We start from the raw sequence: 72,089 nt of genomic DNA on the forward strand, positions 1-72,089 counted from the left end.
AAACATAAATGTACACTGATTCACGTGCACATGCATGTGCATGCACATATAGATGAGGTGACAACCCAGAAAAGTATATTTCTGGCATGCTGCCCATGCCAGAAAGGTCTTGACGAATGGCTCTCCTTTTTCAGTGCATCATAAACAAAAAGGTTCTTGGGATCTGGTACTGAGTCTCTTTCCTAATCTTTTGCTGTACTGGCTCTGTACCCTGAGTGCTTACTAAGTGTCGTGACACAGACTGATACTCAGCGGGCAAGTGTGCAGCTTAAAAGTCAGAATCAGAATTGTTGGGAGATAATTGTTATTGTTATGGGTTGAAATGTGTCACCACCCCCTCCCCAAAGTCTATCTTGATATCCCAACTCCCAGTAACTCAAAGAAAAAGAATCACTGTCGATAGAATGAATTATAAGATGAAGTCATACTGGACTATCTGGTACCCTTGTAAGAAGAGGTGATAGATATACAGGGAGGTGCCATGTGAAGACAGGCAGAGATCAAAGCCATGAAGCTGCAAACCTAGGAACACTGAAGGTTGCCAGCAAACCACCAGGAGCTGGGGAGAGTCAAGGAAGGACTTCCGATGTATTCTAGAAGCATCGTGGCTCTGCTTGCATCTAGATTTTGGATTTCCAAAATTTTAAGACAATACATTTCTGTTCTGTTAAGCCATCTAAGTTTGTGGTATTAAGGCAGCCCTGGAAAATGTGTTCATATGTATATTTTGAAAAGAAAAAGATGTATACTGACATTCAATATCTTACTCTAATTTAGTTTGACTTCATAAATATATATATATATATATGTATTTATTGAGGTAATGTTGGTTTACAACACTGTGTATGTTTTAGGGGTTCAGCCTCACGCCTCTGTGATCACACCACACCCACCACTAAAGCACCCATTTGCACCATAGTCCGCTGAGTCTCCTCCTTCCTTTGTGCTCACTCTCCCCTCTGGTAGCTTCGGCTCTGCAGTCAGATCACAAGTGTTTGTTTTGGCTTGGTTTCGTCTGTTCCTGTGCTGCATTCCTTTATATTCTACATATGAGTGATACCACTCAGATTTTTTTTTTTTCTGACTTATGTTGCTTAGCTTAATCCCCCCCTGGCTTCTTCCATTTTGTAGAAAGAAGACTACAGATGTCCAACAGTCACATGGGAAGATGCTCATCATCACTTACCATCAGGGAAATGCAAATCAAAACCAAAATCAGATAACACCTCATATCTGTGAGAATGGCCCACATCCAAAAGACCAGAAACAAGTGCTGGTGAGGATGTGGAGAAAGGAGCCTTGTACACTGAGGATAGGTATGTGGACTGATCCACCCTTATTGGAAAACAGTATGGAGATTTCTGAGAATATTAGAAATCAATCTATCATATGATACAGCAATTTCACTCCTAGGTATCTATCTGAAGAATAAAAAAATTCTAACTTGAGGGGCTATATGCACTCCTGTGTGCATTTCAGAACTATTTATAACAGTCAAGCTATGTAAGCAACTTTAGTGTTGGAGGACAGATGAGATGACTACATAAAGAGGCAATATATCAACAGTTATTCTGCAACCATCCAGGCCAGGTAGGTTTGTCATGGGTTCGGGCAGTTTAAAAGAGAATCTTGGGTTACTTGGCATCATCCACACAGCTTAGGGGAAAAACAAGCCAGTGGGGAGACAACAACTTGGGCCCTGTGGATCTCCATAGGCTCTTTCCTCTCATAGCTATAGCCATTCTCTGAAGCTTTCTGAAGCTCTCCACTGCACTCCACTGCATGGTCTTCTGCCATGCCTATATGCTCAGTCTCCCAGCACAGGTGTGTGTGCTCTGCCCACACCATACTCCAGGTGTCCACCTTCAGGCATGCATATCCCCAACCCACACTCCCAAGTGCCTCCTGCATTCAAGGCTACAGGTGATGGCCACAGAGGCCAACAGTGCAAAAGCCTGAACAATCTTCATATACCCTACAACAGCGGAATACAACTCAGTTTTAAAAAAGGGTGAAACCTTGCCATTTGCGACAACATGAATTTGAAATTTTAAAGCTCAAAGCAAACCATCTTATTTTGAAAGAACAAGCATCAAAATAAAGTTTGGAGGACAATGAGCCCCAACCTTGCTTAGAGCCTCTGGTGTTTCTCCATTTGGCTGGTATAAAAGCTGAAGTCCTCTCAGACCTGCATGACCTTGTCACGTTGCTTCTGCCCAGGTCCCCCACTTCTCTCCTCCACGCTTGTTGCTCGCCAGCCACACTGCCACTTCCCCTCCCTGCACAGGTCCTGCTCCTGGCTGCAGCTTTCTGCCTCAGATGGCCGTCTGGCTCAGTCCTTGCAATTTTTGCTGAAATGTCACCTTCTTAGTGGGGCCCACACCCCCTAAAAATAACCCTCCTCCACTTCTCTTTGTGCTACTTTTTTTCTTAGCACTTACCACCTTCTAACATACTGTGTAATTTATCTGCTTTCTATGTCTATTGTCTAACTCCCCAAGAGAAGTTTAGCTCCAAAAGGGCAGGGATTTTGGTTTGTTTTTCTCCCTTTCCAGTTCCTAGAAAAGTATCTACCATGTGCTGCCTGTAACTTTCTAAATGAATAGAAACTTATTCTCCTGTGTATCCTATTTTCAAGGTTGTTCCTCTCTGGGAAGTGTCAGAATCCCTGGAGAGTTAATGCATTCAGGTTTATTGAGAGGAGACACAGGTCTGGAAACTAGGAGGGACAAAACTAGGCAAACTGTGGTGTTGAATGAGAGGCAGGGTAGAGAATGGAGTCTGAGCTAGGCCTGGCGGCGTGTCTATAAGGACAACAATCCCACCTGCTGTCTCCTCCTGCTTCGTGGGGGATGTTGGAAGAATGAAGATGATGCATTTAAAAGTGCTCCGAGGTCCTTAAACAAAAGGCATGCTATGAAAGTGGAGAGCTACTACATCAACTAGACTCAGAAGTGTATCAGGAAATAGCTGAACTGAATCACAAGCAGTCTCAGAGCAATGTTTTTTTTCCCTGAGAAATTTAATAGAACGGCCTACAAAACTATGATGCAATTTTCTTTCTTATCAAGTGTTCCCTACCTTCTAAATTTCAGCACAGGTGCTATCTTTTTTCCTAGATGGTAAATAGATCCACAATAGAATTTCTGGATTGGGCTAGGGGGAGGGAGTGGGGATGGCTGTGTAAATCATTGGGCCATGAAAATGCCTTTAGGATTTCTCTTCTTTTAAAGCTGTTCTTACTACAGGGAATGAAATGTATTACTCAGAACAAATGGCTACATATTTAATTATGTCAAACCCTAAAGCATTTTCTGTTTCATATTTCAAGTGTTTTTTGTTGTGTGGGGGATGTTGAGAGTTAAAGTGTGTGATATTACTTCTTCTTAAGGGCAGTAAATGTAACTTGAACAGTAGTTGCTAATGTCAGAACTACTGAGTGCAGACCCTAAATACTATTTCCTTCTTCCTTTAGTGAGTCCTCATGCTACCGAGTGCCCTCTGCTGTCAGGAGGAAGCGTAGTAAAGCTTTGTTTAACTCCCTAGTTAGTTATATTACATAAAAGAAAGGTTTTTTTCCTTTAATGGATTTTAGTGCAAATATTACCAGGCTACCATTATGATTATAAATCCTATGAAGTTGCTATTAAATGGCTCTCATTGGCCACGCCACTTGTTTAAAGAAAGCTGTTAACAAGTGAGGGTTAATTGCAAAAGTTGATCCCCTGTTTTCTGTCCCTACCCCCAATCTGATTGGCCCTGGGGATGGATAGGGTGAAAGAGCAGAGAAAGATATGGGTAGATATGTCACAATTTCTAAAGAAATAACACAAATATAGTCAATACTTGAAAACTCATCAAGGACAGAGCTGGGAATTTCCTTTTTTTCATCTTGATAGAGTTAGAGATATATACCCAATCTTAGATGTTTGTATTTCAGGGTTTTTCCCAAATTAACTAAATTTTTCAAAAATTTATATTCTTTGATGATTACCATTTAAATTTTTTTTTTTTTTATCTTGGGAGGGAGCATGGTATAGGAGTAGCTGAGACTTTGGAAATCAAAGTAGGGCTAAAACTCTAAGTCGTCCCCTTTGTCAGCTTTAGTTTTCCTATTTGTTAATGGGAAAACTAATACCCACCCCAAAGGATTATTCTGAAGATTAAATGAGAAAATTTTTTCATATGCACCAAATCAATATTTATCTAGTTCTCCTTTGTGTTTGTAATTCCAAGTTCAAATTATGTCTTTATTTCTAGGTCCAAGTAAAGGATTTCTTAGGCACCCTTATAATTATTTTTTTCTTTAATGTGAGATTCTAGTGGCTCGATGGTATGATCAGGAGGAAGGGGAAAGAGCACGTGTGTCAAGATTATAGGAACAGTTGAAATTACTATTTTATTGTTACTCCTGAAAATGTGAAATAAGAGAACATTTAGTAGATCACCCCAAAATGTTGTGTCCTTCTCTAATAAATATGTAAGTTGGACTCATGTAAGAAAGACACATCTACCTAAAAGCAGATGAGAAAAACTCATTCATCTGGAGGGGATGTGTATAGGGAGGGGCCAAGATTTATCAAGCTATTCTAACATTTCAGCACAGAAACAAATATCGCTCACGTTCCGCTAAAGGGTTAAAACATCCAGTATCTGTGCCTTTATTTCCAATTACTGTGAAAGTTCACAGGGTACTGCTAAGAAAACTAGTCTAAGTTAGAAACCAACATGAAAGTCCATCTATTGGAAATCAGAAGAATTGGTGTCAAGCACAAAAAGCGTTATGTCTCTTACTGCTGGCTCCTAAAGGTACCTCCTGGACTATAAAACATATCCTTTCTGGAAATTTCTTGACTATTATTATTTATAATTCATTTTAGGCATCTGATAAAACACTGAAAAGTTCTCCCAAAAGTTGTGGCGCTTTTAGTCTACGAAGTCTTAGGAGTTTCCTAAGCCTGGGTGATTAGAGATGTTTGCTGCTGCCCAGAGATAAGGTTCCAGACTGTATTATTTCTCTATTGCCCTGCCAACACTAGAGTTCTTTGATCTTTCAGCATCACAGTGATGCAGATAAAGTAAGAAAGGGAAGGCAGAAGGAAGTCTTAGAATCTTTAGTCTGTGGGTTCACATTCTTACTTACCTAATAAACCCACTGGGGTGAGGCAGGCAGTTGGGCCTTGTAGGGGAATTCTCCATTATGTTGGTGCTAACTACTGGCATACTGAGGAAAATAGGCTTTGAAAAGATTTGTGTGTTGGAAGAACTTTTTATTTGTGAGATTAGATTATTGTAATTAAGCCAAAGAAAATATCAATAAAGTATTAATGGTAGAAAACTCCTGAGACTCTTGTTGTTATGCATATAAAATTTCTATTGAGATCAACCTATCGATAGACATTTTATCTCCATTTTTATCTGCTGGGATATATTATAACAAAGAAATCATAGGTTTGGAATGATTTGGGTTTGAATATTGCGATTTACAGTGTAACTGTGCACATTATTTATTCTCAATATTCCAATATTTACTAACTATATGCATTGTGCTGTGTCCAGTGGTAGGGGTGGGTGTGTGTGTGTGCATGCGTGTGCACTGTGTGTAGTAGTAGTACAGAAAGAAAATGTCTTGCTAGCCAGCTGCTCTATAGGAATAATAGAAGAAGCAGAAATGTGCACAAGAAGCTGAAGGGGTTAAAGATCTCCAAACTTGGATTGGATGGGGGATGGTCAGGGAAGATTTCCTAGAGGGTGATGTTTGAACTGCACCTTTGAAGGGCCAGTAGAAGTTAGCAAGATTTGTGGGATGGAGAGGATGCAGGAATCAGACAATGAAGGTCATGTGAATGGTAGAGATGGCATAGGCATCACTGCAGGAGATCTGTGTAGAGGTGGCACATTGGGTAGAGGTGGAACAATGAGGAGAGATGGTGCTGGGAGGTAAGCAAAGGCTAGTTTATGATGAACCTCAGAGAGATGTTCTGAGGATATTGATTTCCCCTCTTAAGTTGATGAGGACACTTGAAGCATCTTGAGAAGTGGACTGATGTCCTGAGATGCTCAGCACAGAAGGACCACTATAGAGGTAGTTTGAGAAACTGACTATAATAGAGACCACACATCTGCAGCCTTGTGTTTGCAGGACAGATTCTGTGAAAGGTGAGAAGACTGTATTTTCAGCATATTAGGAGTTCCATTATCCCAGGTGATAATGGAATGAGAAAAATAGAATCTGAGGGCAGGCATGAGGTTCATCAATGCTTAAGTCAGAGTGGAGGAATATGGGCAGGTAGAAAAGACATAAAGGCACAGTCAAGGAATGAGGAGGAGAACCTGGGAGGGCTGGTGCTTAGAAGGCAAGAGAGAAGGTTGAAAGAGGGCAGGGTTAATGGTGTCAAATTCTTCTGGGAGGCTCACTGGGTTAATTAATAGGACACAATTTGGTAAGTATGAGGTCATTGATAATCACATGGTGAAGAATGAAGTACTGAAGTTGATTGACTAGGTAGCTATCTAATGAACAGTGTCAAGATATCCATTTCCCACTCTGCTTTCCACTTACATTCCATGGATTTGCATTTACAAGCAAGAGAGCTTAGGGAATTGTTGCTTTTCTTCTGTTGTTGCAGAAGTTCAACCTTCTCTTCTTGAAGGCAGCCACATGTGTTAAAAGCTCACATTGCTGGGCCTCCCCTGGTTGGCGCTGCGGTTGAGCACTGGGCTGTGAGGCTGCCAGCAGCCTCTGCAGCACCAGTTCGATTCCCGGCCATTGGCGAGGGTCCCACAAAAAAAAAAAAAAAAAAAAAAAGCTCACATTGCTACTATAGCCATCGAGAGAACATCATCACCAAGAGAAAAACATCAATTTAGTTTGCATTCTGAAACCAAAAATGGCAAGGGGGTTACATTTATTTACTCAGTTAAAAAAAATAAAGAAAAAGACAGACACACTGTGATCACAATTTCTCTAAGCAACGCCATAAGTGCTATTATCCTCTGTGATTATTTTGACTTGATTTGAAATGTTTATTCAAATAGCTACATGAATGACTAATCAAAAGGATTGTTAAAACTGCCTTACATATGTGAAACACCTTCACAATAATAACAAGGTTTGCAGGGAAGTTATATTATGCTTTTAATTGCTTTTGTCAGTCAAAAATATCAACTGAGCATCCACTTGGCGCTGAAGGTCGCCTTTGAGCTGGGAGGTGGTAGCACAAAGAGAACTCAGGAAACCCTCAATTAACGTGAACGCTTGGGACATGCGTGCTCTGCTTAATTAGGTTTTCAGGTGAGCTCCCGGTGAACCCATTTTATGAACTGTAATGATTTTTGCTTCAGCTCCTTTTAAAATCTTGCTCAAACTTTCGGGAAAGATGGTGTGCGCCTCACAGGTGTCTAGCTCACCCTCTCTCTGAGCCTAATTGAAATGACCAACATAATCTAAAAATAGAAAAACCCCTGGCTCAGTGCAGGAAATAGAGGAGGGAAGTCATTCACATGGGAAACACTTGAAGTAATTTCATTTAGATACAGCCCAGAAGGGCAGAGTGGAAACACAAAAACACTAACTTTGGGAGTAGATGACTGGATTCCATTTCTAGTTGAGCCACCAAACCCCATGAATCATCCCTTGTGACTCAGTATTCTCATAAATATAATGAAGCTGCTGGATCTAAGTATTCCAGTGTCCCCTTTAATTCTGGCTTTCTATGATACCACATGGTTAAGGCACAGGGAGAATGCAGGTTTAACAGCATTAGTTCTACAGTAGGTCACATGGGTTCAAATCTCAGATACTCCACATACTGTGAGTCATGTTGGACAAGTTCTTTGAATTCTCTGAGCCTTAGTTTATGCATCCACAAAGGGGGTATGATAATTCTTTTCCTCCTCATATTATCGCGAGGACTAAATTAGATAGTGTAAGTGAAGTCTGCAGCATGGTGTCTGGCACATGTTAAACATTGACTAAAAGCTATTATTATTATTATTACTATTATATTCATCACCAGTATTTATGATGCCAGAGGAACATGTCACAATTTTGTAACTATATTTGCACAAATAATCACAAATGCAATCACATCAAAACCTGTTTGAAATGAGAAAAAAAGATACATACATATGCATGTATATGTGTATGACACACACATGTATACCCATGTGTATATACATAATGTGTAAATGTTCATATGAGTGCATCATATGTGAAAACACATTACATATGTGATAGGGAGATGCTGGAATTTGTAAATACCAAAGCTAGATAAGATGAACTTGAGATAGTTTTCCACAGCCTGTGAATTTTAGGATAAAATCCAGGATTGGGTAGGCAGAAATTTGATCAATTGGCATGAAAAGACCAAAAAGTAATATTGAATAATTGGTCTGGCTAATTAGTTAATTGATACAATTAGTAAAGTTAGCCAGGAGCCAAAGAAGGGCCTTAGCAGCTACGTGGGTCAGTCAAAGTCTGCACTGGATTTCCATACAGGCCCCAGGAACATCTGGGCCAGGGATTCACTGTTCTTCTAGTAAACTTTGTTTGGCTAGAATTCTAAACTCCCAAGACAGAATCTAATTGGGTCTATTAGTTACCTTCTAGCATGGAACACCCTTATTGGGCAGAAATTTTTGAATCAAGACACCTCTTAGGCTGTGGAGTTTCCTGCCTTGAATTTGGCAGGAGTATTATTGTGGGTTGAATTGGCTTCTGCCAAAAAAGACATGTTAATGTTCTAATCCCAAATACTTCACAATGTAACCTTATTTGGAAATAGGTCTTTATAGAAGCAATCCAGTTAAAATGAGGTTGTTAGGGTGGGCCACAATCCAATATGACTAAATTTGGATATAGGCACACAGAAGACAGTGGGAAGAGACACAGGGAAGAGGCCATGTGAAGACAGAGACAGAGGTTGGAAATATGCTTATGCAGCCAAGGAACATCTGAAGCTACCAGAAGCTAGATGAGGAAAGCAAAACTCCCTTCCTACAGTTTTCAGAGGGAGTGTCACCCATTGACACCTTGATTTTGGATGTCTAGCTTCCATGAGACAGTAAATTTCCCCATTTTAAGCCATATAGTTTGTAGTACCTTGCAATGGCAGCCTGCCAAAATGAACACAGGTGTCCTTGAAGGTCACAGTTCATAGTTCATACAATCCAAGTAATGACAACTCCTTGGGACAGCCAGTCTCCTGGCAGCTTCCCTGGGTGTTGCAGGAGTTTAGTGTTTCATGGCTTAACCAAGACAGGCCTGATTTGGTTGAGATGAGGCTCCAACAAGTGTCTAATGAAGTTGTATGTCTTGGTATTTCATAGCATGATTAATTTATGTTCAGAAGTCCACTCAATTATACACTAGAGAGCATCCAATCTAGAGGATGTGATTTCCTAGTGGCGGGGTGGGGAGAGGGCTGTGTCTTGCTGCTGGCACGCAGTTTAGGACAGTGTTGTGCTAGAGCAGGGATGCTGGAGCTACACCGCCTGACCATGATTCCTCCCTCTACTTGCTAGCTGTGACCTTGGGCAAGTTACTGACCTTCTCTATGCCTCAATTTCCTCATGAATATAATTGTAATAGTCCCAACCTCTTAACTAAAGGATTAAGTTATTTTATGTAAGGCACTCATACTAGTGCTGGGGACACTGTTTTACTCCACCAATATTAGCTCTTACATGAGTTTCCATATTTCCCAGCAGCTAGCATGGGCCTTGGAGTGGATTATGAGCTCAATGGATATTGCCTGAACTAAACAACAAAAAAATAGCACTGCTTTGAGTGAAATTATTATGCTTTGCCCAAATGATGGAGGACATGCCAGAGAAGACCTGGGGGTTTTAATGGGTATAATCTTAGTCTGTAGCCGCCACAGCAGGGAATCTGAGATGTAGACCCTTCCGGTCATGGGAGACTTGGGTTTTCTTTAAAGGGAAAAGTAAGAGCAGAGAATCAGGACTGAGGACCTCTGAGTTCTCATATATCTGTGGTTTCTTTCACTGGGGTTATAAGAGGCACAGGAGGGAAGGCCATTTAGAAGAAGACTGTTACACACCTGCTGGGTTGATAAAAGAGCAGTTTAGTCACCAGGGCTGATGATTCATTGCCTCCAAATTGATTTGGGAAAGAGGTTTTCAATCCAATTCAGTATGAGACAGAGGGGGAAACAATTAGCATTAGCACACTGAGAAAAGAAGAAGAAAAATGGCCCATTGCTTTTCAACTGAATGGAGGATGTTTTTTTCTTGCAAAAAAACCAAAAAAAAATCTAGAGGCATGACTATTTTCTAACCAGCGAAAGCACAAGTACTTTTCCCTCCCCACTGATGTTTCCAAACCATTCCACTGAAGAGTATTTATTGCTTCAAAACCCAGGCAACGTCTGTTTAAATTTCTGGAGCCATGTTCATATTGTCAGACCACAGTAACTCTACCTAATGTCACAGAAAAAAAAAATGCATATGGACCAAAAGTCAAAAGGGATAATAGGCCCATTGTAAATCTAGAAATTCTCATCTGTTGAAATACATGGGGATTCTCCCTCCTCGTGAGTCTCCCACTCACTGAACTGTGTAGACATGAGTTTTTATAGCAAGTCTGAGGTTCAGCGGTATAAGTGCACAGCACTGACTGACAGCTCTTCATCTTAAAGGAGTGGTGGAAGAGAGAAGGTATTGCTTTGCAAAGGCACTCTTGAGACTATGAGTGTTTTTATTTTTGAGCTCAACAGAATACAGATGGACTGTGAAGCCGGAGTTCAGGCCTGTTTAGTGATCATCAGATGCTTAACTTGCCAGGACTATGGTGCCATGTCAGCAGGGCCAGGAATACCCCCCGACGGCTGCAACCCATCTCCATTTGGCTAAAGTAGTGAACGTTCTCTGTCATTTAAAATGACAGACCAATGTACCTGGGATCTTGGCTACAGATGCCCTGAGAGTGTTGCCCCTGGGGAACTGGGCAAGACCCATGTTCAGCCAACCTGCTAATGTGCCAGTCTCCTGAGCAAAAGTTCCTGTTCCCTGGCCCTCATTTTTTCCCTCTGAGAAACTTGCCATCCTAAGTCATGTGTGCCTCGAACACTTTCGAAAGATTATCACTTACCTCTTAGTCTCCTTTAAAATTTTATTACTGCCTTCAACTCCACCTCAGTTTTCAGCACTTGATCCCATTCTTTTCATTTTGAAAATAGCCTGGGGCCAAGATGGAAAAAGAAACAACCTGCAAACCAATTTTTAAGCAGTTTTTAACTTACCAAAAATGTCAAGTTATTGCACCTTTTAAATCTCAATAGATGTATTTGTAGAAATTATACCAAAATCAGCAATTTCCCCTTTCTCATCTTCCCACCATCACTGCCGATGAATCTGTTGCAGAATCCTGCACCCAGGTGGCTGTGGGAGGCCCTATAATTGGTTGTAATCAGATCCCTGAGGAGCTCTTCCAATGAGGCTGAGATTCTTTTGACAGAAACTTTTGAAAAGTGGAGTCGATATAATGAAGTCCAGAATTTTCCAGACTCCTCTTAATATATCCATCATGTCCAGCCCCATCATTGACATGTCGACTCTCTTGTTTCTGATTTAAGCTGTCACACTCAGTAAAATGGCCCCGACAGCTTTAGCATATGTGGCAGAACACTGACAAGATGTTACTTACACCTAATTAAGGCTGAGAGCATAATAAACAGACCCAGCAACCTAGCAACCTAATTTCCTCTGGTTTTGAGTTTTCTGGATCTTGACCTCAGTGCTTTGAAATTCAGGAGAATTTGATCCGTGACTTCTTCGGGAGATTGCCTTGGGCACAGTGGGAGGTTAGCATCAAAATGGAAGTCTGAGTGGAGCAAAGAAAATTTGAGCAAAGAGGTAGAATGGACGTTTGACCTGGTAGGGATTGTGGCTGGACAGATGATCTTCAGTCCTCTGCCATTTGCTTCTGTGGACAGATAGAAATCCAGTCGGATAGACTGGAGATGAGCAGGAGAAGATTGCTTGCAGGAAAGGTAAAGAGGAAGAAATGAGTGCTATGATAAGTGCAATGACTGAATATAGAAAGTGCTAAACCCAATAACCAGCAATTGTTCCAAACAGCCATTATTTAAAATGCCATGGAATAAACCCCACCAGGAAGAAAAACATCCCCACTGCTCAAGGGCTTAAAACAACTTTCCATGGGATCCTTTGGGGTGGTGTGGGATGGAGTCCTTCCATCTGGGCCGCGAGGGACTGGGGGTTGTCACACTCCGGCTCTTCTTCATTTTCACTCCTGCTGACACACAGCCTCTTCAGAGCACCGGCTGCTCCCTCACAAGACAGTGAGGTCACCCGTGTCCCAGGATGGGGGCAGTTTGACCTTCTCTACTCGCCCCCTCTCACCACCCCCAGTAAGAATTCACAAATCCAGTTAAGGGTGAAATTTTGCCATTTCCTCTGTGGAACACAGAGGTTTTATGTGATGACAAGTGAATGGATTTCTTCTCTGCTGAAGTCTCCAATTCTCTTGCAGTTGCCAGAGGCAGAAAAGAAAAAAAAAATCAGCACTTTGGCAGCAATAAACAGCCCTTTGCCTTCAAAAATGCTTCCAGGCTTTTTTTTTCCCTTCTCTTTTTCAAAAATGTTCCTTTTGTGTGAGTGTATGTAGGAGGGAGAGTGATTTTTAGTTTTCTTTTGCTGGGTAGGCTATGAGGAAACACTTGAGGCAAAATCACAGGTTGCCAGGCTCCTGTTCTGCAGGTCAGAGAGGCTGGGCCCCAAGCCTCCCTTGCCAGGTCTGGGGTCTCGTGAATTCCTTGGCAGGGCCCTGGCCTTCTGTTGCTGAGGGTGAGCTGCAAAGCACATTCATCCTCCTGTATCTAAATGACCCAGTCAGGAGTGGAGAAGAACTCAATTTCCTGACTGGTCGCTTTTGGATTCTGATCACACCAGGTGTTGGGTCGCTCAGGAAATAAGAGGCAGAACATGTGTGTGTGTGTTTAAAAAGAGCACAGAGGGCTTGCTGGTGGGTGACCCAGAGGCTTAGGCAGGCTGCTGGTCAGCCATGGAATGAGGCTGGGGGGAGGGGGTAGCCAGGATGGGGCAAGGTTAATAATTATTGACAAAACAAAATGGAAAGCTCCGGGAATTCATGTGACTTGAAAGCAGAGGCTCTCTTTGAGCCTTGTACAAAGCCAGGTGACATCCCCTGTGGGTGCATTTATGGTTATGTCAGCCCTGGGAACGAGGAGGGAGAGTTTTTAATGAGAAACTTAGATGTTCTGTTGACCTCATCATGGGAAGCAATACATTTTTAAAAAATAAGTTTGTTTTAATAAATGGGAGGCTTTTAAAGTAAGTTTACCATTGCCAGCTTTACCCTGGCAAGGGCTGCACTCAAAACAGTGCCTCTGGAGGTCACTGACATGTTCATGTGCTAGAGAATCCTGTGTCCTCTGGTCTTCCTCCCCTCACCTAAGGCTGGGACAGACAGTACCAAGTTGGTGCTCCTGCTGGAGCTGTCTGGACAGAGCCCACCCTCAGCTGCTCGGCTTTGCACTGCCTCCAGCCTCACTGTGGAGGCTGAGCAGAGTCAGGGACTGGAAACTTTGAACCAGAAGGACCTGAGGGTTTAGCATCATGCTTCTCACCACCACCATTTTCGAGAGAGAAATTGAGGTCCAGAGGGGTTACATGAGTTGCCCAAGGTTGACCACCAAGCACATAATTAAATTTTGCAACCAGAAAATAATACTCTTCATTCTTTAATTCTTCATTCCCCTTCACTGGCACTTCTCAAAGTATGCTGCTCTTTGAGAGTGGAATATAACAAGTATCACTTGTTAATAAATGTTCTGCACAAGAAGAGGAGGGAAGGAGGGATAAAAAGAAAGAAATGTTTTAATAAAGAAGTTTAGGAAATGTTAAATGTTGGGTCAAATGGAGACAGGGTTTTAGCAGTGAGAATCCAGATAGTGGATTTCTCTCTGATAACATGCTGACTTTTTGGTGCACTATCATAAAAGTTACTACTTTTATAGGACGTTTTGGGAAAGAGTTCCCTGCAGTCAGTGCACTCCTTTTAGGTGAGTTAAATTAGCAAGTTGCTTGCCTTTACTCATCTTGGCCGACAGCTTTTCAATTGTCAACAACCAGAACAAATGTTTTATTTTGGAAAGAACACTAGTTTAGGGACTTAAGTTCTGCCACATCTATTTGTACCTGTTTAGACCAGCCGAAAATCCTTCTAGACCTTAGTTATTTCCTTTGTAATATGTGGAATGATGGTGTGGACATAGCAATACATACGGGGACTTTGGTTCCTTTACTCTGAGTTTGAATCATGGTTGTTTCTGCTTGTGACTGGGAACCCTGGAGGTAGAGATTTTCCCAGTCTCTCAACCTGGAGGTAGGTCTCAGGCTCTCAAATCCTCAAGTTCCAGAGAGAAAACTAAGCCCAAACAAACCTTTGAAATCTGACTGTAGAACTGAGGGTCCCAGAGGAAGGGGGGAGGGACCTGGACTATGTAGAGGATTATAGGTACCTTGGTGGTAGGTGTGGTGTGGGACTATACATCTGAAGAGATGTGAACCTATACCTCTAAATCATGTACATATATTTTTTATCCCAGTAAAAATAATTTAATTTGAAAAAGTGGGGCCTCCCTGGTGGTGCAAGGGGTTAAGGCACAGCACAATGAAGCAATCAGAGCAAGTTCGATCCCCAGCCAGGGAGTTGACCCACATGGTGCAGCAGAACTCTCCTGTCTTGCCCGCTGCTCCCCTCAGCAGTGTATTTCAGTCAGTCTGCCTGTTCTGCTCCCCGCTCCTTCTCTGGAAATCCTCTCACCTCCTGCACCTCTGACCTGTACCCTAGTTCTTATATGTATAAATAAATAAATCTTAAAAAAATAAAAGAATAAAAATCCCAATTAAAATAAACTAACTAAATAACATTATTCTGAGCAGAAAGTATCTTAGAACAAGTATCCCAATAAAAGTTGAGATTGTTTCATCATTGATAACTCAGAATCAGAGTTTCAGGAGAAAAAAATGGGGAAAAAAAAAAAAGTAATCCCCAACGTATTTATACTTGAGGGAAAACCAAGGCACTTGGAATCTGGGCCCAAGTCCATGTCTGAGCTTCATTTTGTTGCTATAGTTTTCTCCATTTTAATCCTTGAGCTGCATACCTAGTCTGCCTTTGGCACTTAGGCTGGAATAATTGAGGGTGGCTGACAGATAAAAAATCTCAATCCATTTCAGCAGAACATATGATTGATATCTGCAAATAGGGCTCAAAGTGGTATTACGGAAATATCCCTGGCTACAAAAATCTCCTAATTCAAATTTTCAGGCATCTCTCAGCTGCTAAGTTTCTTCAGGAACCGACTGAGGCCTTAGGACTTCTAAGCCTTCACGGACGTGATTTTGCCTCAACAAGTGCCAATGCCACAGGTGCTGTCATAACAGCCACGGAGAATTTAGAGCACTTTCCCAATCTGCATATTTGATATGGGTGTTCTTTGGGAAAAGGGGATCCTCTTGTGATGCTACCACTTTGTCTAGCAGTGTGTGGAAAGTTCTGGATGAAAACTTAGGAGCTGGGGTAGAGGGTGGAAAGGGTCTGGGGCTGGAGCTGGGAGTAGAAATAAAGGTAAAGGAAAGGGACTTGGGAGTAGGTGAATTACAGAGACAAGGCAATCATTTGAGTTGTCATGTTTGGGGTATTTATAAACCATTCGTACCGACTTCAGACTAAGTTTCATTGCCTTCCGTAAAGAAACTTAGCAATGTGTTCAGTTAAAGAGGTTTCTTAAAGAAGCTGCTCCTTCAGTCTGGGGTTACCTGTGTCTCCCTCTTCCTCAATCTTAGATTCCATTGGCTGCTGTCTTTGAATCCCAGGTTTGTGGTGGGGTGGGGGTACAGTCTTAGAGCTGTTACTCATCAGCGCTTCCACTAGCTGCTCTATTTCCAGGAACAATGTGAATTGAGAAACAATGTGAATTGAGCCCAGCATTGAGAAAACCTGTGATCAACAAAGTAGAGATTTACTACCAGGCCCCAAACTTCCAGCCCATTAATCATCAGGTCTGATGGAGAAGCTGGGTCCCTCTATCCTGATGTTCCCATCTTTGGGGAACACTTTTAACATCCCGCAACTGGCAACAATTTTCTAAAATTAGAGTTTCTCTGTTTTTTTCCTTCCACAGCCCCCAGATTTGCCTTCCCTCCCACCAGCCCTGGTTAATGGGTCTTTTGTTCTGCCTGCTGCTAGCTGCCTTGCTAATCAGGCTAGATCATATGGGAGCTATCAAGAGAGCAAGGGTCTGCTTTAAGAAGGAGACAGCAGGCAATCGGAGTCAGCTTTCATGGTTCTGTGACAGAATGGCATCCAAGAGAGGGTGGACAGGGTCTGACGATGAAGGATACTAAGAATGGAAACCTGTTAGCTTTCACTCAAGGGTTTATGATGGCTCTATTAACCACACTCCCCACACCCTTCTAATATGGAAATGCTTGTGGGTTTTTGCAGCATCCCAGATCCCTTCCTGCTTTGATGTGGGCTGTCTTTTTTCTGGATGGTTGTTGCCTGGGAAACTGTGGCCCAGCTTTGGCCTCAGAAGGCATCTCAATGGGCTTTAAAAGGCTTTCCAATTGCTGTTTCTCCAGTAGGGGCCATCGCTAGAGAAGCCAGCTCCCACTAAACTGCCAATTTCAGCAGGAAAAGCAAATGAAGCAGGAAACTGTGTTTAAGGTTTGGGGTAGGGTAGTGTCAAATAGTTTCTTCTAAAAATACCTTTACAATCAGTGTTACAGTGTCATCTCCGAAAGAAAAAGAAGAGGTATCCTTCACACATTCATTCAGGATATACTTGTGAACATTGTTCTAGGTGCTGCAAATATACAAATAAAAGGAGTAGGCCCTCAAATCCACCTTCATGAGCCTCCACGAGTAGAGTCAGATAATAACACATGGATAAATGAATGAGATGATGGGTGAAAGTTAGGAGCATTGTCTGAGCTTACAAAACATAGTCTCTGAGTTTTCTTTTCCCCCAATTAATCATAAAATGAAATTTTGGGGGGTAGTAGACTTTACAACTAGCAAAGCCTTTTCACATGCCACAATGTCCTCACAGCAACCTCATTATGATCACTTTACAGATGAAGCCATGAAAGCTCAGCGAGTTCGGGACTTGTACAGTCACATGGCCAATAAACGCTAGAACTAGAGAACTGGAGAAACATAGAACTTCATGCCTAATCTTCTTACTTCAAATCTGGTGCCATTTCCTCCATCCCTTGCCTCTTCTCACCATTCCCAAGATTGTGGGACTGTGTGATCTGCTTTGACAATAGTGAGGGACTGAGGGTCAAGGATAAAGAGGAACATATGTTAGTGAGGGGAGGGCTGTGTAGTAGTTTAGCAAAGAATGAGTTTTTCATGAGAGCAGGAAAGTTCCCTGAGTGGCCTTTGGCTTACCAGAGGCTCTGCTTCATCTCTTCTTGATGTTGTCCCTGGGAAGAGGGGAGCTTGGGTGGATGCAATGGGAAATGTGGGGAAGGTTGTCATTTCAGTGTTGTCTGTTATCCATCCACATGGCCCCTGGGGCCTTATTTTCAGACTTGTCTGCTTGCCCAGAAAGGGGCAGGCCCGAATTTCACAAAAATTAGAAGCACATACACTTGGCCTAACCAACAGAAATGATGAAGAGATGCATGCTGGCTTAAAGCAGTGCGTTCAACAATCAGGAGCAGGGGGAAACTTTGTTCTGGCTGCGTAAAAGTGAAGACCTCTAATTAGAATCAGAGCTTCAGAGAATATTAGAATTGCAATGAATTTTAGAGATGACAGTCCAACTACTTCATTTTACAGACAAAGGGCTGAGAAGAAAAATGACTTGGCTAGATTCATACAGTGATTTAGTTACCACCAGAGCTGGGGCAGGGGCACAGCCCTCCTCACTCTGACCAGTGCTCTTTCCTACCCATCAGGCTGCATTCCACTTCAGTTTCACAAATTAGGGCTTGGTGACAGCTCAGGGAGAAGAGTGATTGCTGGGCTAGAGGCTGATTTTCCCCTTGCCTTTGGCTCATAAGTTCAGCCTGGTGCTCATCCCCTTGAAACCTCAGCCAGCCTGGCCCTGTGGCGGCTGCAAAGAGAAGGTGGTAAATCAAGGTTTGTGCAGGGAACAGCATCATCAGTTCTGGCATGTGCATCTAAGCAAGAAGTGCCTCTTAAGAAGGACCTCACTCCCTGTTGCAACTATATCATACCTTTTACAAAAAGTCACTTTGAGGTCACTGTTTTTTGTCCAGTATTTCAATACATTAAATGCAATTACTTCATTGTTGATTTACCTGTCATTACAGGCATGTGTTTGAACATGATTTATTGAGTGAGTTTTGTGCCAGTTGACTTGCAATAGATTGCACAATATTCAAAGGGGCTCATTTGCTTGGCATTACATTAGAGGCATGATGATTGCAACACAAAGCAATGTAAATGAATTCTGAGAGGCTCCATCATTCATGTTGTCATGTACTGAATCCTATTATTATTTATTACCATAATTGTACTGTGTTTCCTGGGGCGATAAATTAGGACTGATGGGCCCTGCTGACAGTCAAGGGCTGGACTCGCTCTATATAATTTAATAGGGATACTGTAGGGTCTGTGTGTTTGGAGGAGATTTTGGTAATGGTAAAAAAAAAAATGAAATGAAAGAGAATTTTTTTTTTTTTTTTACAAAAGTACAAAAACCTTCCAAGGTTTTTTTTCCCCCTTCTCTTTAATGCCTTGGCTGCATTTGAAGGCCTTGATAAAAGCTGAACTATAAGGAAGAAAAGTTCTGTCTTTCAACACAAGATGGTTAAAACTCGTTGCCTCATGCCACAGTCTTTTCAACACTGAATGCTGACAGGTGGTGTTAACTTTCACACAGAAGGACATTATCATGCACAGGGAATCTAGAATCGGCTGAAAAGCCAGTGGTCAGCACGATGGCAGCCATATTAACTCAACTCTTTAACATTCAAGGCTGACAGGCCCAGGTATCTTTTCTTAGAGGGCAGCAAGAGTTCTAAAGAAATGGAAGAGTAGGTTTTCCTAGAACAACACAGATTTCCTTTATAAATATTATTAATAATGAATTCTGAATAAAACAATACTTACATTTGAAAAAAACAAAAAAAAATCACTTAATAAGATGTTGATGTGCTGTACAAATTCCAGCAAAAAAAATATTATTAAAAATTACACAGGAGAGTGCTGAAGATCTTACATATGACTCAATTCAACCATCTCACTTTACAGATGAGAAAACTGAGATGTGCCCAGTGAAAAACAAAACAGTCATTAGAAATCAGAAATAACTTGCCAAATGCAAGTCACATAAGGAAGCTAATCAATGCACCTTTCCGTGTGAGTGATTGCTGAGGAAGGCTGAGGACTCTGAGTATAGACTGCACATTGCCACTGGGGTTGGTCAAGGGAACAGCCCCTGATAACTGTATACTTCTCCTTGGAGCTTTCTTTCGTCTTGCTAAAAAGGAGTGTGACTGTAAGTAAGGTTAAGAAGTAGTTGTTAGTCAAAGAGTGCCTGTCAAGAATCTCCTAGAATCCTCATTTGACATAAAAGCTGTTGGATCAATTTTATTTTAGAAAAAAATCAATTTGTCTGTGACCCCCAGATCAGAGATCAGGTATTTCAGGATTTTACAATCACATGAAACTTTTGATAGTTTATGCACATGCCTTTGGTCCTTTCTACTTATCTATTGCAACTGCAAATACTTGCTTGGAATCTCAATGTATGTAGAAATGTGGCTCCTGCTGAATGGAACTAGGAAAGACATGGGATTCTGTTTAGAGAGTTAGGATCAAATTGAAACCAGTTCAATGTAGGTTTATATACGTAATGTCTTCGGTAAAGATTCCGGCTAAGTAGTTTTGTTTTCTATTACTCAAGAGTTCAAAGGAAAGATTTCATCCCACTTGTCTGAACTCAGCTGTGTTTCAATATGGCACCAAATAGTTTTATTCAGATTGATTCAGGCAGTGCCATAAAATCGATATATTGCCATCTAGTTGATCTGACTGGGTTGTTAAAACAAGTGAACTAATCAGACCACTTCTTAAAAATCAGATCAGACCATCTGTGTGTGGTTCACCTGCCCCCTGAGCAACAGTGTTATAGCCAGGAATCAACTCCAAATAAGCTAAGCCAAAAGCCTGATGTAGGTCTGGCCCAGGGTTAGCCCCTGCTCAACCTAGAGGGCACCAAGAAACTGTTATACATATGATCCAAACAGCACCCTTGCACCCCCTTGGTTGGAAATGAAGTGGGTTCCAGGGTATTTTCATGTCTCACAGCAGGTGGCAGTCTCCCTTGTTACAGGATTCAGGAGCAGTCTGCAGCAGCAGCAACCAAGGAGGTGGGAAGCTGATGGGAGAGAAAGTAGCTGGTAGTTGTCTATTACATCACCTCTGAAATGGGGTGCTGGATTTATGGGTGCATCCTGATGCGGAGTGGTTCCCATCATTTCTCTCTGGGTGACCTCAGGGCTTCTGAACTATCTCAATCAAAAGAAAAGCTGTATCTAGCCTCATCACATGCCCATCCTCATGACTGAAATATTTCATCAACAAGGAGGGGCGGGCATATCATTAACAAAAGGAGTCTCAGACTTGGAGTTTAGGTTCTGATCCATGCTTTTAAAAAAGACCCTGGCTTGGGGCCTAAGTGAATACAGTGTCTCTCCATCAAAAATTTCCTCTTGCTGGTGTCCTGTCTTTGCAGGACTGAGGAAATTAACAAAGTGCATTTATCTATTTATATCATGGTTGTGGCCAAGTCAGTGCATTAGGGTGAAATCACCACTACCAAACTTGGACTGGATGACAGCATTATTAGGATAAAGAGCCCCAAATAACAAAATAGTAATATGGATTATAATTTTGACATCAAAATAGAAAAATACATGCATGATTCATGAGATTCTGTATGTAAGGGTAGATCTTTGTGTGTCCAAAGACACAAGCCCTGACGCCCTGGTCCAGTACTGTGATGTGTGGGATCTGCTCCCTCTGACTTCTGGGCACTGGCAGGTTTACTGACCCAGGAGTCATAGTTAGAACAACTCACCAAACTGGGAGGGGTGACAAATAAAGGGGAGTAGTGATGCTAGTGAATATTAGTTCATCGAAGTTGGTAAATACAACAACAAGGAAGATATTAGACAAAATCTACATCTATTACTCAGTAGTTTGAGCCCATCATGAGGTGAGTTATTCATGTTCTAGGCTAGGATCGATTTATATCAAATTGACCTCTTAAAGGTGTTGTACTTTTTTGATGGTTGGCAAGGGCATAATAGAAAATAATTAAAATGCAAACATTCAGTTTATTTGGAAATATTCTTGGTTCCTATTTCCTTCTTCCTCCATGCTTTTCCCTCACTCCACCCCACCGCGGCCCCCCCACCCCCGCCACACACACAGAAGGGGTGGGGGAAGCCCACTCATACTTGCACACATCTTTAAGTCTAAGTGAAGCCAATGGCAGTAAATGGAACTCAACTGTGCTTATTCCCAGGTAGAGGCTACACAGCAAGCCAGCGTGCTTCTGATACAGTACATGTGGGAACACAACCCAGCGGCTTTTCTTCTGAAAGCTCCCACCTCAAAGGTCAGTGCTCGCCTCCCTGCACAAGTAGCTTCCTTCCTTTGTGTTCTCACAAGGGATATTTCACTGATGTTTCCTATGTTTTTCATCAAAAGGGCCAGAAGAGGAGTCACTGTGGTCAAGAGAACATTTTAGGGCCTTTCCTATCGAGGAGGAAGCTCTGACAAAGCTGGATGTCCAAGGTGGAAGAGTTGGACTGAGTAAGAGAACTTGAGCTGTAGTAAAAAATAGCTTAGTTTATGGGGGCTCCCTGGTGGTGCAACCAGTTAAGATGCAACCTATGAAGCTGTCCGCTGCCTCTGCAGCATGAGTTCGATCCCCAGCTGCCCAGGGAGAAACCCACTTGGCGCGGCAGACCTCTCCTGTCTCTCCCACTGCTCCCCTCAGCAGTGTACTTCGGTCAATCTGCCTGTTCTGTTCCCCACTCTATCTCTGCTGAATCCTCTCACCCCCCACGCCTCTGGCCTGTACCCCAGCTCTTGTATACATAAATAATCTTAAAAAAAAAAAACTTAGTTTAAAAATCCTGACTGCTGTTCGCTAGCTGTGTGACTTAAGCAGGTTAGGGCATCTCCATACCTGCTTCCAGTGTGGTGACAATGCAGAGCTCCTACCTTGTGGAGTAGTGTTGTTATCACTACCAGATGAAGGAGGTCTCTTGACAGAGGAGTCCAAAGGGCTGAACTTTGCTGTAAGGTTTGTAGCTCAGGGACGGGTGAGACACTAGGACTCTGACAAAGAAATCTCCATGGGTTAGTAGAAGAACTGAAGTATTTTGATCTATAATTACTTTTGTTTGCAGGTGACATAATTAAAATAACATTGGTTTAGGGCCTTCCTGGTGACACAAGGGGTTAAAACACAACCTATGAAGCTGTCCACAGCTTCTGCAGCACGAGTTCGCTCCCTGCCCAGGGAGCAACCCACATGGTACAGCAGACCTCTCCTGACTTGCCCACTGCTCTCCTCAGCAGTGTGTTTCAGTCTGCCTGTTCTGTTTCCTACTCTATCTCTGGTGAATTTTCTCGCATCCCCACACCTCTGGCCTGTACCCCAGTTCTTGTATTCATAAATAAATAAATCCTAAAAAAATAACATTGGCTTGGGCCTCCCCGGTGGCGCAGCGGTTGAGCGCTGGGTTGCGAAGCTGCCCGCGGCCTCTGCGGCGCCGGTTCGATCCCTGGCTGCTCCCCGGCCGCTGGAGGAGGGTCCCACATGGCGCGCAGACCTCTCCTGCCGCCCGCTGCTCCCCTTAGCAGTGTACTTCAGTCCTTCTGCCTGCTCTGCTCCCCGCTCTGGCTCTGGTTAATTCTCTCACCCTCCTGCGCTTCTGACTGTACCCAGTGCTTGTATAAACAAATAAACAAACAAACAAACAAACAAATAAATAAATAAAAATGCCTCTATAAAAAAAATAATAACATTGGCTTACTATGGTGTGCCAGGTGTACAGACTTATAATATCAACATCTATATACTCATTATGCTGGTTGCTTGTCACAGAAATCTATAATCTCTCAATTACACGTTCCATCTCTGTATAATTGAGACCCTTTACCCAACTTGCTCACTTACCCACACCCTGAATTGCCCTAATTTTTTTCTTCTAGTATTAGAATTTATTTTGTGTTGTTAATTCAATTATTTTGTTTCTTTATCTACCATATACAATTAAAATCAGACATTTTGAGGCTCTAGGTCAGCTCTATCCAACAGAACTCTCTGTAGTGATGGATGTGTCTTTACCTGCAGGCTCCAACATGGAAGCCGCTAGCCACTAGCACTTGAATGTGGCTAGTGCAATCTGGAAACTTATTTTTAACTTGATTTTATTTTCAAGAATTGAACTTTAGTAGTCACATTAGCTCTGTGGCAGCAGCTACTGTATGGGGCAGCAAAGCTCTAAATAGGGTTCTCAATTCAGGGTGCACATTTGAATCCTCTGGGGAACTATAGATGATCTGACCCCATACTGTGTCATTTAATTTGGGGTTCCTGGGGTGGAGTTGTGATATCAGATGTTGTAGGAGTGCCCTTGGTGATTCTAATTTTGGTCAGAGTTGAGAACTGCTGCTCATGGATAGGAGGGCATTGGCAACCTACATCCAGGATGACTGTGTCATTGAAGGCAGCACAGATGAAGACTGGTTGCTTAGGGATAGTTCCTTGGACTTTCTCTGTTGAGAACTCTGGTAAGTTTGTTCTTGGAGCACATTTTAGATGCCTGCAATCTGAGTAGACTAATAGTCCATACTAAGCATCGTCCTGGACATGTATTTCCTTGACTGATTGGTTTGGGAAGGGTTCCTGACTGGGGTAGGGGTGTGGTTTGGATGAGGGTAAGAGGAAGGAATGTGGACCAAGAGTCCTAGAAGGATAATGAGGCTTCCTCTCCAAGTTCTGAACAATCTTCCTCTTATATTTTCCTTATATCTCCCCAAAAGGAAGTTTCATCTCCTACTGGTACTTATAAGGCTTTTAGTAGAAGGACACAGGGGTATTCTAGATCCTTATGGAGAAGTGTCTCTGTGATAACTTGAAACTCAATTAGACCAGGAGGGAAATGCTTTTTCGGGACTAGAGGGGCCAGAATAGGATTTTAATGAAAAACACATCTTATTTCTAAAGTAACTCGTCTTATGTTTATTCCATAGAAAATCCTCCGGGTGCAGAGTAGAGAAATATAATAAACGATAATGAGGGGGCCCAGAACCCTCACAAAAGCACTGTTACTATAAGCAGTTACCTCAAGGAAGTTTCTTGTTGCTTCCCCAGTCCTTATTGGCAGTGCCTGATAGACCTTACTCTTATTATAAATCAATTCATACTGAGTCAGCCCCATCAAGAATTGAGAAAAAAATAAAATCGTGCTAAGAGACTTGTTTTAGAAATAGAAACAAAGAGCAGAACTTTCTCCTCATCACTTTGGTATAATCAGACTGCTCTCACAGTCTGTGGCTCTCCAGGTGTTCATGCCGGCAGGGGTCCTGGAGCTGAGATGGTCCACACCTGAGCCACAGGCCCTCTCAGCCAAGTTCCAAGCAGGCTGATGAGCTTTCTTGAGCCTTCCCACAAACCCTCACCCCAAACCTTTGCATCTCACCACTAAACTGCTTAGAAGAGGCAAGGAAGGATGAAGCATATGTCAAAGGAAGAAGGTTTCATTTGAAAATCTAGAATGTCTCAAAATTCCCATCCTGGACTTCTGATCAATGGGTTCTTGTTAAACTAGAGGCAGCTTCCCTCTGTTTTCACATGAGCAGTACTTACAGGACCAAAATCGTCTCTGAAGAGCATGTCTTAAAGGGAAGAGACTGTGACTAGATCCCCCTGTTTTGCTGAACACCACAGCCTTTATACCAGTAGTATTCATGTCTTGTTCCTGATGACCAGAGGAATTCTCTCCACTCAGGACACATCTTCAGGGCTCACCAAAATTGTGGTACGTGTACTATCTAATTTAATTTTCACCACTATTCTATGACAACTATAATCTCCATTTTCTTCTCTACATTTAGCAAGGATTTGGGGCTTCTCCATACCTTATGTCTAATGTGTAGATTCAGAATTTGAACCTGTGCTCCTAACCTCTGCACTATGTGGTGAGGAATGGGCTGGAGCTCCCCCTAGTGGTGGTTTCATGTGAAACCAACAGTTCCCTGCATAAAAAGATTTCTCTCTCATTGCCGTGCCTCTCCCATTATTGTTCACAAGTCCCTGCCCAACTTCTTCTTCCCCAAAGGTGGCCATTAATGTTATAGTCCTAAATCCCAAATTTCATAGCCCTTACTTTCTTACCTATCCAGAGAGTCCTAAGTTCTGGTCTTATCTTTGTCTAACTTTTACCTTTTAAAGGTCTCATTTCATTAAAGCAACTTTTAATTCTCATCCTGTTCTCACCATCATTCATTTCTCCTTGGCTTCCTAAAACTTTCTGAGTAGTATTTTTGACAACCCACACCCTTCCAGCCCTCCAGGCCCTCCTCAGCCTCTTTCATGCTCAGTGGGTTGACTTTTCTTTCACTCCCTTGAAAAGACAAAGATCTCCTTCAAAGTCTTGCCTCTCCACTGAGCACCTCTGCTTTTTCTTTGTTGTTTTATCTATCATCTTTCTTTGTTCTTCTCGCAGAGAGAAAGACCTGCACTTTTTCTTAATTCAAGTGATTCTTTCTGTCTATGCTCTTAACTCCATCCTTTTCTACTTCCTTTGAAACTGTGGTTCCACAGTATTCCCACTCCTCATGTCTTTGTAAGCTGTGGCGTGGTGACAATGTCTTCTAATAGCTTCAGGGATCTGCATGATTCTGGCCTCTCTCTTAATCGGTCGCTATTCTCTATTCACCTTTAAAAGTTTCATTTGATGTTTTCTTTCTTTTCCACTCCATAATTGTAAACTATTCTCTGGATTCTGCCTATCAACTTTTTATTTTCCATTCTATTCTCTCTGTCATCTAATTTACTCCCATATTTGTGTTTTTTTGTGTCCATCTCTGACCCCACCGTTATATCCTGGAGCTTCAGGCACATGTCCCAGCTACTTGCTGGGCACAGACTCCACATGTGCAGTCATCGTTGGGGTTGAATTATCAGCTGTGTTACCATTCATCCTGACCGACCTGTCCTTCCATCACCCCCCTCCAATCCTTTCTAACTTTTTAATTCCTATTCCTCCTCTCCCTTTACCATAGTCTTAACATTTTGGAGTCCGTGTTAAATTTTCTCTTTACTGAAAATCCTGCATCTATCAGCTGCCATTTTCCTTAGAGTCTATCTTGATGATGTCTTTCATCTCCAGCCCTTCTTTATACCTCTGCTGCCTTCAAGTTGATCTAGATTCTCATTGTCTTGAGCTATTGTAATACCAGTCTACATAATCTCTGCAGTTACAGATACTCTTCTCCTTCCAGTATCATCTTCCTTTAGACTATATGTTGCTTTTTAAAGACAACTGTATAAAAGGCAGCATTTATTGAATAATTTATTCAGTTATTCATGCTTTTCTGAACTATATGGAGTTCTTAATTTGCACTAGTTCCTTCAGATGGTTAGTTAGATAGGACACAATATTGTTGACAGAGTTATTAGCTAACTATTATAATGCACAACTCTAAAATTGTAGGGGTCCACCATGTGAGTCAACTCCTCACAGATTTGAGGCAGTCAGGAGAGTGTGCTATGTTTCTGAGAGACTTTGATGCCCACTCCATCCCTCTGGTTGTTTTGTCATCTAGAGTTCTGGAAACCTCCTGGGATCCTTTGCATTAGGTTGACAGAAAAAAGAACACACAAGGAGATGCAGGAGAAACTTAGAGGCCAGGTCTGGCAATGATATGCATCATTTCTACTCACACTTCACTGACAGAACTGAGTGGGGCTGGGAAATGAAGTCTAGTGTTATACGCTGAAAGAAAGGAGAAGCAGGGTTGAGGGTGAGTCTAAGTAGCCCTTGACACCTAGAGTATGCAGGGTTTTGGAAGGGCAGTCATGTAGAAAGACAGCTAAAATATAATGTACCCATTATCCACTAATTTAAGACCAGGTTTTGACCTTGACTTTCAAAACAATTCCCAAATTTAATGGCAAAAGACCTTGCCCAGTTTAACTCCTCTACAGTTTCTGATCAAATGGAACTGCTTGTTCCTGATGCATACTTTGGGCTTTGTAGTATTTCCCCAAGAGTTTTCTTCTTTGCTATCACTATTTCCCCTGACAAAGTCCCACCATTCCTTCAAAGCCCATCTCAAAGTACCTATGGCCCTCCCTGTCTGTTTGCTCTTTTTCAAGCATTCACTCCTCTCTGTGTGCGCCTTTATATTCTGCCTTGTTTTATCTCTTTTCCAGACCAAGTACTGAGGAAGCACTAACTAAAGCTGCTCTTTGTATCCCCTGAAACATGTAGCATAATGTCTTGAATGAAACCGGAACACAAGACCCATTTGTTAAACTGAATCCTTGTTTTTTCTTTGCCATTTTTTTCTCTCTCCAACTATCCCTTAAACTCAGGAAGTCTCAGGCATTCCTAATAAAGTGTCTTGTACTCGAGCTTAATATGTGTTTGATGCTTAATTACTTGGTTAATTAGCTAATTGGTAAAGACAGAGAATGGGTGGGGTAGTGAGAGAGACTCTGGTTCTTTTTCTGAATCTCCTAAGCACTAGTTGTGGGATCTCAGAAAGTCATGGTACATATTTAAGCTTCAGTTTGATCATCTATAAAATAATGGTTGAACTGAATGACTTTCTCATTATTATGTAGCTCTAAGAACTAGTTTTATGCTTTGCTGACCCTTCTAGAAATGTTCATATGGTTCTGGGTTGGAAGCAAAATATTTCAAAGAGAGCCCAGTTTGCCAGACTAGAGTCAAGAGGTTAGGTAAAGAGACAAAGAGAACTTTAAGTTGAAGCACTGCATTATAGGAGACATGGAGAGGATGAGCAAAGGAGAGAGTGCTCCTGTAAGATCTGAGGAGAGAAGCTGCCCTCTGACAGAGAGGTGAGCACCTGGGTATGAGGAATTTCTAAGTAGTGTTTTTTTTTTTTTTTTTTTGTGGGACCCTCGCTGGTGGCTGGGGAATGAACCGGCGCTGCAGAGGCTGCGGGCAGCTTCGCAGCCCAGCTCTCAATCACTGCACCACCAGGGGAGGCCCATAAGCAGTGGGTCTTAATTGGGTGGGGAAAGGGAGGGGCTGCCAACTCTGGGGGAGTTAGGGATTCATCAGGATGTTTTTTCTTAACTTTTGAGATATTGGGCCTCCCTGGTGGCACAAGGAGTTAAACACAACACTGTGAAGCAATCCGCAGCCTTTACAGCACAAGTTTGATCCCTGGCCAGCCAGCGAGCAACCCACATGGCTCAGCAGAACTCTCCTGTCTGGCCCGCTGCTCCCCTCAGCAGTGTATTTCATCAGTCTGCCTGTTCTGTTCCCCACTCTGTCTCTGGTGAATCCTCTTACCCCCTGCCCTGCACCTCTGGCCTGTACGCCAGCTCTTGTTTGCATAAATAAATACATCTGAAAAATTTTTTGAGATGTCATTGATTTAAAACATTAAATATTTTTGAGGGACAGCATTATTAAGTCAATACCTATATACACTACATTATGATCACCACCAAAAGACTAATTTCCATCCTCCACCAACTGTTGAATCCCTTTGTCTAATTTACTCATGTTCTTCTCCTTTCCTTTTTGTTAACTGCCATTTTGTTGTTATAGTCTAAGAGATTGTTTTTATTTTGTTTATTTGTATGTTTCTTTACCTTCCACATGTAAGTGTAATCATGATATGTCTTTCTTCTGATTTTTTCACTTAACATAAATCCCCTCAAGCTTCACCCATGCTGTAAAAAAAAAAAATCACAAAATCCATCTTTTTTTTAAAAAATCTGAGTAGTATTCCCTGATGTGCATATACTACATCTTTATCTGTTTATCTGTCAATGGACATTTAGGTTATTGCCAAATCTTAGCTATTGAAGATAATGCTGCAGTGAACATATGGGTACATATCTCTTTTTCATCAGGGTGGTTTTGATCATCAGAATAATTGGCATTTATTCCAATCAGAATAATTGGATGGGGCCTAGGGCAGCTGACATCCTACAATGCTCTAGAAAATCTACACATTAGAGTGTAGACATTATCCCTGTCATATCTTTTAAAATACCCGCAGAGTATATAGTTGGGTGAAAGACCTGTTTAGAATTATCTGAGCCTAAATCTATAGTACATATAAACACTAGAACATTTTTTGCATTGTTTCAAAATTTGCGAAATCTTTCAGTAAAGCATCAATTTTGTAAGTTAGCAGAAAACAATACTTTATTTAAAACTTCAGGTAGGGTAAGGAAAAAAATGTCAGGCTTTTCTGCCCATCAGGATAGATGATGGATCCTTGTGGTCCTGAATGCATGCCTGATGGCGGGCACCTGGAATAGGGTTTGGGCAGAGGTAGATGGAATCACCTGGGCTAAGACTGGGCTTTTAAGGGTGGCGTCATGAGGACGCCAATAGAAGCCGAAAGAGAAGTTGAGAAAGAAATAGCAGAAGCCGAGAGAGAAGCAGAGAATGCCGGAGAGCCCAGATAGCAGAGAATGCGGGAGGCCTCCCAGCCCCCCAGCACCCTTGCCTGCTGTGTACCTGGTAATCCCAATAAAAACCTGCAAAAACCACTGAGGACTCTGACTCCTCCTTTACCCAGTCTGCTGGATCAGAAAACCTGCTCCCTGTCCCATTCCTGTCCTTACACTTCATTAAAAATTCTTCATCAAATTAGAAAATATATCACTGACAACAGTGCCATGGCATTGTTTGAATGACAATGGAATAAACCACAATTACTATATCGTGGCCACTATATTCTGGTCATTTGGTTATTGCAGGTAGAATATCAGGCAGCTGAAAGCCACATGCCATCTTCCAGGGTAGTCTTGCTTCAGTGTTTACATACTGAAACCCTTTACTGGGACTTTATGTTATTATAAATAGAGGTTTAGGGCCTCCCAGGTGGCCTAGTGGGTAAGTCTCCGTGCTATCACCTGGTTGGCCTGAGTTTGGTTCCTGGCCAGGGAGCTGACTCAAGAATGGAACAGCAGACCTCTCCTGCCTCACCCGCTGCTCTCCTAAGCAGTGTATTTCAGTAAATCTACCTATTCTGCTCCTCACTCTGTCTCTGGTGAATCCTCTCACCTCTGGCCTACACCTATGTAGAAAGTTATATAATTTTTTTGAAGACTTATGTGCATAAGTAGGACACATTATTTATGAATTTTACTTGAGAATAAAATACTTAATACAGTTTAAAATACTTTATATCAATATAAAAGAGACTTTAGATGCAACTGGGCTGAGAACCACTGAAGAAAGATTACATGAAATCCATTGTGTTCTTATTTGGACAAAGTTAATCTTTGATTATGTTATATGTTCTTGTAAAAGTACAACTTTTGTGTAGTGCATACATTTCTAATGTCTTTACATCTGCTAGTGTCAAAATGATAAAACCCTTCACCTAGTAATTAATATTTGCTTAGTGTTTCATGTTTCACTAAACATTTGCATTTAAAATATTTCTTTTTTTCCTCCAAAATTATCCTTTGTGGTAAGTACTGATCATTGCCTTTATTCTTATTATTTGCTGAGGAATTTGGCACAAATAGAGATGAAGTGACTTGCTTTAGGTCTCCTCTCTGGTATGTGGTGACAATGGAGCTTCTCTATCACAGTTTCTTGCCATTTCCTGCACATTGGAAGGATGACGTTTTATTGGTGCAGATACACAGACGAACCAACATGGATATGAGCATTGACACTGAGCATCGATGGAATTAACATCACATAGAACTTCTAAGATAATAAGATGAGGTTGTATTTGTAAGGATGTTAAGAACAGGTGAGCCTCCCTGGTAATGCAAGGGATTAAGCACAGCACTATGAAGCAATCCACAGCCTCTGCAGCACAAGTTTGATCCCTGGCTGGCCAGGGAGCTACCCATACAGCGTAGTAGACCTCTCCTGACGTGCCTGCTGCTCCCCTCAGCAGTTTATTTCAGTCAGTCTGCCTGTTATGTTCCCCACTCTGTCTCTGGTGAATCCTCTCACACCTAAAACCTCTGGCCTGTATGCTAGCTCTTGCACACATAAATAAATAAATCTTTTTTTTTTTTTTAAAGGCACACATATGCTTAAAAAAAAAAAAAAAAGAACAGAGCCTGACATATGAAAGATAGTCCTGATGAGTTCTTTTCCAGTTTCATGACCACAAGAAAATACCCTGGTTCTTCTTGCGGAGGTCAAAAGGACTGGGTATATGAGATGAATGTGGAGAACTGGAAGCATCTGTGTACAAGTGGAAAATATATGTACAGGTTCCTGTAGAGAACTTTCTGCTCTGTCAGTGGTCAGGAGATAGCAAAGGAACATTCTTCTTATGTGAGGTTTTTAACTTTTAACTTCATGCCACCTTTGTTAAAGCCACCATGTATTCCTCATCTCAAAATGAATAAGCCTGAGAGCTTGATGAGAGCATGCTTGGGGACATGTTTGGATTTGCAACTACTTACTATTCAACAGCATTGGTGGAAAGCGTGGCAAACAGGAAGATGTCAGCCCAGCCCTGGAAGTCACACGAGATGCACTGAGGCCCACCACATGGCTCTCAGCTTCCTCCCACCCTCTTGTCCCATGTATAGACCAACCTGAATAAATAGAAGGGGAGGAAAACAGGAAGCAGTAAAATAGCCCCTGGAAAGTAAACACACAGCAAAGGTGCAATCATTCTCTTTGTCTGGTAGGCTCTGTGGGAAGCTGAGAAAATCAGAATCTATAACAAAAGGCCTATCTTGTGATTTGGGGTGACCTCCAGCTCCCACTGCCCCTGCACACCCTGCCGTGTGCACACAGACCTGTGAGCAGGACTCCACTTCCCCAGCCCTGCTCTTCCCATGTAGTGGATTGATTCTGTGGAGCTTCTGTTAGACTATAATGCATTTGTTTGAAATTAAACAATGGGAAGAATAATATTTATTAATGCTTTTATATACTGCTCATCTCCCTCTTTGTTACACTCTTCATCAATATTGAATGCAGAGCAGGTGATTGATCCCATCATGGCCCTGAAGGAATCACTGGTGCAGATGAAGAACTCTGGACCAGGAGTCTGGACACATGAATTGTTGTTCTAACTCTGTCTCTGCTGCCTGTAAGTCAGATCACTCTTCTGAGCTTCATTTTCCTTGTCTAAAAAATGAGAGAGCGAGGCTAGGTGAAATATAAGGAAAGAAAGCACACCAGTCTGTTTGATAGCCTAAGACCATGAATGCTCAGAAGCTCTTCAGTTACTTTTAGTCTGTGAACTTTTCCCTTTTGAAAGTAGACTTGATCACCACTTTGAGGAAACATTTCCCTGTCTAAAAGACACTGTTACTGAGACAGCCAGTCAAGTCTCTTAGATCTTTTGAAAGTCACATTTCCATATGAAATGTGCAGAATTCACTTTCAATTTTATTTTGAAAGTATAGTTATATATTTTTCTATCATTAATTTAAATCAGGCAAGACATAATTGTTCCTATACATAATAAAATACACATTCTGTAACATACATTTGCTCTTGTGTCTTCAAATACTTAATAGTTGGGGAAAGATACTTTTGAGAAGGAATGAACTAGATTACTTAATCTCCACTCCTACTTCCTACTCTAACATGGCAATTATCCCCAACTCCTTTGCACATGAGGTTTGTTGAATATGACCTATGGGCTAACATGATCCATAGTTGCAAGAAACATCTAGAAACCTCAAACCATCTAGGCTATGACCAGGAGCAAGGTGCTCGGTCTATCTGTCTGAATCCCTCCAGGAAGTTGACCAGATAGCCATCTTGGAGATGCCTGTCTTCAAGCAGAAAGTGATGTGCATGTCTTTCCATGACTTTGGATCAATGCATTTCTATTGCATCTCTCCTGGAGAGATGAAATTTGCCTTTCCATTAAAGAAGTTCTTTCCTTCTTAGACACTAATAACCCTTCTTGAAAATTACCAGTTTTTGGCCTGTGCTTGGCTGCATTATGGTTTGGGAAAAGAGAAGAAATATTTTCCAAACCTTTTGTTAAATTACATGGAGGTCCTCTCCAGACAATGAAGCCACTAAGCGGTAGGAGAGTGCTTGCCTGGGTAGATCCCGGCTAGTTTTATCTGCGAAGTACTCAATGCATGCCAGGCACACAAACATAGGGATGCCAGTTAGGCACTAGGGGAATCCAGGTTTCAGAGAGAGATTTAAGCACCTGAGTTATGCACTTGATCTGCAGGAACACGGCTGGCTTTCTATTTTCTCTCCTGTTTAGGATACATATTCTGTATCTTGATAGCATTTTCTGTGTAGTCTTTCCAAGACTGTCCAAAGTTGTTTTTTGAATTGCTATGCTCTCATGCCATCTTCACCAACTTAAAGAGGTTCCTGAAGTCAGGATGCCCACTAGCCCATGTCATCTCTGAACTCTGCTCAAGGACTGGTGAAACTGACACTGTCATAGTTGTGAGAATGTAACTATTGCCAACTCCCTTTACCACTTTGAAGTGAGTCCAGTGCCATCAATGCCATTAGAACAGTGTCCTGGAGGGGTGCATTACATTTAATGCAGTTCGAAGTATATGTTTGCAAATTACTAACACAAACACCTGAAAGAGTTCTGGAGTATGAGTAAGCCACCATCACTATTGTTGGTTTTAGAAACATACCATGTCTATTGCGATGCAGGGGTCAAGAGGCATGACTACTGTGACCCAAAGTCTCCTCTTTGACCCCTCCTCATTCATCCCCAGAAGAACAAAATGCTGAAAATCATATTATTAAAAATAAAATTTCTGAAAGTGAAATTCTACTCATATTTGTCTCTACTACATATGCAACTGCAACCAAAGGATTCCAGTTTTCCATTTTTAGAAAAATCAGTGTTCAGAAAGGGCCTGGCACATAGAATGTCTTTAACAAATATTTATCAGTGAATAAATGGTTTCTGAATGAGTGAATTCTGATTTTAGATAACAAACCAAAGAAATAAAAAACCTTAGTCAAATTACTTCATATCTATGAGCCCCTACTTCCATGTCACAAAAATAAAGGGCTTCTCCAAATGATTTCTGAGGTCCTTCAAGCTCCAACATTAGATATCTGGGGTTATGTTTTGCCCAAATTTGATTAATGTACAAGAAAAACACAGGAGCTGAAGTTACAGACTTTTCTCAAGAAATGTTTAGAATAAATTAGGTCAACGGCATTTCTAAGGCCCATTAAGAAGATAGCATCAGTTGGGCTCAAACTGCACTGTTAGTTTACACATGAATAATTTTATGCCTTTGGCCAAACTTGAAGGAAGGGGGATATAAATACGAGAGGGGCATATAAATATAGGCAGTGATCCCCACTTCCCCATATTAAAAGTAGGTAAAATGTGGTTAAAGTAGGTTTAAACGGCAAATCTGTAAAGGGGGACATTTAATCATTACTTTTTTTTTTTTTAAACATGACTTCTTAGGATCAAAAAGAGATTTTGAGCAAATTACACTAAAAAGAAGAGGTGTCTACCAAAATGCCAGAAAGAGGCAAAACATATGGAATACTCTAGATCTCTCAGGAGAAATCTCTATCTCACTACTATCATTACTTGAAAATGATTTTGAGTAAAAGAAGTAAAGTACTTTCCTAATATAAATCCCTTATCTTAAGGTAACTGAAACCTGCCTATGGATGGCTCTGGGAATTTGACACCCTCCTCTATTCTTCTTTTTATAGTATTTGGAAGTTTCTGGGATTAAAGGGGGAGTACTGGATAAGGCTGGTTTTTGTGCCATCACCTTTTTTTTTTTAAAGATTTATTTATTTATTTACACAAGAACTGGGTACAGTCAGAAGCGTGGGAGGGTGAGAGAATTCACCAGAGCCAGAGCGGGAGCAGAACAGGCAGACTGACGAAGTACACTGCTGAGGGGAGCAGTGGGCGGCAGGAGAGGTCTGCGCACCATGTGGGACCCTTGCTGGTGGCTGGAGATGGAACCAGTGCTGCAGAAGCTGCAGGCAGCTTTGCAACCCAGTGCTCAACGGCTGCGCCACCAGGGGAGACCCTGTGCCATCACCTTTTGTATGAAGTTCCTGCCCTGAAATCAATCACTGGCCTTGACTTTCTCCTTCACCTCCTGCAGCTTCTGTCTCTTCTGCGTAGTTACCTTTCCCAGGTGTGGACATAACCTGTGCTTTTTTTAACCCATGGAGCAACATTTGGCCAATGCTATTTGTGCAATAGACTCATTGATGTTGGGGTGAAATTGAGGACAGCAGACATAGCACAAAATAACATTTAACCTGAAACTATGTTTTTAACCTTCTAGGCACAGGGAAATTTTCAGAAATGCTTTGGTTCTTTACTGACCCCCAATATCCTATGGTTGGGGCCATTTTCACCAGTTTCCTCTTTTCTTCTTCACTTTAGAACCTCATGCTTCTCTGAAACATCCAATATTTGTTTTGATTTGCCTTAATAGTTAGGTTATGATTACTTCTGCATAACCAGGAAAAGTTCAGGGAGGCTAAGAGTAACTAGCAGTCCTTCTATGGGAGAAAGAATTTCAATAGTTCCTCTTATAAAATTGCCTTTCCACTTGCTTTACATATGTGTTTATTACCTACCTTTTCTATTTGTGTGGCTTCTTGTTGTTTTCACAATGACTTTTTTTTCTATCATCCAAGGTGGTCTTGGTCATATTTTTAACATCAGCTGGCCAGTACCTCCTACCATGCAATGTTGATTAGTATTTACTTTTTGTCATCTGAGTATTTCCCTCCATCCCCAAACTTGAATGCACACCGGTGTTACCTGAGGAGTATTTTTAAAATGTGTTCTCTTGGTACGATCTCAAGGTTAGCAGGAAGAACTTGGGAATACGGCAGAATTCTGAATTTCACTGGAGTTCAAAGCCTATGGTTCTGCAATTTATAAACAATTCACCTGCCATGCTTGGGTTGTTGGTCTCAGGACTGGCATCAGGAATGGAGCACCAGTCTCTGATATGGTCAATTCAGTTTTTTTCTAACCTTTTATTCTTTCCCTTCCCCATCTGCACTTTGACTCTTTCACTTCTTCTACTTTATTCTCTTTTCACTTTTACTCCATCAAACATTAAGTTCCCCATCAGTGCCTGGTCCTCAGCCTCATACCCCACTGCCTGCCCATTTTGTTAGTCATGCAACTTCAGTCCTCCTTTGTCTCCACCCAGTCCCAAACACCCCAAATTGCAAAGAAACAGCCCAGTTTTCAAATGCACTTACCTAAGCATTTCATGAGTCATCATCTCCCCTCTCATATCCAAATGTTTCAGGAACTTTGGAGGACTCTTTTCAAAACTTCTTTGATGTTGCTTTAGAAATACGAAGATATTAATCCTGAGTCTCATTTGATGGTGACCATTATCATTTGTGGTGAAGCTGCTCTTCACTTCTATCTTCTTTTAGAACCACTTACGGCTGAAAATGTCTTAATGGCCCAATGAGGCTGAATGCAACATTTATAATAATTTCTAGATAAAAGACAATGGGGAAGATTCATCTCTTAGGAAACCAGCCTGGCACCCCCCAGCCCCCAGGGACAGTCTGTAGGCCCAGGAAGAAGCTGCCTTACTCAATTTCTCTCTCCCTTTCTTCTTTTAATTTTAATGAATGAAAACCAGACCATTTAGGAATTATTCTAATCCTGGTTTCAGGCCCCATCCTTTTCTCCAGTCATGCACGTATTTAGACTTTTTATTCTTTCATTAACACAGGGAAAATGCAGACCATTATGACAGTTATCACACATAATTTTAGACAAATACAACTTCTTATCAAATAAGCTTGCAATAAGTATTTGATGAACAGGGCTCTTCAATATAACTTCCAACACTAATCTAATGAGAAGTATCAAATGAATTTTTTTTATTCTGATATCTCCCATGAGACAAATGATACTTTGCAGGCCTATTTTTAACAAATGAATTATTGACTTAAACTGGCACAATTAATCACAATATAATGGGATCAGGGGATGTTAGGGGCTCATTCATCATAGCTGATGATGAGTACCGACTCTTCCGAGAAATGAAACTCTTTAATCACTCCTAGATTAACAGTTACATGCTTTCAAATTTCAATCACAGGAAGCTGGCAGTATAGAATGAGAAGGAGCCAGTGCTAGAGGAGAAAATGAAAGGGGAACAAGCAGAATTTGTTGTCTGTAGTCAGAAATCCAACCTTTACCAATATTCTCAGTGGAGATAGTAAAAAGGAGTCATTAGAAAGGCAGCCTGGGTGAGGGGCTGAGAACTGTGGTGGTAAATAAAATTCTTTAGTTCTGGGCTTAACTCTTATTAAATAGAAAATCTGTGTGACTCCTGACAAGCTACTTGACTTGTTTGAACTTCACCTACTTCCTCTATAAGCTGGATACAGTGTACTATCCCCAAGTAAAGTCCTCATGAAGAGCCACCACAAAAACCCAAGTCCTCTTGTGTAAGAGAGGTTAGAAAGCACTTCTTTTCATGCAGTCCTTATGAATTCTAGGAGTTGTTTTCTCTCTCTAGGGCCCACACCTGCTAGATACTTCTGACTAGTTAAAAATAAATATATGCAACAGAATGTGAAAGTAAAGTAAGAAACTCAGAAGGAGAAGGTATGTCTGCTAATTCAACAAGTGTGCCAACTTCTATCGTCATCCTATTGTTATAAAAAGGTGAATAAGATGTGACTCTCTCTTTTTTTTCTTTAAGAATTCACAATCACATTGGGCAGACAGACAAGAGTCATATCATGTGGATATATGGAAAACTAAAAAGGCAAGGCGGGGCCTCCCCTGGTGGCACAGCGGTTGAGCGCTGGGCTGCGAAGCTGCCCACAGCCTCTGCAGCGCTGGTTTGATCCCCGGCTGCTCCCTGGCCACCGGGAAGGGTCCCACATGGCGCGCAGACCTCTCCTGTCGCCTGCTGCTCCCCTCAGCAGTGTACTTCGTCAGTCTGCCTGTTCTGCTCCTCGCTCTGGCTCTGGTGAAATCTCTCACCCTCCCGCGCTTCTGACTGTATCCAGTGCTTGTATAAATAAATAAATAAATCTTTAAAAAAAAAAAGATAAAAAAAAAGGCAAGGCTATGTGGTTCCTTTCTTTTCAATCAAAAGTGTGCATATAGTTAGAAGAAAATCAAAAGGCAAAGCCCCTATCCTTCCCTTTATGGTAACTAAACATCCCAGTTTCCCCAGTTTAGCCCAGATTAATGCTTATTTTCCCAACATAATTATTAGTAGCATTTGCTTTGATTCTCAAATGTGTCTTGATATGGATAATACATTTTTGGTCAACCTAATTTTTTTATTATTTCTTTCTTCTTTTTTTTTGTTATTGCCAAACATCTAAGTAAAGAGATAACATCTTTATTTTCTCCAATTTATCATGTTACATATAGTCCACTGGCTCCCTCCCTTTGTAGAGATTGGCATATTTCATGCCTCCTCCACCTTCTCCAAATTAAGTAAGAAGTCTAAGTTTTGTCTGTTTTCCCATTTGCAACCTCAAACATCACACTTAAACCTTCATTTCATATTTTATAAAGGATAGTTCTCTTGACTTCCCATTTTTATGTTTATATCTACATCCTGCTATTCCCTCCATTTCTACTTTTTAACTGGCCTCTGGTTTTCTTTTACTTTTATATCATCATCAAGGTTGATTTTTCAGCTGATGTTTTCCTGCTGGTCTGTGTACTTACTGCTCCTTTTCCTTGCCTGCTTTCCCCCAGTATGTCTTTCTGAGAAACTCCTCATTCTCTCAGATACAGTTAAAATACCTGCTCCCTTGTTATGTTTTCATTTACTTCTCCAGCAAAGCCAATTATTTCAGCTTTGAGCGTCTACAGATTACAGTAGATTCTATTCTACTATAGTCCTTGCTTTACATGGCATGTGCCTTCTACTGAGACTGAGCCTTAGGAAACATCCTGGAGTTCCTCAGGCCATGCAGAGTTCTCAGAAGACCATGACCATTAACTGGAAATGTGTGGTCTCTATGTTTGTCTGTATTAGTAAATAGCAGTCCTTATGTCACCTCTTGCTAAAGTACAGGTAAAGGTATAGAGTACATTTTTTTTTTTAATTCATACCACCAACAAAATTTGTGAGGCAAACATAATAATCACTACACTACAGAAACAACCACTTTATTTCTTCACCAACAAAATTTGATGCTGATAGATAACCAGTCACAAGTGGCTAATATAAGCAGGGCTGTTACTAATGCTTGAGAAATGAAGATTTTGAGTTGTCCAGGCAAGGATTCATGACTAGCTGAGGGAAAGAGTGTAAGGAATAGAGAAAGAAGTTATAAACACTAGCAGTGATGCCCACTTCTATAAATAGGGTCATCTCTTCCTTACTTGAATCATTTCTTATTTATGTTCTCACACACCCACACTTACACACACTTTCCTTCAATATCATACCAAAACAGATAAAAGAACAGGGAGCTTTGTGTCCTCCTTTAGGGAGAAGAATTTCTTCGGGTTGTATAATAAATTTATTTGCATCATATTTTGTAGAAAACTATGTTTCTGTCCTTTTTCTTTAGAAGTTAAATATAATTAAAATATATGTGCCACATTAACAAGGGTTGAACTATAGTGGATTATTTTACCATCAACCTGGTTGACATTTAAAAATCTTCTTCCCAGGGAGAGATGGCCACAAGAGGTATTGGCATGAGACTTGGGAAGCAGAGAGTCATTGGGCTTTAGTTATGCAGATAAACTCAGGACCAGAGAGTTCTAGCTTGACTGAATACTTCAACTCAATGTTCAGCTTCTCCTTTCAATTGCCATCTCCTTGTCCAGCATCTTTACTACTGGTCCATAGCCAGACACTTGGCTGTGACCTAGAGATTTCTTCCAAAGATTTCTCCTATCTACAACTTCACTTGAAAGGCTAGATGCACTAGGGTTCTCAAAGGAGCCTGATATTGACTTCTTAGATCCCTCAATGGAGTTGAGATATGCCCTTCCCAGATCCTCTCTGTTATGTAACATCTAATTGCTATAATAAATTTTCATCCCATAACTCATAGCTGTACTGCTTATCTGATTGAAGACTGATTGAATAGATATCACTGGAATAGACAAAGATAAGAGTTGCATAAAGGAGAAACTTAGAGAATTACAGTAATAATTCTGTAGTTGTAACAAACTCACAAGTTTTGCTACATCTTTCATAGATCAAATAGGAGAAAATAAAGTTCTGAATAATTTAATTAATAAGACTATATTTGTAAATGTGTATATATTGATCTTTGTATCCTACAGAGACTAGCCTTTATTTTCATCATCAATAAAACATTTATGAAGTATTGATCTACATTATGTCCCAAAGAAAAACTTAAAAATAATTATAAAAAGCATGAACACGGATCAATGGATAAGCCTTGAATATTTGTAACAGATGTCATCAATGATGATATCATGCTGAACTAGAAAAGATATAAAAGATAGAAATCAGTGCAATTCAGTAAGCTTTTGTTTAATACTATGAGTCAGGTACCATACTAGGAATGGGGGCTAGTGAGGATAAGCAGGTATGTAACAGAGTGGTTTCCAGGGAAAGGGGACGTTCCAGGTTCCCCGCCACACCCAAGGAAGGGTGGAGCTGAGCAGGGAGGAGGAGAAGCTAGAAGAGAAGAGACTGGAGGAAAGAAGAAGACAGAGAGAAGTAGACCTGGAGGAGGCACATGGGACAGAGAGACATGTGAAGAAGCTGCGCTTGCTTCTTGGCCTTAGACTGATACCTGGGACTTGGAAGACGTGGAAAGAGACACTTGAATCAGACATGGGTGAGAGATCCATAGGAAGGCTGACAATGGCAGCCTTTATCTTGATTTTGATTTTGACCTTTTCCTGGTCCCTTCTGCCCCTTTCCTATGGATCCCAATCAGAAGGTGCTTTGGATTTGTGGCAGGCTTTTAGGCCTCAGTGGTCCTGCTTTGGGTCAATCCTGTTTGAGCATTTACCCACGGGGGAAGGAGGGGAATGGATAACTATTCTTTCCCTTCTTTTTATTACACACTAATTGTATAAAAGTTCATTTCATTAAAGGTCTTATGCACTAAAGTATGGTTTGTCTTGATGTAGCAGATGGCATCACCTACTTAGAGTGGGAAGGTTTGGGAGTCTTGGGTGTCCCTCACCCTGCCCTGTAACAGGTATGACCTCCACTGCCAGTCTCTTGTCTCCATTGAATTGTCCCCATTCTCACAGGGCAATGGGAAGAGCATTCTAGCAGATTAAAGAGCTTTGAAAGCAGCTTAGAATTGAAATTGAGCACTGCATGTCCCAGGTGTCATGCTAAAAAGTACAGATGATTTGTCAGAGAGCAACTGAAACAAGATTGTTTGTATATAAACAAATCAGATAGTGAGAAACCTAAAAGCATTTTAATTTTATCCATTTGAAAGTGGGAGCCATTTATGATGTCTCAGGAAGATTAACTTCAGGTGTGGGGGAACTGGACATAAATTGGAACATGAGATTCCATTAGAGAGAATGGCTGCATCTATGTCACACTGAAGTTACAAAAGAAAGACTGAACTGCAAGCAGTGTTTCCAAAACTTAGCGATAACTTTGAGATGGGGAGGAGCACAGAGGAATCAAAAGCGATGACATTGATTTCAAGCCAGGATGTCTATTGGAAGAGTGTCAACACTGACAGAAATAGGTTATATTTTCCAGCTCTAAAATGCACTTTCAAACTTTCAGGAAAGACAACTCAAACACACGCTTCTAACTTCGTGCTTCTCTTGTCCTACAAAAATGACCTACAGATAGTAAGGATTTATTCCATATTGGTAACAGGGGAAGGATGCAAGACAAAAATCTTGGAGGTGGTTTTAGTAGATAAAATAAATGTAGAAATCTATCATCCCTATTAAAAATATATACTTTTTGGTTTATACTGGAACAATTTACCTGGGAAGTAAGTTTAAAATATTTAACCAGGGCCTCCCTGGTGGCGCAGGGGTTAAAGACAGTACTATCAAGCTATCTCCAGACTCTGGAGCATGAGTTGGATCCCCAGCTGGCCAGGGAGCAACCCACACAGCGCAGCAGACCTCCCCTGACACGCCCGCTGCTCCCCTCTGTAGTGTATTTCGGTACATCTGCCTGTTCTGCTCCCCACTCTCTCTAGTGAATCCTCTTACCCCCCACACCTCTGGCTTACACCCCAGTTCTTATATGCATAAATAAATAAATCTTTAAAAAAATTAAAACAAAATGAAAAGATAAAATATCTAACCAAACTCCTCCAACCCCCAGCCCACCCCCAGCCCCCACCAAAGGTTATGAGCATGGAGATGTGAGAATATCTAAGTGGTGGGATAGCCTGGGAGACATCTGCATCCCAGTTGGTCCTTGGGATGAGTCAGGTTCCAGGATTGAACCAAGAGGCTGATGGCAAATTTTAACTGTGGCATAAACAACAGAGGACGAGAACTGGCCTTCAACAATTTCTGACCACCTCACCCCAACTAAAAGAAATTTATCAGCAGAAAGGCCAAGTCGCTCTGAAATGCCCTCCAACTGGTACTTCCTAATTTTCCCAGTGCTGGTAAAACTTGGCATTTTTTTTTTCTCTATCACCATCCTTTTTGCTTTTTCCCTATCACTATCCCTTAATGTTTTCTCCCTTTGTCCTCTCCCTTAACCTCAAACTTCAGTTCAGTTATCAATGTCTGCAAATGACTAGAGTTCTAATGCCAGTAGGGGGTAGAGGGTAGGAGCCTGGGAAGATACCAGGAGGTTACTGTAGTGGGGAGAAATATTGGGGTGGGGCCAGAGGTACAAGGGTGAAAGAACTCATCAGAAACAGTAGAGAACAGAAAAGGTGGATTTATTGAAACAGCAAAGAGAAGCAGTGGGCAAGATAGGATTTGAGATTCTCTCTTATACTCAGTTTTTGCTTTCTAACTTGGGACAATAGTTTGCACCATTATCTGCTGGGATGTCTGGCCTGGTGTCCTGGCCTTCGACACAGAAACATATCTTGACCTCTGCTTCTGCATTCCTGGAGCTGGACTCATTTTTCTGGTCTTGGTGATGGGTCTTAATGTTACAGGGCAGGGAGAAGGGCACCCCAGAACCCCCAAACCTGCCTGCTCTAAATAGGTTCTGCCATCTGCTGCATCAACACAGAACAAATGAGACTTTAGTGGGAAGGAACTTTAATACAATTAGGAAACAATACAGAAAAGACAAAGAATATAGTTTCTAAATCAAGCACCCAAATTACCTGTCCCCTCGTGGGTAAAAGTCCATCCAAATGGGACTGGCCCAGAGCAAGGCCCCAAAGCCTGCCACAAGTCTAAAGCATCTTCCAGTGGGGACCCACAGAAAAGGGTCAGAAACAACCAGACAAGTCTGGAGGGAAAAGAGCAAAATGAAAATCAAGACAAAGACCGCCATTGTCACCTCCCCACAGGTTTCTCACGCACTTCTGTGTCAACCAGTCTATGACCAAAAGGCAAGTGCAGTTTCTTCATATGTCTCTTGGTTCAATGTGCCTCCTCCAAGTCTCCTTCTGGCTCTCCATCCTTCTTCTTTTCTTCCTCAGTCTCCTCTGCAGCCTCTTCTTTCCCCACTCAGCTCCACTCTCTCTTGGGTGGGGCAGGAAACCTAGAATCTCTCCCTTTCCTGGGGACCACCCTGTTACATTAAGGCCTTGTCTGCAAGACAACCTTATCAATTCTCTTATCTATACAAGCCTCCTAAGTCTGGCTGCTAACATAAGAGTGGGGGCTTAGTTTTTAAACTTATTTAATTATACCCTGACAGTTACTGCTTAGTACCCAGAGTTCACATCTCCTAAGGTATTTCAGATACTTGAGTGGTTTGAGAGCTGGGGAGAGATACACAGGGACCCCTTCTCTAGACCATTCCTCAGTTCAAGCATGTTGAGTACTATCAGACTAGCCTTAACCACCTAGCTCTGGTTCAGATTTCATGTGTGGGTTCTGTGGGCAGCAGTTTTTTTCTTCCCTTGGAGGTGCAGGCCAGAGCAGAATGACCAGAGAGCTGCTGGTTCATGCAGAGGACAAGACTATTGACCTGGTTCTGATGACAGGCAAATGAGACTATGTGCTTTTTCAAGGTTTGCATGTGTAATTCCACAAAAACTTCCTACCCTGCAGACTTCACTCAATTCCTTCTCAATACAAGCACAGGAGGGGCCAGTGGTTGGAATAGAGTCAAGGGCTAGGTTTGTTCCCTCTCATTCAAGTACAGAGACTTGCCCTGAGGCACTTGCTTCTATTGTGATGGGCCAGAGCTTTGCTTTGAACTCTGGTTAACAGCAGTAAGCACCTTAAGCAGTTGTATTAGCTTTGGCCCTGGGCATGTGTAAGACAGGGGTTTTACTTAAAATCACCAGCTATAGAGAAAACCTCTTCTATATGGAGGCACAAGTGAGCCTCCTTGTCTTCTCCACCAGTACAGCCTTCAGCCCTCATGTCCAGGAGCAAAAGCTCAAGCCCATAATCATTACCTTACATAGATCCATCCCTGGCAAATATCAAAACTACACTATAGTCAAGTTCCTGTACTTAGGGGTATGGGATGTATTACTTTCGGGCTCTGGATGGCTCGTTGCTATCTAGTAGTGGAGTGTCTGCCCTTGTAGGGGTTCCACCACCGGTCTCTGCTCTCCTACTGATAGAGTTATCCAGAGGTAGAACTCTTACCCTACACACTGACTATGGGCACCCTCTGTCCAGCACAAACACCAAGTTCTAAAGTGCCTTAGCTCTTCAGTCAGCAACAACAGAGAGTTTCCCTGTGGCAGCTGCCCCTCCCTCTCTTGGGCACCCTCCTCAGATAAGGCTCCCATCACAAATTTCAGTTTTTCTGACCCTCTGTGCCATATCAATACTTGGTCATCTAGTCATCCTCCAAGGACCATTGTCTTTATTTTTGTATGCTTTTGTTGTAAATACATGGTAGGGGCAAGCCTGGCATCTTTGCTGTTCTTTCAGTTTGTCAGTGTTCCCTTGCACCTTTAAGGTAAAATCAATGTAAATATTTCTCTTTTCTTATTGGATCATAAAAGTTAAAAAAAAAATTAGGGGGCAAGTGCCCCAAAATTATTAAAATAGGAAAGATGTAAACTCATTTTTTGAAAAGATTAATTTATTTAAGCATACAAAAGCTGGGGTGCAGGCTAGAAGTGTGGTGGATGGTGAGAGGATTCACCAGAGACAAAGTGGGGAGCAGAGACAGAGTGAGGATATCTACTAAAATAGAGGGGAGTAGTGTGCCAGACAGGAGGGGTCTGCTTTGCCATGTGGTTTAGCTCCCTGGCTGGGGATCAAACTCATGCACAGTGGCTGCTGATAGCTTCATTGTGTTGAGGCTTAATCCCAGGTGCCACCAGGGAGGCCCAAACTCTTAAAACCTTAATATATTCAAATTTTAGCAGGCATGTACTATTAAAGTGCGCCAATGGAGAAACCTACTAGGACAAAAATATTCTGCAGTTTAAAAAGAAAACATTCTGTGAAATCAAAGCAAGATTCCATAAGAATAGTATGATAAAAAAAAAAGTACAAAGTACATGAGACTCAGCTGTAAAGCATACTGTCCTCTCTCAAACTTTGAACATCAATCAGCCAAGCAGATGACAACACTCAACTGTTGACATCAAAGCAGCAGACATAGAAGAAGGTATAGACAGTATGACCAGCCTATCCTGGTGGATTCAGACCACAACGAAGTGTTACTAGAAGACCCCCATCCTCTCTCACCCCACCACCCCACTTTTGTGTGCCTCCTACTACCCCAATTTCCCTGTGAACCTAATACCCAGTCATCACCACCTTTCTGCTTTCAGTGGGTTTGCTGTCTTCCTGATTCTGGTAAGTGGAGTCACACTGTACATACACTATGTCTACTTTATTTGGGCTGTATATTTATCATATCAGTCCTTTTTTTTTTACTATATGTTAGTGTTATTTTAGGTTTTATGTGTTATTTGGTATGATTTGGTAGACTAGTTTTCAGGTCTGGGAAAGCTCAAAAAATTTTCCACATAAATTAACAATAATTGCTTCTTGGCTTTGTGCCATTTGGCTAATGAAAGTTTTATATGAACATACTTTCAAAAGTGGGGTAAACCTGTATAGAATTTGAAACCTTAGTGTAGCAGTGAACAACTAAATGATTATTGCCAATAAACTGAGTCTGTGAAAATTAAGGCAAATCCTAGAAATTCTCCCAGAACTCAAAGGAAAAAAAAACCATAAATAAAATTAGTGAGGGAACTGTGAAAAGTTATGACTGGAAAAATCCAAAATTCACAACAGGCAATGCATAGAGGAGTAAAGCAGACAGAAAAACAATAGAAAAAAAATTTTCTTGAGCAAGTTCACAGGTATCTTAAGAGTAATGAATGAAAATAATTCCTAGATGTGCTTGATGGAAACTGATTTAAGAACAATGCTCCTGATATAGATCCAGATCTGTTTCTCTACCAGAATTCTGTTTAACATGACCATTTAAAATGTGTAAATGGAACTCAATTGCTTGGTTTTGAAATCAATTCGTAAATTTAATGTCTGTCCAATCAAAATTCCAAGAGACTTCTCTATTTGTTTTTTAACTTGACAGGGTAATCAGAAATTTCATCTGGAAGGATTTGAAATGTTTGAAAAAGGATTATATATATATATATATATATTTATATATACCTTTCTAGATTTCTAGAGTTTAAAGATATTTCTAGATTTTAGAAGATTTTATAAAGCTGCTTTTATTAAGTAGGGTGATAATGGTATAGAATAAAAAACCTTGGGGACAGTCCAAGTAATTAATCGAGTAATGAAGCTAGTAATTTAAATTAGTGAAGAGAGATACTTATTGAATAAATGGTATTGGAACAATTGACTATTGGAGAAAGCAGCTTGATGACTACCTTTTATCATTTGCTAAAGAAAATTATTGATGGATTAAAAAGATTAAACCAAAAAATGAAAAGCATTAATGGTTGATTAAAAAGATATAAATAGGCCTCTATCTGATATCACATAAAAGCAAAATAAGAAATTATAGAGAAACAATGATATATTTTAAAACATAAAAAAATTAAGCCACATTCACTGAAAAAGCTATAATCAAAGTTAAAATGTTTAGGGTAAATTGGGGAACTCTGCAGCACATGCATAAACACAAAGCTACAAATTGTTTGAAATACCCAGAAGAAAAAAATAAACTCCATAGTAGGAAAAGGAGCAAGAAACACAAGTATTTTCAATACAGGAAGGAACACTAAGTATGCAAAACAGGAAACCACACTGTATGATTCCAATCTTGTTAAATATATTTGAAAACAAATAAATGCACATATTCACATGTGATTTTGCAGACTATTATGAGTTGATATGTCTGGTTATAAGATTACAAGATTATGAGTGATTTTTATTTTCCCTTTCATATTTTTTTATTCTTTCTATATTTTGTTTTACAACGAGTTAATTTTATCTTCCTTGTTATACTGAAGTTTTAATCACTCAACCATTTAATCAATTTGCCTAAGAGGGAATTAGCTGAGTTGGGCAGCCTTGAGAGAGGAGAGCACATGACAATGGCTTTAATTTCTTATGCTAAAGTGATCATGGGACATCCAGATATCACTTGTACATGGGTTCTGGGTTGGAGTACATGGGCTTTTGGCGATGGGTTGGGGCTAAAAGTGTAGCTATCTATGGAGCTGTCCTTGTTCAAACCCCAGAGGAGCTGTGTTAGCTTTCTGGGACTATAAGGGTAATTCTAACTTTCCTCTTTTCCATGTATGTATGTGTACACTGACTGCCTGTCCTGCAATAGCTCATTTCTCAAATAAAATATTGATAAAGATCTAGATTTCATCTATATTTCACATTGAATGAAATATTTTAAATTATCATGATTGTATTTCCATTTATTTTCTTTTGGTGGACTTTCCATAAGATGAATTCACTTTCCAGGGTTGTCTCTCTTTTAAAAATGAACACTAAAACCCTACACTCAGAGTACTAGGGTATATCTCAGTCCTTTCTGCTGAAAGATACATATAACTGAATCACTTTCAGATCCTGTGTTTCAAAAGAAAAAATGACATGAGATATAATGTTTCCTGGGGATAGTGTATCATAGAAACATAGACTACTAGCTGTAAGGGAGATCTACATTTGACTTCCAAGAGTGTAATTTTTCTTTCTCTCTTGAGCAAAACTTGTACTGAACTACAGTGTGACATTTTGCAATAACTGCTGAACTGAATGTTGGGTCCTGGGGGAAGTATGAGAGTATAAAAGTTAGCAGGTTATGGACTGTCTGGCCCCTGCTTCCCAGGAAGAGGCCTGAAGAGGGAACACAGGTTTAGAAAGAAATTTTTTACAGAAATTCTGAGAAGCCGGTCGGGCCTGGAAGTAGGGAATGAAATCACAAATATATCAGCACAAAGGAAGCTAAGCAAACAGGACTGGAGTTAATGAGCCCATATGGATATGGAGGTGTCTTTGTCTTTGTCACCTGGTCCAATAGCCACGGGCCAGAACAGAAGATGTGTGCATCAGTGGTTACTCCTCTAGATAGAGACCCCGAGATCCAGCATCCCAAATGCCTTGGCATTGCTTAATAGCGTTGAACTTGGATACACCCTCAGGGAGGTGCGGGATGGAAGGATTGAAGTAACTCAAGGAATTTTTACTAATCTAGGTGAATGGGGACTCAAATTGTTACCAAATTGATTTTGCAGACTGGACTCACACCTGAAGGAGTGTGCCAGTCAGTGGTCGCCTTCTGATTAGAATGAGGGCAGAGCTGGAGGGGAGATGGTAGAAAGGACTATGCCTGTGAAAAACGGAAATGCAGCCCCTCTTTGCAATACTTTTCTGTTGTGCATCACTGTCTGCTCACAGTCAAGGTGGAGGGAGCTGCAGGCCTGGCCATTTGGTCCCTGGAGCAGTGTCTGAACTTTAATTCTGGAATTAGGCTGTTTTGGAATATCTCAATGGGATCTCGTAGCCAAAAATGCTTTTATTTATGGGCATGTCAGAAAGTTAGAATTGAGGGGAGAGACCTTGGTTTACAGAGGAGAGGAAATCCAGGGGCCTAAACATGGAGCTGGCCATGTATTCATTCACTGGTTCCATTTAACAGCTTCTCGCAACATATGCAGTTTACATTATGGTATCCGGCACTTGTGGACTTTGGCTGGGATTATCCTCCTGAGTTCAGAATTTATGATCGTGCAAATAGACATTGAAGCAGAGTAGGCACACCAGGATAACAAGAGAGGAAAACCTTTGTTCTGTTTCTTCTGGGCCCTGTTAACTCTGACCTTGCCAGCAGAAGAACAAAGGGATTTTCTTTTCCTCCGAGGGAGGCTGGGAGGAAAATGAATATTCTGAGAATTTTCTCTGGAGTTTTCTCTCTTTCTTTTTCAGTTCCCTGGAGCAGGATGCTTAAGAAGGGAAGGAAGGCCACTGGGCCCATTTTAGCTATAAGAACATGATGTCAGTTGAGGAAGTAAAATAACAGACTGGCCCTTTACTATAAGGACACAGAAATCACCTCCTCATTAGGGCAACAGAGGAGTTGAAAGGCCAAACTCAAGACAGAATTCTGTGCAGTCAAAGGGAATTAAATCTGAGTAAAGGTTGTGAACATGCTAATCAGTTTCATTGATTAATGTTGTGAGGGATATACTTTTGGAGGGGTCCATCCAGTCACTGTATAATACATTTAGTGAACATGAAAGTAATTGTTGGGTGAGGAAACCAAGTCAAAGGAAAAGAAAACTAAGATGCTGGCTGTACAGTGCAACTTACATAATTACCTGGATGCCACATGCAAACTACAGTTGATTTATTTAATGTTCTCTTCTCCTGGGCCTCTTTTTTGCACTACTAAAGCAGCTTCGTGCTGAGTTTGAGGCAGCTTCAAACATGTTTGGATCCTTTATTTCATTTTCACTGTCAGGGAAAAGAAAACTGACGGAAGAAAGCCAACATTTAATTGATCACCTATCATTGACCAGACACTGTCATAAGCACTGGGTTATTTCCACCTTGTAGATGAAGATTTTGAGACACAGTGAGGTTAAATAATTGTTGCAAGATGATACATTTAGAGAGAGGGTGAATCTGTTGTATAGAGGGCCCTATCTTCACTATTTTACTTTCTTGAGTCTTTATCCTACTTTGCACCCTTTGTTTTTATGCTCACCAGTCCCTCTGCATTTGGTGAAGTCACCAAAAAATTCTCAGTTGCCACATTTGACTAGCATTCATGAATATTTTGCTTGTTTGGTCAACAATATTTCACTCTGCAGACAACTCATAATTTCCAGGAATTCCCTTTTTTCTGAAGTTTGGTCACTTGGTTTTTCCTGTAAAATGTCAACCTCTTTTGCTTCATTTTATCTGATATAATTAGTACAAACAATCATATTTGTGGCAATATTCATTAAATTATTCCTATGTTCTCAATATTGTGTGTGCTTTCCCAGTTAAAGCTCACAGCTACCCTATGAGGCAGGTGTTATTAGCACTACTCAGAGATTCTGAAGGGGCAGATGAATTGAATAGTGACACAGCCAGTATAAATACTGAGGCCCAAACGTGCTAGCGGGGACTTGTAGGGTAAGGAAAAAGTATCAGGCTTTTCTACCCTCCCGCCATTAGGATAGATGAGGGAACCCTGTGGTCCTGAATGCATGCCTGATGGTGGGCACCTGAAGTGGGTACACCTGGACTGAGAGACTGAGTTTAAAAGGGCCGCGTCATGGGGATGCCAGCAGAAGCCAAGAACAAATGGAAGCTGAGAGAAGAGAAGCAGAGAGGATGCCAGAGAGAACCCAGATATTAGAGTGAAGATTTGCTGGGCGCTGGGAGGCCTGCCAGCCTCCCGGCCCCCCAGCACCCCTGCCTGCCATATGCCTGGTAAATCTAAATAAAAGACCTGCAAAAGCCACTGAGGACTCTGACTCCTCCTTGACCCGGTCTGCTGGATCAGAAAATCTGCCCTGTGCCATTCCTGCCCCTACAGGACTCCTGTGCCTATTCGTGTTCCTTGTTTTCTCCTAGTTCTTCACACTCTCCTGGAGCAATTCCACTCCAGCACATGCTTTCCTTTACCTCTAAACATTGTTGACACCTATGTCCTTTTTGAGCTCCAGACCCCATGTTCAACTGCCATTCCCTGGATGGCCCCAAGGGCATGTTACACTGCACATTCTCCAGACCTTTTCCCATTTCTCCCCCTGGGCACCCTTAACGTCACCATTTTTACAAATGGTGGAACCGGAAGCTGGGAGAAGTTTTCAGGGCCTTCCCTTCTTGACATGCTGTAGGGTAAGGAAAAATGTCAGGCTTTTCTGCCCTCCCGCCATCAGGACAGATGATGGATCCTTGTGGTCCTGAATGCATGCCTGATGGCGGGCACCTGGAGTAGGGTGTGGGCATAGGTAAATGGGATTCACCTGGGCTGAGACTGGGCTTTTTTTTTTTTTTTTTAATTTTCTAGAGGCATGTCTTATTTATTTATTTATTATTTGTTTGTTTGGTTTATACATGCACTGGGTACAGTCAGAAGTGCGGGAGGGTGAGAGAATTCACCAGAGCCAGAGCGGGGAGCAGAGCAGGCAGAAGGACCGAAGTACACTGCTGAGGGGAGCAGCGGGCAGCAGGAGAGGTCTGTGTGCCATGTGGGACCCTCCTCCGGTGGCCGGGGAGCAGCCGGGGATCGAACCGGCTGCAGAGGCTGCAGGCAGCTTCGCAACCCAGCGCTCAACTGCTGCGCCACCGGGGAGGCCCTGAGACTGGGCTTTTAAGGGCGGCGTCACGGGGACGCCAGCAGAAGCCGAAGAGAAGCCGAGAGAGAAGCAAAGAAGCAGAAGCAGAGATCACTGGAGAGCCCAGATAGAGTGAGGACTTGCTGGGGGCTGGGAGGCCTGCCAGCCTCTCGGCCCCCCAGCATACTTGCCTGATGTGTACTGGATAAATCCCAATAAAAGACCTGCAAAAAACCACTGAGGACTCTGACTCCTCCTTTACCCGGTCTGCTGGATCCTAGAAAACCTGCACCATATCTGTTCCTGACTTTACACATGCTCACCTATGACCCTGAGGATTCTGCATCCTACGTCTCTCCCTTAGTCATCTCATCCACTGTTTTGTTCTTACACTTCCACAGCAACACAGGCCTTCAGCAGCAACTGTTAGCCCATTCACAACTCTCCTTTCCTGCTTTCCTGATTTTTAGTCTAGAACATGTGTCTAGTCTGCACATTGGGATTTTCACAACCTTAAGCTGATTATGTCATATTGAATTCTTCAGGATTATCATGCTAGCTTGTTTTTCCATTGCTTTAAACTATGGGGTTATATATTTATTTAAAACTTAAGGGAAGCCCTGATCCATATGATAGATAAAAACAGGAGAGGAAGGCACAGAGGCTTGTCTGTTTGGCCTTCCCCTTCTTCATTTACTCCTCATCTGTGCACATTATTGAGTGGCAGCTACGTGCCAGCACTATCCTGGCCCTGGGAATAAGCCAGTGAACAAGGATAAACCTAAGTTCCTGCCTTCATTCTGGAAGACATATAGGAGATAGTGCAAAAACAAATAAATGAGTGAATGTACAAGTGGGATGGTGATAAGAACAATAAGTATGGCAAGAGATGAGGATAAATTTGGGTAAGGATGGGTTTGTCACTTTAGATAAGGTGGCCAAGAATGGCTTCTCTGCTGGCTTGATATTTGGAGGTGAGACCTGAAGGAGTTAACACTGAAGGATCATAGATGTGTTGCTGTAAAGTTCTATGTGCCCTGAGAACTGAGTGCTGGAGATTCAATGTCTCAAAGGCTGAGCTCAGTGGCTGGAGATGAGAGGATGAGGGGAAGGGTATGAGGTCATGACGACCTCATGGCATGAAGTCAGAGCTGTGTGGGGTGCAGGCTCAGGTCACACTGGGAGTGGAGGGATGTTGTACAGACTTGAATTACCCTGTCCTCTGAATGAAGCAGGGAGCTTTTAAGAGTTCTAAGCAGAAGATCAAGATGTAATTTAAGTTTTGAAAGGAAAAGGAGTATTTTGGTGGTAGACTGTGGGAGGCATACATGGAAACAGAGGCCGTTTAGACTCTTCACCAAATATCAGGTGAACCACATATTTGCCTGAACAGGAGAGAAGTAGGAAGGGCTGAGAGGTGAGGAGGGCTAGGGTAGGTTCTCCAGGGCATCTGACAAAGGGTTCTCAGGGAACTGCTGTGCAGATACTTGGTATGTCTGAAAACTGCGAGTCTGGGAAAGAAACCCTTACTGGCCTTTGCAAAACCTAGAGGGTTCCTCCTGATCAGGTTCTTGATACATGCCCAGACTTAGCCGTTTCCAAATGATCACACCTTGCCTCATGCATCTTGCCCGGTCCACAGCCCGCTAACTTCTCTCTACCCTCCTGCCTTTGTATGTGCTGCTGTTGCTCCTTGAACTCAACCACTTTGCAAACTCAATCTATAAATACCAGCTCCAGGGCACTTCCTCTTTGAACCTATGCTTGGTCCCAGGACTATTTAGATGACAGTTCTATGCTTCAATTCATTTTGTTCATAACCTCATTAAAGCAACCACTTGGTATATTGCAGCTAAATGTTGCTTTCTCCAGTAAATTATCAAGCTCTGCGAATTCCTAGACTGAACTGTTTCACCTGGTCTCCCCAGTACCTACCACAGTGGATGGATGTAATAACTATTTTATCAGCACCTACTGGAATGCTGCTTATTAATAAATGCATTTTAACTTCAAAACTCATTTTATAGTGTGAATGGGGTTCAGAGTGTGAGTCCAGCTTTAGTCACGTGACACTCAGGGTCATGTTTGCCCTGTATCTTTCCATGGTGTGAGTGGAATTTTGGAATGAAATGCCAGTAGAACAATGGCTTTTATGAAAGATTTGCACATAAAGTCAGCAGTGACATCCTTGGGGTGGAATGAATGGGAGCTGGAGGAAGTGCTGCTTTGACCTAGGAGCTCGGCCATCCACTATTTGGGGCTCCTTGGCCACTTGGGGAGCATTTTTTGAAATTAATAAAAACATACAGTTGACTTTTTGCAGTGAAGTCTTTTCTTTCTACAATACACAAAATATGCACACGGCCGCTCCCTGTGCCAGCAGGTCAGAGCCTCCGGTGTTGGGATGCGTGAGGCTTGCACAGGAAGGGTACTTGTACTTTCCCCAAACTCGGAGAGGAATGGACATTTCTGCTTCCAGCTTGGGTCGAGGTGTTATTTGTATAATTACACGTCTTTTCAAAAGTAAAAACAAAAACATATGGATCCAAGACTTCCATTTCACAATAGGACTCATAAAAATCTATGTAGAGCCAGACTGCGATCTGCCAGCTGTCAGTTGTTAGAAAAAGCCTCGCTGGAAATTAATTTCCAAGTGCATTTTTAGTAGTTGTTGATTTAAAAGCAAGGAATAATGAAGTGAAACAGATTTGAAGTAGAATCACTGTGTTCCTAAGAATGAGAAATAAAATTATGTGCTATTTCTATCTAGGCAATGTGTTAGACACGTCACATTTTTTTTAATTTCATTTAATTCTGACAACAATTTTTCAAGGTATTTTATTCTTATTTTCCAAATGAGAAATTAGACGCTTAAGGTCATATAACTAGTTAGAAAGGAGAGCCAGTTTTAAAACAAACTGCTTTCAAATTACACCCACACCCTGCTGCCTTTCTGCCTCGATTATTTCTTATAATGAATATTTTTATTTCACAGATACATGCCCTGCTTAAATAAGCATTATTTATTTATTTATGGTGTTTATAAATCATCTTTGAATAAGGTTACCTTACATCTGGTTCTGGCCTGGGCACCTTGGTTGTACTTTTTGGCTCAGTGAAATTATTAGTAACAATGCCTTTCAGGCTCAGAACTGTTCTGGTCCAGAAGGTAAATTATGTGGTTACACTCACTTTAACTTAGAGATAATACTACTTATTCAGTGGCTTCTGGTAAATCTTTTATCCAAATTCTAGAGGTAATTTCTTTCTTTCTTCTTTTTTCATTTTAATTGCTTAGCTCCTAAAACCATCTAGATCCCTAAAAACGTAGGAGAAAAATCCAACAGAATCATTACACCACAAAGTCAATAAGGCAATACAAGCTGATTTTAGTTCACTGAACAGATTGTCTGAAAATTTTTCCAGTTGTTCATCTGGAGAACCAGATTTAAATTGTGTTGTGTTAGAAACATTGATAAGTTAAAAAAAGACTATATATGTGGTGTGTGTGTGTATGTACACACACACATCACATTGGGGAACATTTCTCTTTAGGTCTGGCAGTTGGCAGGCAGAGATCTTGTGATTTCCAATAAAGAAGATTTTGATTCTCTAAGATTCATACAAAAATAGCTTCTGCATTTCTTAAGACCTGATATCTCCCTTTTGATGGTAAAGCATAACCCTGCTCTAAGTTATTCAGGTATGAAGTTGGAGAAGCCAAACTAGTAAGCCTGGTCATGAGGATAAAGTTCTCAAGACAAAGCTTTGCATCTCAGGTCTAAGCAATGTCCAAAGCCATTCCACTCTTCCCAGCCACTGACTTGCATTTTTACGGTAGTCACTCTTCATCTGTGCCAGTTATTCTTGTGGGACTTTACTGCCTGTATTGCCTTGGCTAATTGAATTTCCTAGTGGGATGAAATATTTTTGTGCTGGCTTGAAAACAGAAAAGCCCAAATGCATAAACTGTAAATACTGACGACAACAGAATCTCATCCCTCCTGTTGTTATTTATTTTGAGATTTTTGCTGGGGCAATAGTTTTATGTTTGACATTTATATAGGTCACAGTGAGCTAATAGCCATCTGCCATCTGGGGACTCTTTTGTAATGAGCATTATAGAAGACTATGGAAAAATTCTCTGGCATTTTTAATTTGCACACAAGCTGAGATGAGGCAGATCTTTACACTGTTCTTCCTGCTCTTATTGGTCACATGCTCCACCTAGGCCCTCACTCCCATTCCTGCACTCAGGTACTCTTGGAGTCTGGATGGGCTGACCTGAAGCTAATTTCTCTGTTATTCTCAGATACATCTTTTGACAATGAAGATGAGCTCTGGCTTTCAAGCTAAGGGCTTCAGGAAAATCTCACTTGGATCTAAAGTTATCTGGAATAGACAACGGACTTTGAATGAACTTTGCTACGTTTGTGTTAGGTTTCCAAAAAAAATAATGATCTAGGAGACAACTCTGAGTGTGCTCATTAAAAGAACACCTGCTGTCTGATTAGAAGACTGATACCTGCTCCAGTCAGGTCCTCACTTAAACCCTTAAAGCTTCCATTTCTTTCCTTACACAATGGATATCAAACGTCAATCTTATTTGTTTTGAAAATTGCATAAAGTTATAAATATGAGGGACTCAATATGATGCTAGGTAAGTAGAATTTCCTCCTTAATTTCTTTTTTTTTAAGGATTTATTTATTTATACAAGAACCAGGGTACAGGCCAGGTATGTGGGAGGGTGAGAGGATTCACCAGAGACAGAGTGGGAAACAGAACAGGCAGACTGACCGAAATACACTGTAGAGGGGAGAAGCAGGCGAGACAGGAGAGGTCTGCTTCGCCATGTGGGATTCATCCTGGCCAGCTAGGATGGAACCTGCGCTGCAGAGGCTGCGGACAGCTTCACAGAGCGGCGCTCAATGGTCTGCGCCACCAGGGAGGGCCTCCTCTTTAATTTCTTAATTTCAGTTTCTATTCTTTATCCTCTACCTTTCTATATCTATCAGGAAGGTAGATGTAGATGAGGAGGATAATAAAGTTTCCTTTTTTTTTTTAAGATTTATGTATTTATTTTATACAAGAGCCGGGGTACAGGCCAGATGCGTGGGAGGGTGAGAGGATTCACCAGAGACAGAGTGGGGAACTGAACAGGCAGACTGAGGAAATACACTGCTGAGGGGAGCAGCAGGCATGACAGAAGAGGTCTGCCATGCCATGTGGGACCCTCGGCAGCCGGCCGGAATCAAACAGGCGCTGCAGAGGCTGCGCACAGCTTCACAACGCTGAATCGCCTGCGCCACCCGGGGAGGCCCGAATAACGTTTCCTTTTAATTCATGATATTTCTTCAGTTCTTCCACTAATACCTGGGCAATAAATATAGTAATTGAAAGGGTAAGAAAAATGCTTATTGATGTTAAATGGTTGGTTTGTGTCATTGGCAATTTAGTTTAGTTTTGTCCCAAGATGTGGTTTCAACAGCCCATGAAGTAAAAAACAAGAGGATGTTTGCATATACCCCATGGCCATGAACAAATATGGGCTACTGGGTGAGATGCTGAGGAAGAAGATGGAGGGGGTAAAAGGATGGCAGGCAGTAGACTTTTGGGAAGCAATGAGACTATGAAGATCCATTCTTAAAATTCTTTTCAACATGCAGTAAGTTATTTTTCAAATACCATTCTGAACCCAAAGATGGAGAATGAAAGAAAATTTACAGACTAGCACAGACATGATTTTATTCATCCTTGCATGAGAAATGACTAGTTAGGTCAGGAAACATTGCTTTTCCTACTCTCCATTCCACCAGCACTGTCTGACATCAGAGTGAATGACCCTTTTTCTCTGTAACTTAGGTGAACTAAAGTGTGGCAGGCTTCACATCCTCTAGATCAGTTATGCTGCCGAGATGAGGTTTCTGATTGGGCCATTTGCTGACCCCATAGCTCGATGTTTTTTGTTTTGTTTATTTACTTATTCACCAACACTGGGATTGAATTTAAAGCATTTCCTTGCTCCGCAACATAATCTTGAAAATCTAGACTCCTGAGTCTGGTAATCCCCAACCTCAGTCAGGTTCACCACCCCCCCATCTTTACTTTGTATTTACTCTTTCTCTTTTTTTAGCTGCATATTTATCTATTTCCTTTATCAGTCTGTGAGTTCTATTTAGGGCAAAGGTGTTTCCACTTGGAACACCTTTAAAACCTAGTGGAGTGACTTGCATATAAGAATGTACTTAATCAAAATTCATTAAAGAAATACAGTGATGATATTAGGTAGGGAAGGATCTACTCTTGTCCTTGAATGATTGTATCTCTCAATCTTAGTGAAAATGATCAACTCCTCAGAGAGAACTCCTCTCTCTTTTCTAAACGGGTGCCTCCATTATTATTACTTTTTCATGGCACACTTTTCTGTACCATCTGTAGTTATGTTTACTTGGATAACCATTCATTTATTGGTTATCTTTCTCAGTAGACAATAACAAGCTCCTTGTAGGTAGGAGCATGTCTGTTTTGTTCATTACTACATAACAAAGTACTTGGCACACAGTAGGGGCTTAATAAAGAGTTATTAATGAGTAAAGAAAGAACCTATTTGAAAAGTTGACCTGAGAACCTTTTCCAGTGGCTATGAGACCTTCTGTAGCTTACTTTCTACTTCTGGAGAATAAGTAAGGTCAACAGTGGATTATAACCCATTGAGTCAAAGGTAAGAAATTCACTCGCTCCTAAATTCATTGTGGGGACTGGTGGAAAACAGTATATTTACTTCGTCTCAAACTACTTCCTGCAAATGATTTATTAATTGATAGGGAAACTAGTAACTGTGCCCAGAGGAGCTGTTGATCAAAGTTTGCATCATCTTTGAGGAGCAGACTGATACTGTGTGCTTCCAGATGTGATATCTGAACACATCACTCATGTAAAGCTCCAGTCAAAAGGGAAGGATGTGAATCTAATTGTGTGGAAGCCAGGCAAATCCAGAATAAGAAACAGTCTATAAAAGAACATTCTATAAAAGAATAGGATGCTCTTCAAAATTGTCAATTTCGTGAAAATTTAGGAAAGACTAAAAACTGAACAGATTCAAGTAGACTAAAGATACATGACATTTAAGTGAGATGTGACACTGGACCTGGTCCTATGTGGGAAAAATGTCATAAGAGACATGTTTAAGACAAGATAAAATTTTTAAAATGAATCTATGGATTATATAAAAATATTGTGTGAATATTAAATTGCCTGGAATCAATAACTGTAAAGAAATGCCCTTGCTCTTAGAAAATACACATGGAAATAATGAGAAACAAGCATGAGAAAATCTAATAGCAAATGGTTCAATATAACTATATATAAATGTATTTAGGTAAATAGAGAACACAAATGTGGCAACCATTAAAAAGTGATGAATCTGGATAAAAGCTCTTTTGCAGTATTCTTGCAACTACTATAAATTTGGAGTCAAAATCAAAATTTCAAAATAAACTGAATAAATCTGTACTTTTCTTTGTGGTGAGTTATTGAGGGATAATGCAAATGTTGGGTTATTTTACCACTCGTGTGAACTATTAGCATCATTTTATCAAGTATTTGTGGCTTACTTTGTGCAGGAAAGAGTAAAGTTTTAGAGGCTAGCCTGCCCTGTTCCTTTTTCTTTCATCCAGTCAAGTTAAGATGGTGTGGAATCATTTTTAACCCCTTTTGGGAGTCAAGAGCATTCTGGGCACCACTCACCTTATTTTTACAACATGGACAATGAAATTATGTTCTCTGGTTCTAGTTAATCACTCTAAGTCTCTCTACCCAGTTTCTTTTTTGTATTTTTCTTCTCTGGATTTTAAACTATACCTGCTTGTTTATTCCAGACATTTCTATGGTTGGATCAAAGAGGGTAAATGCAATGGCATTTTTTAAATAGGAAAGGCAGCTGGAATCCATTCAAAGAGTATTAAATTGGCAGATCCTCTTCTTACCTCCTGAACCATTGTCTCTGGCTCTGGAAATGCCCCAGCACCTCTGCAGGTCGGGGTCCACAGCAGTCTCCAAACCACAGGCTGGGCATGCTAGTTTCAAATGTTGGCACTTCACCTTTCTATTCATCAACATTTGCGTATGTTTTAGAGAAACTATAACTCAAAGAGTCACCTTGGGCATTACACCTCTCTCCCTCCACAACAGAGCTTGGAGTTGGGCAGTGGGGAGTTCCTCCATAAGCCTAAGGCTTGTAAAGAAAATAATAAAATGAAACCAAGCCCAAATCAGCAAAAAGCAATTGGAACATTTAATTTTATTTCCTTTATTTGGAGTTTAACAGTTAGTCGCTGTTTCTGATTAGGAAACTTCTGAGTGGGAACAAGAGCCTTTAAAGAGAAACATGTTGTGTTTTGGCAGAAAACCTTAATGACTTAGAACATAAACTTTTGTCAAAGGAGCAGAAGTCCCTGATGGTAGAAAGAGGCCAGGCTGAACCCCGTAACTCTTGTTGGAACTCTTCATCATGTACTCTCTACTCAGTCCAGGAAGCAGGGGGTCTGGAATCTCCTTTTCATATAAATTAGCTGGCTCTAGGGTGTCTAAGGGGAGGCCTACTTATTTTCCTAGACTGAAGCCAACCCTGAGCCTGATGAGAGTTCTGTGCAGAGGTGCAGAAAAGGAGATGGCCATGGTATCCAAGAATCAGGTGAATTTCTTGCAAGAGTTTGGGAAATGACACCAGATGGAGGATATCTGGCCAGCTTGTGAGGCTCATGGACATGAGCTGTAGCACTTGGAGTATGTTATTCTCATTCATGCACCCTTCATTTCTGCAGCATTTCTTGAGAATCTTCCACATTTTGGATATGGTACCACAGTTTGGGGTCCTGTGGTAGAAGAAGGTGCTCATTGAAAACACAGACTGTCCGATGGTCAGATAAGCACAAGGCAGTGTAGTGGCTGAAGTTTTTGAATTCACGTGGGGCTACAGGAGAGGAGAAAAGTCACTCTGCCATGACTGGGGTAGGGGTGAGGCATTGGGATTCTTTACAAAAGAGCTGATATTGGGGATGGATTTATAAGTAGAAGCTCTTAGGGAAGACAGGAGGGAGGACAACTCAAGCAGAGGAAAAGGCAGACAACTGTGATCCACCAAAGCATATAACTGTATTGGGCTGGAGTGGAGAATTCTATCTAGTGGGGTGCACAAGACAATACAGGCTATGTGGATGGAGTGTGGCCTTGGAGGTCTAGAATACTATGCTAAGTAGTTCAGTTTTGATCCCACCCATGGATGAGACAAAGCTAGAGGAACACTGACTCCTGTGACTGTGGAGAGGGGGCGCCAAGAGGATGGTAAATGGTGTAACAATGATCGAGCTGCATGGGTATAAGGTTCTGAATGAGACCTGTGGTAGAAGGAAGGTGGGTTCAAAAATGCATGTTCGGGGATAAATTGGATATGGAGGATGAAGAAAAAAAACAAGTTGGGAGACTTGTTCTCTTTGAAATCTTGCATTGTCCTCTTCTCTGCTTTCCTCTCACACCACTCTCCCCTCCCCTCTTCTGCTTTTCCTTATCCACCTTGTCTTTTTCTCCTCCTCTACCTTCTCTCCCCTCATTTCCACTTTCTTTACTCTTTATCCCCTTTTCATCCTCCTCTCCTTCTCTACTTCTTTCTCTCCTCTCCTTTCTTTTTATCCAACACCTCCAAATCCTTTCTTTTCCCTCCTCCTTTTACTTCTCCTCCTCTTTTCCATTGTTCTATAGAAGTTCTTAGAGAGGGGCCTCCCTGGTGGTGCAAGGGGTTAGGCACAGCACTATGAGGCAACCCGTAGCCTCTGCAGCATGAGTTTGATCCCTTGCCGGCCAGGGAGCTACCCACATGGCACAGCAGACCTCTCCTGACTCGTTCACTGCTCCCCTTAGCAGTGTATTTCAGTCAGTCCACCTGTTCTGTTCCCCACTCTGTTTCTGGTGAATCCTCTCACCCCCTGCACCTCTGGCCTGTACCCCAGCTCTTGCATGCATAAATAAAAAAATCTTTTTAGAAAAGATGTTCTTAGAGAGTTCTTCAAGAAAGTGGACAATGTTCTTAAAGAAACATGGGTTTCTAATCTTAATCATGTTTCAGTGACATCTAAGCCACACCTCATCTTCCTGAAAGATCTGTAACTCTCCAGGTGATGGCAGGCTGCATTTTTCAGTTCTGTAGGAATCTTAATTAATATTCAAAGAACTATATTCTAAACATGGAGCAGAATTATCCAGAGGGTTCTCTGCTCATGGCAGCATGTTAAGTCCAGAGCTTTAGTGTATGCATCACAACATGGATAGTGGTGACACTCATGCTTCTGAAGATCTAATGCGATCTACTTCCTGTGCTGCCATCCTAGTTTTCTCACTGTATTAGTTTCCTAGGACTGTGACAAAATATCACAAAGCTGGGCAACTTAAAACAGTTGTAATTTGTTGTCTCATATTTCTGGAGGCTAGAAGTCTGAAGTGAAGCTGTTGAAAGGATCATGCTCTCTCTCTGGTCATTTTCTGGGAGAACCTTCCTTTCTTCTTTTTACACATGGAAATTCTTGGTCATCCTTACTTATAAATGTACACCTCCAATTTTTGTGTCTGTGGTTAAATGGACCTCTTCTCCCTAAGTGCTTCTGGATCTTCATGTGGTGGTCTCCTTTCTTAAAAACACAGGTCATGTTGAATTAAGGGCCCACCTTATTCCAATGTGGCCTCATCTTGACTCATTACATTGCCAATCACTTTATTTCTAAATGAGGTCATATTGTAAGGTAGTAGGAGAGAGGAATTCAACATACATTTTTAGAGACATAATTCAACCCATCACACTACTTAGTATCCTTTTACTTTTCTCTTGAGAAGATCAGAATTCATTAAGCCACGGCATGCCAAGCTACTATTTTTCCATAAGAGTGTATCCTCTAAAACTGGGACTGAGGATGGGAGGAAGACCTTTATATCTTTTATAAAACTGAACATAGACTTTCACATATCTTCAAGTAAACTTATCTGCAATATGTAGCTCTAGCCCTGACATAGCATTTGGAATTTATCTACAATATGTAGTTCTAGTCTTCTCATAAGCATTTGGATGAGACTAAGGACGTACAGTGCTGCTTGTACCTGCAATTTGATTTTCACTAATCAGGTATATGATTACTCTGGCTCATGATGGTTTGTGAAGTTATATATGTTAAGCAAAACTAAAAATTAAAAGTGTACCCCTCTTCCTGATTGCAAGCAGCCAAGGTACAGTTGGACTTGCAAAGAAGGAACATCATCATCAACAATAAAGTTGTCTCTGGACGAATCAGTAACTTCAAAGAAAGACAAACTTCAAAGTTTATGGCATGGTCAAAACTCCCAGTTTCCAGAAGATAAGGCAATGGATAGAGCAAATTTTAATAGCCCTCCTTGTTTCCTCTAATGCGTCAGCATCAAATAGCTACATTAATCAGACACCTGCCCAGAATTGAAATAAAAATCCTTGAAAATGTAAAATGCTATCTGTATAGACTATAAAATTCTCATTGGGAGACTCAGAATTCAGATAGCTTTCCCACAGCTATTTGGGGGTGTTGCCAGGTTCAAGTCCTCAATCTTGATTTTTTAGTAAACTCACTTGATTCTTACCTGCTTCAACTTACTTACTGCAACCTACATGTGTAAGCACATGCACGCAAGCGCTCAGGCACCCATGTGCTTCTGGGAATCCTAGTGATATTCTTTTTTAGCAGCTATTTCCAGTGTCTCTCAGATTCCAGGCCAGTATCTGCTTCTCTTGTCTACTTTTTAGGCTTTAGGGATGTTCAAGGAAAAGCCACAAATAAAAAAATGTGGGACCTTTGTTTTTGTGATGTGTGAAATCCAGCTTACCCTTATCAAAAAACTATGAACCAAATTTAAGAGAGGACTTACTGTGCCTAAACCACAGTACCCAAACCACTGTTCCAAAACTAGAGGCTGCCTGAGGAGGTGGTGTGTGACTTGGGTAATGATTAAACTTCAGTGAAGACCTGCTTAAATTGTCCAGGGTTTTGGGTGCAAGAGAGAGATAGTTGTAATAGTAACTTTCAGGTTTGGGTTAGATACACTTCTCACTCCCATGAGTCCAGTGGGAGTCTGTCTGAATGGGAATTCTGGTACTTGCCAAAGATGACCTGTGCCTCCTTCTCTGGGAAAAGGACGAGGTCAGTCCCTTCCACTATCCCCTGTGAGTGTCACTAGAGTGTCTCCCTAGGAACAGCAAAAGAAGGCTCCTGCTATGGCTTTTTATTTCACATCTGCAAGTCTGCTTCCAAAAAGCGATTTGAGGTATCTCCACCAAGGTAACAAGACTTGGATCTGAGCTGTCCTTGAAGGCAGAATGGGAGATCCACTAAGATGGAAGGGAAAATTGAAAACATCAGGTAAGGGGGAAAACTTGAGTGTTGACATGGAGGCAGAAAGGACCGTGTGTGTGGCCAGAGAGGAACTGGCTATCAATTCCAACTCTTCCCTCTTGTTAGGTCTGTGCAGGGCTATTTCAGGCAATGGCTGGTGGTGGGGGCCGGGGTTGGGGGGAGAATGGCTTAATAACAGACATGCCCTTCATCTCTGCAACTCAACCCTTCGCAGTCAGTGACATCATTGTTTCCAAGGCTCATCTGCACTAGTGCCTGCTGAGGCTGACCTCTGGGGCCAGCACACTTTAGCAAGATCCTAGGCACGAAATCAACCAGGGCCAATTTCCACACCATACTTCCCCACACCCTGAAACAGACGGACCTTTGGAAACAGTTCAGTAACTGGGATTTAAGATTAATTTTCCATTTTACTATTCTCAATTTTTGTTCCAGTGTGCTCACCCTGGCTTCTTTCTGATGACCTTGAGTGATGCCTCAGCTCTGGGATTTTTCGTCTGTGATGAATGACCTCCACTCAGATACATCAAAAGCGTGTTTGAAGGTCAGCTGGTACAAATGTAGCTCACTTTGCACAATAAATTGCTTCCCACATGTTGCCTGTAAATTGCTTCTTTTGGCTTGTTTTTTTGGAGGAGGCAGGCACTACCTGCCAACCTCCCAAATGATTGTTCACCATTTGGTAATAGAGCCCTTAGCCTTTGCAAATGTTAATTTCCCTTCCCTGATCTGATCCCTTAGTGACATATATGTATAAGTGTATAAACATATTGCAGGAGCTTCACATTGAAGGGATCATTTGTAACAGGAAAAGTCTCCGAAGATCATAAAGCATCCCACATACCCCTCTGTTTTCTGACATTTCCTGGCCAGGTCCTCGGCAAGTGGCCCTTTTGCATGCAGCTGTCTTTCGCTATTGCCTACTCCACGATCTTCCACCTGACCTTCCATATTGCTATAACAGGTTCTTTACCTTTGTTTCTTCTTGCTGGAGCACCGCCTTCTGTTTGGGTTTGTATGCACTGTAGTTTCACAAAGGGCGACTCATAGATACTATATTTGCTTTGGACTAATGGTTCCTCTAGTCAATTCTAGAACACTCGAGAGAGGTGAGTGTTTTAAAGTGGGGGTGGTCAGAAAATAAGTTTGCTTAATCTGGTCCTCCTACTTTTTATTTTACAATGAATTTTTAGGGTAAAAATAACACATAGTCCTGATTAAAAAATTGACTTCCCACTGACCAGAGGTGGCTACTGTTTCAAATCGATTAAGTCCCCTTCCGGAAATTGAAAAAAGCAAATTTAATTAAACACATATATGTTGTTTAAAAAATGAATTTCATTAAATTTTCTGCATCTTGCTTTTTGCCCCATTGTACAGTATCCTTTTGCCTTGAAAGAGGCAAACTTCAGAACTTTGTTTCTGATATCTTTTCCCACTGCTGCTCCTTGTGAAAATCTCAAGCAGCCACTAGAGGTGAAACTTGTGGCTGGAATAGGAGAGAATCTAAGAGCACCCACCATCTGGAGGGAACAGGGTTGGCTATCTAGGTCAAGAGGCAGAAGTTGAGAATGTATTTGGAATGGGTTTTGGAGGTCCAAATAAAGATGAGACTGGTACTGGCACATTCAAGTCAGTGGATCTGAACTTTGCTGAAGTCAGCAATGACTGCAGGGAGACCATTGTAGTTTCTCTCTCTCCCACTAAATACTGGCAAAGGCATCCATCTGCATGGTAGTTGCTTTTGTGTGCCACAACGTTAGGCAGTGGGGCCAATATATGACAATTATTGTGACCATTTACAGGCCAAATAAGTTTTTTTTTTTAAAAAGGCTTATATAAAACTTAACACATACTCTGCACTATGTATGCATGTTGACAAATGCCACCAGGTAGATGGCACTTGCCACAATTCACAGTCAAAATGTGTGAGGTTCAGAGAGCTTCAGGGATCTGCCCGTAGCCTTGAACTTCATCTGGGGCAGATTCAGCTGAAACAACAGCTTACCTACCTCTGGAATCCACACTCTGCGTATCCCATTGGCTCCTGTTACGATGACATTTTTGGAATTAAAAAAAAAAATTCTCTGTGAAGGAGAAAGATGTGTTAAGGAAATAGGGAAAATCTTTAGAAAGAAAGAATCACTTAGAGAAAGTAGGAAAAGAAGAAAGAAGGAAGGAAGGAAGGAAGAGGAGTGAAAGGGGAGACAGAAGAATGAAGATCAGTCTTCTGAGCTTACAGCACACTGCCTGGGCTTCAGAGCTCATGTTTGCTGCTGTTGTCGCTTAACAGGAAGGACCCAGGGCCACCTGAAGTTGGGAGAGTCCCCGGTACCCACAGAGTGAAGGGTAGAAGCCACACAACTCTGAATTAATACTTACTACGTGGATGTCATAGGCTTGGAGCATCTCTTTGGAGTGTTTTTAAAGGACGATGCTCATGACAGGGTTCAAATGAAAATGGAGATTGCAAAATATACGAGTTTAATCTTTTCAGTCTTGACAGTTCCACTGACTGAATTTGATTTATATAATTCCGGGTGTCCTTAACATTTAACTGCTTGAGCTGTTTGTCAAAAGAAGGTGGTTTTATTTTAATTTCTAAGGGAAGTATATATTGATTTTATGTTGTAACACAAGAAACAGCCCAAGAGATTTGCCACAAAAAAGGAATCTGTGCAGCTGCACCCGGTCTACGTGGGCAGGTCCATGGTGAACAAGTGTGTCCACCTTTGAGCTGAGGCCAGGCACGTAGGCGCTGGCCAAGAAGCAGCTCTGTTCCCTGGAACGCTGGGCAGGTAGCACGCCCTGAAGCCCTAAGGTCTCTGTCGGTGCACAAACTTCTGAGATCAAATTAGTCCCGCCAAAGCAAAGAGGGCATCTGGCTGGAGCAACCGTGTGGGCTGACACGTCTCGGGCCCCTTCAGCAGCTCCGGTATGGTAATGGCCAAGCCTCTCGGTGAATAACCTAATCAAGCCCTTAAAGGGAACAGAAGCCCTCTGCCCTGTTTGATTTCTTCCCATAATGATATAAAGTGCAGTTTAATGAAGTCACAGGGGTCCTGGGCCGCTCGGTGTGTTCAGGCCTTGGGAGGCAACACTATCGAGTCTGAGGCAACACTACTGAGTCAACACTGCCAGCCCGATGCCGACCAGCCCCACCAACAAATCGGCCGGCTTGCTAGCTCCTTTGCAGCCCCCGCTTTCTGGGGCGGTTTTCCGGTTGCTGCAGCCCCGCCTGCATTTTGTCTACATAAATTAGACCTTGTGCAGCATATTGGCCTGTCAGGGGACTAGGAAGAAACTGTATATTGTTTCTGGCATCCCTGAGCCCTTCTGCCCCTGACATCTGCTGCGCCTGTGACAGGGAATACATTCTTGACTCATTATCCGAGCAAGTGGAATCCCACCCTGACAGGACCATTAATCAGAATCAAGCAGTCCAGCAAATAAAAAAGGGAGTGAGTGAGCGAGCATGTGAGTGAGAGAGCGACTACAGAAAGAAAAGAGACACTTTCTAACTTTGGCTTTGGTGTCATGTGGGGGTCTGGACAACTAGCAATCTATCTTTCTGAGTGACAGACCTGATGGATGGCATTATTTATGCTTTTGTGTATTAAAAGACAGCTCTGGCACTGGCTTGTCATTTCCACAGAGGTTTACAAAAAGTTGAAATTTAATTTGGAGGAAAAGGAGGGCAGGGATCAGAGGACTCTGGCGACTTGACAGTCTGCACAGACAGGAGAGGGAGCCCAGGGCCTCGACTGGGATCCCTCGCTGGACTGAGAGGGCAGTGGCCACTGCAGAGTGGGCGGTGCGGGGAGGTGTACTTGAGCTAGCTCTCATCTGTCTGGATGGGCTGTGGGTCTCTGGGGCTTTGAAATTGCATTCGACATGTGTTAATCATTTTATTGAGATGAATGTTTGGCCTTTTGCTAAGAAAAGATGCAAATGGAAAATAAACTCGAATGCTTGGGAATGTGTCTTTATACATTTATGTGGATAAACTTTTAAATGATTATTTGCACAACTAGACCTTTGTTGCCCACTGCAACTTCATAAATATAACTGGTGCTGCTGTCATCCAGTGCACATTAAAGACTGTAACAAGTCCAAGTAATGGACCTAATTCCATTGATTAAAACAAAATAGAGGGTACAAGTGGGTGCAGAAGCTACACAAATAGTGCATTTGTATGGGTAAGTGTATGAGTGTAGGGTGGAATACAGAAAGGGGATGGGGAGAGGATAAGCAATTCTATAGCACCAATGTTTCAGCCTCTCTGTGTCAACCCTGTAACATGAGGTAGCAAACAGGAGGGAATGGAATAAAGGATGTAACTAAAAATTGACAGCAAGTTATATATTTATTCTGGTTTAACTGACAAATACCATTATGTTAATCTAAGGTAAACAACCTGTTGATTTGATACATTTATGTACTAGAAAATGATTACTGCTTTAGTATTAGCTAACACATCCATCATGTCACATAATAACCATTTCTGCATGGAAAATTAAAGATTCTCTCTCTTAACCTCTTACAATTATAAAACACAGTATTGTTAACTACAGTCCCAGAAAGGCATATTTTTAACCTTCATTGATAACTGTGTATTTGAATGCCTTACACTTGGCTATTTACAGAGACATCTGCTTTTGAATCCACCAGCCAAAACATATCATTTGCTTTAAGTGAACAATTTAGAAAACTTCCAGTCATTGATTTGTTCTCTTTTGCCTCTTGGCACCACTTCCCCTCTGCCTGAAGGTTCCACACCTTAGGCAGCTGCCGCCTTGACACAGTGCCTAGCAAACAGCAAAGCCCAGCCTCAGGACACGAACCATGGAGGGGACAAAGCCCTCAGCCCAGGTGGACCCAGCATCCTCAGCCCCTAGCCCAACCAACAGCCTTTCTTCCTCTTCGAGTCTAACTCCTTTCCTGAGAGGATTTGTATCAGGGTCTTAGCTCTGCTTTTGCTGGAATCTCCCACATGTTATCAGTTCCAGGTATCATCCTGGAGGACCAGGAAGAAGCTAGAGGATCATTTCTATCCTCTGAGAATATGCAGATGAAACAGAAGCAGAAGTCACCGATGCTGCAAGGTAGACTAGTTTGAGTTGGGATTAGATTCGGTCTTAAAGGGAGCACTTGGATCAGGATAAAGGCCTAACACAAGTGACGGTATCATAACAACAGCTTTCCACTTTAGGACAGTGTCACAGTAGGATAGGATTGCTCCAATGAGCAAGAATTTTGTTTCCAGATTAACAGGCTTCAGACCAGTGGTTGGCCAATCAAGAAACTAATGTCGGTTACTCAGTTAAGTGAACAACCATGACAGCCAAAGATTTTTCTTCAGAGGAGGAGTTATGTTTTGGTGACAAGCATCCCCGAGCCACCCCACTTGTTGGCTTTGTTTTCAATCAGTCTTGAGTTCTTGTGTCAGTTTTGTCACTTTCAATTCAGCTCTCAACTTTAGCTCCTTATCAATAAAGAAAAGATAATTATAATGACATCTTTGAGATGTGAAGATTAAATGTGATGACCTGTAAATGTCAGAAACATGCTGGCACATAGTAGATGCTCAAGGAACATCTCACACTTAGAGATTTACAATTCTACAAGGAATATGCTTCCCTCTTAGAGTTTTCACTGATGTCTTTTTGTCTAAGTGGAAAACCACTCCTTTGAATGAGTGCCTTGCTCTTTCATTTATCATTATGAAGTGTCATGTAGTGTTTGGACTATTTCTCAATTTAAAACTAGGAAATTAAGAGCTGAAAGGATTGAGGAAAAAAAATGATCTGGTGGTAAGTATATAAATCATAAAAAATGGAGCTTTTCTAAATATGGAGTTTTATCTTTCAGAAAATACTTGATCATGCTATACTTTAGGTCACATCCAACATGTCCATGTGTGCTTCTCCAGGGTCCTGAAGTCTAAGCTCAGGAACAAGGCCATCCCAACTCTCCTGAAGGAGTTTGGAGCTAGCTGTTCTAGGCTCACCAGTGTGCTTCCTGCTCTCTGGTATAAACAGTTATTTCATAAATTAAAGGAAGCAAAGGAGATTAATCTCTAGCAGTGTAACTTTAAGGCAAATTTATTAACCTTGATGGACCTCAGTTTCCTCATTGGTAACCTGGAAATGATCATATTTCTTTAGAGGGTCATATAATTACAGATATTTCATGGAGAGTGTGCAGTCCAGCATAGTGCTTGGAGAACAAGGCTAGATGAGCAAGAAATAGGTCTATTATTATTTTCACAGTCTGGCTCTCAGAAAGCAGGTTTGCACAAATGGACTAGGTATTGACTCAGGGAAAGAATCTATATGCAGTACTTGTCCCCGGCCACAAGTGTCCTTCAAGAAAAACCTGCTATAATTAGATTTAACTTCTGTATATTTTTCCTCCAGTTGAATATTTCAGTCTGGATGTACTGAAAGTTTTAGTTATGCTTGATAAAGGGTAATTAGAAAAAGAGGAAACTGTAGGTTGAACAGTTTCAACCATATTGTTCCACAATATGGAACAGGTAACAGAAAGAATATTGTGGAACAGGTAACAGAAAGAATAGGCATAGAAATGTCTGGAATCCCACTTTAGGAGAAGAAAAGGAAATGGAGGCAAACTAAACCTGACCTTTACAGCACAGTCTTGTCCTTGTACAAGGTAGGAGCTGAGACTTGAGTGACGAGATGAGCAAAGTTAGGTGGGGTGTTTTGCTGTGCTATGTGTGTAGTTTCAACAGTGGAATAAGGCTCTGGGGTGGGGGAAGGGAACACAATTCAGAAAGCCTCATTTTTTTCCAGTACAAGAGTCCAAGCTCTTCTTCATCTCTAGGTCTGGTGATCCAAGGGGTGGAGAGTGAAGTCATAGTTGAGTCATTATAGCAAGACTATGAACATCTGGATGGAGGGGGAGCCAAAGAGGGAAAAATCTTCTCCATGTCTGTATTATTTGTTTTTAATTAAAAGACAGAGACACTTCTATTGCCTATCACTGAGCCTGAGAGACTGGAAGCATCCTAGCATGGGGGAGGTAGGGTAAATGGAAATCAGCTGTAGGATAGCCAATAGGAATAATTAAACATCTGCAAATTGTTTTTTGATAGTCTCTGTAGTGTACTGTCTTCATTATTTTAGTGAATCTAAAATCACCCTTTTAGCCCCCTTGTCCCTTCTAATTTCTCATAATATTTTGAGCATCTCATAAATTCTCCCTACTATGAGGATGGTATTGTTTGCAAAGACAGACTAGATATCTGCTCCATTATTTTCCCAGGTGGGGTGGGTGGGTAACTTACTACTGACCTGGTGATCTGACTGCTAGTAGAGTGGACAGATGTGTCACTGGACATTCTGGATTTGTTCTGAGCAAGTCCTATGGCCCAAAGGAAATCAGCAAATCATTTAACCAGTCTACTCCCGCCCTACCCAGACCCCAAGCCTTGGTCATTTATCTAAAAGTTCTGATATACTGCTTTTGTGGGTTGTTGAAAAATGCATGTAAATTTCTTAGCACAGTGTCTATTCCTTACTATAAATGGCTTCTATTCTTATAAGATCTAATTCCTATGAGATCCATGATCAAGTACAAATGGAAAGCTCATA

This window comes from Talpa europaea (genome assembly GCF_964194135.1).
Source record: "Talpa europaea genome assembly, chromosome: 4".
Taxonomy (NCBI): Eukaryota; Metazoa; Chordata; class Mammalia; order Eulipotyphla; family Talpidae; genus Talpa; species Talpa europaea.